The sequence below is a fragment of the Strigops habroptila genome, chromosome 3 (genome assembly GCF_004027225.2).
Source record: "Strigops habroptila isolate Jane chromosome 3, bStrHab1.2.pri, whole genome shotgun sequence".
In the NCBI taxonomy this organism is placed as follows: domain Eukaryota; kingdom Metazoa; phylum Chordata; class Aves; order Psittaciformes; family Psittacidae; genus Strigops; species Strigops habroptila.
The window spans coordinates 68,317,007-68,377,954 of record NC_044279.2 but is presented as its reverse complement, the minus strand read 5'-3'; the positions used below and the strand labels follow the sequence as shown (position 1 = coordinate 68,377,954).

General features: G+C 41.4%; 1 long non-coding RNA gene across 1 annotated transcript; it reads left to right on the top strand.

The window, feature by feature from the left end:
• Positions 1-339: 339 nt before the first annotated feature.
• LOC115605655 lies at positions 340-43,452 on the top strand. Its single transcript, XR_003990682.1, has 4 exons — positions 340-458; positions 6,989-7,112; positions 11,971-12,071; positions 39,954-43,452. It is a non-coding gene; the product is annotated as an uncharacterized LOC115605655 (long non-coding RNA).
• The last annotated feature ends 17,496 nt before the right edge of the window (positions 43,453-60,948 follow it).

Genomic DNA, 60,948 nt, shown 5'->3' with positions numbered 1-60,948 from the left:
TTCACCACTGCCATGGTTTTGAGTAGAATACCTGACAATGAGTAAACTTTGTTAGGTTTGGAGATTTCATTTGAGTAAGGATCCCAAAAGTGGAATCTGATTTTAATCTTCATCTGAATTTACTGAGAACAGTGTTGCTTGGTAAGCTTTGGTTTCCAGGTATTTTTGGCTTGGCTAGAAATAGCATAGCTTTTTTCATATGTATTTCAGCACTTCTTATTTCAGCCAACGCTAGAAATAAACAGTACAGGAGCAAAGAGCTATGGCAAAAAGAAGTTATTTAAAAATTAACCAGCTTCGTTTTGCTGTCTCCTTGCTTTGCTTTTTGGAATAGTGGATAAAGCTCTTTTGAGTGCAGCCGTTGTCATTGGTTACAATACAATATTAAGTCAGTCACACCTAGAAGCTTCAGGATACACCACGAAAGACTGAAATGGAAAGATGCAGAACTTTCTAAGGTAAAACCTTAAAATAGTCTTGTTTAAGGCTCCACTATTTCTGCTCCTTTCCCTGCCCCATGTCGTCCAGTCCTGCTCTCTTCTCTGGTCAGACATTGGTGCTTGTGTGATAAATTGAGGAGAGGACTGTATAGCTGCTGAGCATCTGAGCCTGTGAAAACTCTTGACATTTTGGGAAGGATGCCAGGCAATGCTCTCAGCTCTTGATGGCCCAGAAACCAGAGCTGTTGCAAGGGAGTAGGGTAGACTGTGTGACTCTGGGTGACACCTCCAAAATGGATCATACGAAGCCTCCGCGCAGGTGGGCAATGAATTATTTAAGTGCTATTATTAAAGTGGTTGCAGGCTAAGAATGTATTAGAGACGATATTTGGATTCAGCAAACAGTTGTGGCATTTAGATGTGCATTCAGAGCCCCTAAACACAGCATCAGCTTCCTATTGTATTATTTTGTGGTTTTGCTTAAAATAATGAGTTTGGATCACTAGGAGAACAGCTCTCCAACACAAAGTCCTGTACTAGGTCATACAACCACAGCGACATAATCTAGTTCAGGATTGGGGTTTTTTTGGTGTGTTTTTTGTTGGGTTTTTTTTTTTTTTTGTGGTTTTTTTTTGCTTTTTATGGTTTTTATCTCATTTTATTTTACAACACACGCTTATTTTCAAAGTGGGCCTTAGTCTTAGGGAAGCCCTTCCCTTGGGCAGCATTTTAACACCATTTATTTCTGTAGTGAAGATTTTGAGCAAATGGAGCACTTTTCAAAGACACAGACCCTCTGGCAGCATTCCAGCTCCACAGAAGCTCGTTTCGGTCACGCACTATTTCCACACTTTTCATGTCTCTGTGGGTGACAGTGCGTGCCATATCCCAAGTGAATCAGTGATGATAAGGGAAAGCAAGAGGGTACTTTGCTGAGCACTTTGCATTTGATGTTTGGAAGGTCTGTGGCTGGGGACCTCATATACTGGCTGCTGGAGAGCTCTAGTCATTTCCTTGTGACTTACAGACCAGAAAAGTGAATCTTATTAAAGACCTAACCTGCAGATGAGTACAAATCTTGTCTTTCATTATAAACGACATCCGTGAAATGCAGCTTCGCTTCCTAGCAGGAGAAAGAGCACTCCAGCTCAATACTAATTTTCAGCAGCTACATCCTGTCCTGTGACGCACAGTGATCAATTGCTTGTTCTTCTTCTGGTGTGGATGTAACACGTCTTCCTTGAGCAGGGAAACACTTTAGTCTAATGTGTGGATTTAATTTTCCCACCCTTTCTGCTTTGTAAAATATCTGTCTGAGCTATAGCAAAGAAATTTAAATTTTTCCAGGAAGCTTTGTCTGGGAGGAATGATTGAGAAGTAGACAGCTGTAAAGAGCTTGTAGCATTAATTGCTTCATGTCCTATTCAAACTGTTCTTTCTGATATTCTGTGACATGTAAGAATTATTTCATTGTTATGAAGTCAGGGGCTGGGTGCAACATGAAAACCCCTTTTTTCTCCTGATTCAGAATCTACCTCTGGTGGTGCTGGAAGATACTATGCACTGACTGGAATTAGTGGGGATTAGATCAATTTATGACTGCTTCTTTTCCTGCAGGATAGCTGGTTCCTCCCTAACACAGATTTGGTAAGTTGTGAGTCACATTTGCCTGTTACTCTTTCTGGAGAAAGCTTTGATGTTTTTTAGAGAATGCCAGGCAAGAATTTCTCTTCCATGTAAGTAAAAACCTCAGTGATTCAGCTAGGTAGGACCATTTAAAGGAAAGATCAAAATAGAGGCCAGTTACAAAGCACAGAAAAGCACAGTGCTACATGTTGTCTTTTATGAAGACTGGCAAGAACTAGCTTCTAAACTTAAGTTTCAGTATTACTCAGAGACTTTGCACAGGCTTGCAGAGGGCAGCTTGACTTTCTGAAAGCCTGTCAAAATTATCTGACATACGGGAGTGGCACCTTTTAAGAGAAAGAAGTATCCTCAGCCTTAGAACTGAAGCGTGCGGGTGGGGTTTCCTTTGTGGTCACATATCTTGTTCCCTTGATCTAAAAATAACAAGTGACAGCAGATTTTGTTGTAGTTGCCAATTTATTCTCAAGTTCAGGCAATTTGCTTGTACTTCAGGAGTGATGGGACATCTTGAACTGGGTCATCTGGCACCTATCTTGCAAACACGTTCACCCTCAGGGCTGGAAAGCTGGGCAGACACTGGAATCAAGGGTTAATTAGGAAAGAAAGGATAATTATCTGGCTTTTCCTTTTTTCTCCTCTTCTGTTGCAACCTTCACTGACCTATAGCTGCTGTTAGTTCATTTCCCATTCTGCACTGATACTTCTGAGCATTTCGAATGGCTTTGCCCATAGTCTCCCTGCTTAAATAAAGCCCTGGGGACATTCTTCAGCCTTTAAAGAAAATTACAAATGCCTTTGCATATTGTGCAATTACCTCTCCCTTTGTTTTCCAAAAAAATGGATTCAGCATCTCCCTAGCAGGACACCAGAATTAGCATGTCAATATCACAACATCTCTCTGTGGGAGTAATGTTGTGTATGTAAGATCCTGGTCCAAGGTTATACATTTATAGGCAAAACCACATTAAAATGAGTTGTTTGCACTGGTGCCTTCACGGGATGTGGAGAGTGAGTAGGTTGTTCATTCCTGTCCTGGCTGCAGAATATGTTACAGGCATTAAAACAATTGTGATTTAAGTCAAGAGGTTTTAGAAAAGGCAACCTCACTCCCTTTCCAACACCCTACTCAGTGCTGCTCCCTGGAGTCCTTTCGCCATGGTCTTCTGCGTCATTAGCTTTAACTGGGTACTGATATCCCTCTTCCAGTTTGGCTTTAAGCAGTGGAGCCCTAGCAATGACATCCTCATTTTCTACCTCATTTTTTCAGCATTTGCATCTTCACTAATGAATGCTTTTCCTGGCACATATCCAATGTCTAGATAGTGAACCCCTTCTAAGAAAAAAAGTGTGTATGTGTGTTATATATGTGTAACTTCAAAACCACATGTAATTCTGGAAAATATCCTAGGCTAATGATATAACATTGATATCATGGTGTTTTTGAAGGCTAAATGTCCTAGTGAAAGCCTGTCTCCAGTTCTGATTCAGCTGACTTGCACTAGAAGTCAGAAATCTGTATTTTTCAGCTTGCATACAGGGAGGAAAAAAGAAAAAAAAAAAAAAAACCCAAAACCAACACTGTTTTTGAAAGCTCTAATCCTGTTTATACATCTACATATATTGCCAGGGTAGATAACGCTCTTCTGATAAGAGGCAGGTGAAACCAACCAACCAGTACAATAGAGACCAGCAATACCCAGAATCTGGTGAAAGAACAGTTTGCACCAAGCAGTCCCCTGTCTTTAATCTCTCCATGTCTAACGTCTAAGCCACAACTCTGGCAAGATCAGGACAAGGTTGGGACTTCCTATGTTCATAGCATTGCTGCAGAATAAAACCGTGGACAAAATGAAAACACCTTACTTTCCATTTCTCTTTGGAATTGTTAAATATTGTAGCAAGACTTATCTCTTCTCAGGATTGTACTCATTCTCAGCTGATGCAGAAGCATTAGTTGCCTGTTTCTGACCTGGTTGGAAATTTCTATGACCTGGTTTTGGGTTGGTTTTTTTTTTTCCTCTCCTTTCTTAATGCACTCAGTTGATTTTAAATAATGTTTTACTCATTTCTTCAAACCATATCTTTCAGAAAAGATTAGCAGTACTGATGACATTGCAGGTTTTGTTGCTGACAAACCAACTAAAGGGAGTTCGGGTTGTGTGTGCCTAACCCTGAACAGCATGGTTCTCTTCGTTCTTTGCACAAGAGAATAGAAGCAGGTTGAACAAGAGCAAGTTGCATATTTGGCCTGATCATCTCTCCTCCTTGTGCCTCAGTTTCCTCATCTGTAAACCGGGAATAATGGTACTAATCTCCTCTTTCTAGTGCCTTAAAGAAAAGAATTATAGAGAACTACTGAGCTCCCCAGGATTGTACAAGAAATCTGGGCACCTAGTTCAGAAATCTGCTCTGGGAACATCACAAAGTTACTTTTTGATAGCCCAGATGTTTTTCTGGGCCTAGATCTGCATGTTCTTGGAAGATCTCAGTTCCCCATCCACTTTAGTTGCTGTTGATCTGCTTGTTCATTCATCTTCCTTCCATGCTAAGAACTTGTGAAGATGAAAGTTCATTTATTCCTAAATATGTTTTCTCCTCTCTTTTGCGCTCAAACCACGCCAACCAGCTCTAGAGAATCCTCTGCAACATCCTAATGCTGCAGCTGCTTGACAACATATGCACTCACTTAGCTGCAGTAGCTGCTGGGGGCTCTCAGGCAGACAGGCCTCGACTGTTGCTAGATATGGTTCATGAGCAAAACCATCAAATGGTTTGGGTTGGAAGGGACCTTAAAGATCATCCAGTTTCAATCCTCCCGCTATGGGCAGGGACACCTTCCACTAGACCAGGTTGCTCAAAGCCCTGTCCAACATGACCTTGAACACTGTCAGGGATGGCGCAGCCACAGCTTCTCTGGGCAACCTGTTCCAGTCCCTCATCACCCTGACAGTGAAGAATTTTTTCCTAATATCTAATCTGAATCTACAGTCTTTCAGTTTAAAGCCATTCCCCCTTCTCCTGTCACAACATGCCCATATCCGTGCACCTAAAATTTTATAGCCTGACCAGGTAAATCAAATCACATGATGAAAGAAGCCAGTGGCCATCTCCTGATAGCAAATGGAGACACAGCAAAATAAAGCAGTTTGTCGAGGACAGAAGTGGGAGTTATGTCCTTGTACCTGCTGGGGGAGAGCTGGGTACGTACAGACAGATGACAATGTGCACCTTAACAGATACTTTGGATTTTGAAGTGGTTTTATTTCTCCCCTTCCCCATTTCAGTCTCTTTACCTCCTTTGTTCATTCTTTCTCCTCCTTTTTTTCAGGCCTGTTCTTCATATCTCTGTATTTGATTAAGTTCTTCAGGCATAACTGCTTCTTTCTTGCTAAACTCCTACTGCCTTCTTTTTTTTTTTTTTTTTTTGTGAACAAATGGAGGACAGAAATGCAGGAAGGCCAGAACAGAGGGAAGGCATCCCCCAGAGAGCTACAGCTGAGCATCTGAAGAGGGCTCTGGCAAGAGCACACCCCACAGCTTCCTGGCTTTGCTCTGCTGCTTTCACACTCCGTGCGGTGTTCTCTGTCTTTCTCTCCAGCCAAATCACCAGGTGAAACTTGCCACCAGCTGACCCTCAGCTTCCCCACAAAAGCACTTGCAGGGTGCTGGTGCCAATTCCTTGTCTCTCCAGCAATAATGGATTCCCGGTGATACAGTCTGTCTCAGCTGTAATTTTGTTCTTGCCAGAATAACTCGACACTGCTGGTAGCTGGAAACAAAAGCTACTTGCTTGTGTCTTTATGTCTCCTCTCTGTGTCTGCTGCTGTTTACAATTCCATCTGCTCTCTCCCGTCTTGTGGAAATCTGATTGTTTCGTCAGCTCTCCTGCCCTGTGTCCCAGAGGATGCTCGTTTACCGGAGAAAAAGAGCCCTGTGTAGAGAGATACAGCATGGGGGTTTGGACAGTGGTATTGAGTAATTTATCAACAGCAGTGTCCCTGCTGGAAACAAGTCATCAGCAATGAGAAAGGTGTGTGATCTTCCCCTCTGAACTCCAGAGCAGCAGTAGGGCCCAGCGCTGAATGCTAATGGCTTCGTGTAGGGCTTGTTGTCCTCTATGTTTGTTCTGAAGTACAAGAAGAAATCTGCTTCTGCAGGAAAGCATTTTCTGCAAGGTCTGTAGAGGTGTTTGTGCAGCCTCACAAAGGGTCTATTTAACTCCTTCAGGATTTTGGAGCTACTGAGGGTTTCCACCAAAAAAACTCCAGACTAAAAAGATCTCCCTGTACAAGAAGGCAGCTGGTGCTGTCTTGTTGAGTCGTGCAGTGCTAGTGCTTGCTCTTGCTGTGGCCAGACACTCTTTGCTGTTGCAGCACTGAGGACCGCAGCACTCATGTTAGTAAACCAGATCTCTGAGCCTGCGTTTGAAGCACAGCTGTCCAGGTTTCCATTTTAGTTACACCAGAAGAAGAGAACTGTGTTAAAACTTTATTCCTGCAGAGAGTGTGAGGGGAAGAGCCTGTTCCTATCCTGTTGCTGGAAGTGCATTTCTGGAGAACGCTGTCTGCTGCTGATAAAATGCATGACTCTTCTCTTACCCCATGCAATTCCTCTCCCATAAATCCCATACAGATGTGACAGAATCGCCCACTCCAATGCAGCATAAGGTGTGTATAGCACAGATGTCCAGAGACCTTTCCTATAAGATCTGAGTCCTATGCTTTGATGGATACATTGGCTTTCCATTCCGTACCACTTAATATTAAAAGTCTTTCCACTGATTCCCCAAATCTCTAATTGACTGGACTTGAGCTGTCTTATACACTTGTGCTGCTTTGACCGAAACCAGTATTGTTGACTAGAAGACAGAACAACAGTATTTTTTTTTCTTTATTTTTCAGAATGTGTGTGGGACCACAAGTCTTCAAAGCCTGCGATCTGAGGTCCAAGAGCTAAAAGCAGTCGCAAACTTCAGCACCTGGGTGAAAAATTACCGCTTAACTTGCTACCGTTTCCTCTTCAGTGGTAAGAAAAATAGTCACTTTTAATGGGGTTTGTCTATTTAAATTTTTCTCTGCCTGTAACAGGGAAGAAGCTAAAAGACATGGTGCGATCACAGATTTAGCCTAGCTACCAGATTTATAGTCCTGAGAAATGTTCGCATAACTGAGTGATGTATCACTCAAATATGTAAAATAAGTTTTCTGTGGGGAGCTCTCGGACTCTGCCTCAGAGGAAGAATTTTGCTTAAATAAGCACAGAACAGCTTTGTTGTTGCAACTTTATGGAGCTTGTCCCTTCAGGCTGCTAGTCGCAAAAGCTGTGCAGGTCCTGGCCAGGCTTGCTGATGAGCTAGCAAATGTGTTCAACTACAGACACTACTTTTCTAGCCTTGCCAGGGCTCCTCTCCCAGCTCTGTTAGAGGCAGCTGCTGATGCTGCCCTTTACTAATAATAGAGCACTTGTATTTTTTCAGGGAAGGGACATAGGACATCTGGGTTGTACACAGTGAGGATGATTCTCAAGTGCATTTTTTTGTGGGACTAAATTATAATAATTTGGCTTTTGGCTTGCTTTGAAGCTGGTGCAGTCATGCTATGACAATTGTGGTTCCTTTTCTTACCAAAAATACAACGTGAGTTGTCCCTTAAAATGGCAATTCCTGCTTCTCTGCAGCAGCCCCCTTCCTGACAGAGAACAGCAGCATTTTCTTGCCATTATTTTTGATAACTCTTCCACCCATCCCTGTTAAAAAACAGGGATTTGGAGATCTTCTGTGCCAGTGTCTAGAACTAGAGTCAAGGGTAGAATTAAAAATTTTAGATAAATTATTTTCTGAATAAATTATTTTCAGAATATTTTAGAAGCAGATTCAGCTCAAGAGATCCAGAGAAAAAAGTCAGGAAAAACTAGTCTTGTGTGGAACAAGAAGGAGGAGGAGTTGGAGGAATAAGAACAGCAGACAAGATAGAAGCAGGAGAGAGAGAACAGAAAATGGATGAAATCAGGATATAAAAGCTTATAAATCTCGTTCTTTTAATGTACAAAAAAAATACAAAGTCCTAAATTATGACACTTTCCTCACAGTGACCACATTGTTAAGAAGTTTGTCTTTTGGGGCACAAGGGATGGATATGCTCTGTGGCATTATTCCAGCCGTATGCTTGAGATACCTTCTACGTCCATTTCAAGCAAGTTACAAGCTGCACTTGGACACACACCCAAAACAACTAAGAAAATAGAAGTAGGTGTTATTTCAGACAATGAAAACAGTGCAAGTTTTGTATGCAGATGGCCTTCTTTGAAATCTGGCTTGCTTTCAACATGTCAGCATGGCTATATATCTTTCTGAGTTACTGTGACAAGAGCTGAGAATGGATAGATGGCTGTTTTACTGCAGTTTTTGATTGCAATTTTCGGAGATTAGGACTGTTTTGGAAAGATAAGTTTTAGAGTCTACTTTCAGAAGCTGCTTGAGATTAGCAAGTAACTTTAGCCACTCTGATATCTCCTTCAAGGTGATGATAGAGGTTGAAGGAAAATCAGTCATAAAGTAGAACTGGATTTAGTTTCTTATCACATCTTGCTTGTTTAGGGAGGCTTTTTCAGAGGTTTGTCAGATCCAACTTCATAGCATGCATTACAATGAGAAAGGACTGTGATCAAAGGAATAAACATACTCCTGGGTGCGATACATCTGCTCTGAGGTAGCATGTGGCCTCTTGCATTGGTTGGAAAGAAATGGGAACAGCAGGCAATAAACCAGGCAAATTGTCTTTGATTGTGCTTATACTAATTATTCACCTTTTAACTTTTTTTTCTTCTAATTTTTTGTTACCTTTGCTGGCTTGCTAGTGTCCTAAGTTTACCTTCTGAGCTTAGTCATTAGCCTCCTGCTTCAATGGGAGGTCGCTTAATTCAGCCAATGAGGTAAATGTTGTGTGGCTGCTTTCACAGAATTATTATAATGACTGCTGTTAGTATTCATCACTGTATTCTTGAATTAGTTTTATAAGGCAATGTCTGGAGAAAGGAAAGAAATCATATTCACATGACAAACCGCCATAACTCTACTGACACCCCAAGAGAGGGACTGCTTAGCTTAGCACTGACTGGGGTCTCTCATTTAAGAATACATTTCTCTTCTGACGTTCACATCTGCTTTATACTAAGTAAAATTATGCTTTCTGTCAAGCTTGGGTCGCATCCACTGAATCCAGTGGTAAACGAGGGAGTGAGTTTATAAAAGATGTGTTCCTTAAACACTGCTAAGAAAGGGAAAGTTAGTGTGACCATCAGGAGTTATCCTTTTTCCCTTGTGCTATTCACTAGTGGTACAGGAACTTCCGCAGGCCCCTCAGTCTTTTGATAATTTGTGTTGTAACTCCTTATGGTAGATAACAGCAGAACAGTATTTGCAGGAAAGCAAGAGAGTAAGGAGAGGCAGCATCTTTTACTAGGCTTGCTGATATTTGGAAAAATCAGATTTACTGTCAGGTTCTGAGACCCTGCAGGTGACTGTGCTTGACAATGTTTTATATCTGTTCTGATGGATGATGTTAGCTCTCTTCCAAGCCTCACTTTCTCCAGCCATCAAGGTATACTAGTGTTGCTGTTAAAAAACACACAGAGAATCATTCTTTCCCTCAGGCTTCCAAAGGCCAGAAAAAATTATGATTGTATGTCCCTTAAGGTGCCGGGAGGGAAAAAAACAATGTTTTCTGTATCAGTGGGCTACACTTTCTCTCCAGCTCTTGTCTGGTGTTGTCCTTTGATCACTCCTGCTTCACATCAGTTGTGATATCTCAGTGCTGAAGCTGGTCACTGAATCCTCCCACTCCTGGATACCCCTCACAACCCACCATCAGGGCAACAGCCTCTGCTCTGTTTAGACCAGCAATTCAGACATATATTTCATAGCTGTCAACTTCTGGTACCAGCTTTTATAGACATACAAAATAGCTTTCGTTCCCTTGGCATCCATATGCTGAACTGCCAGATATACAGATGGCCTTTTTTAAAGTTTTAATTTGCGAAGTCTCAATAAATTGAGAATTAATTGCAAATTGAAATTACATCACTTATCTCTCATAAGCAATGCTATGCTGCTATGTGAACTATTTTCTAGGGCTTTGACAAGTCTGTTTAAGGCAGGGTTTACCCTAGGTAGTGCCTGGTTGTGAATCTGTGAATCCTTGACCTAAAATTCACTTTTCAGTTACATGGAACTGAATGCCCAAATGGACTTTCAGAGGAATCTTTGTGCTTAGCTTCTGCACCTTTGATTGTATACCTTACATATTGAGGGGAAACAGAAGACAGGGAAGAAAACAGAGGCTGGAAGAAGGCAGTAGTTTGCCCAAGGCCAAACAGAAGGTGGGAGCCAGCGCAGAAGAGCTGCACTGTCTCAGCTCAAGTCATGTGGTGGTCATGAGCTGCCTCCCTCCCTCGTATTTTCTAACAGCAATTTACCATCGCTCTGCAGGCTGGCTGCCTGTGCTTCTGTGAGGTGAGTATATTTGAAAAAGAAAATACAGGATCATGTGTTTTTCTCACTATACATTACAAGAATAGATCTTGTGCTTGGGTTTGTATTTATTCATAACAGTATTTCCAGGATGATATATTAAGTGCAAATGTTTATACTAATGCACTTTCATAGTTCCACTTAGACCAGAAAGATGAAGAATGTTAGCTGGCTATGGTGGTTATTTTTCTCTAAGGGTTACCACAGTGAATTGTAATGCTCATTTAAATGCCAGCTTCACTGACATCCTGTTAACACAATCGGTCTATATAGGCCTTGCTATATTTGCACATAACCTAAATACAGCTATGCTGCTGGAAGTGTAACACAACTTAAAATGTTTTTGGCCAGTGCTATGCTAAGCTACATCAGCAAGCATATACTTACAGCTTCTTGATATTTTGATCAGTATGGTTATAGTGATTCCAGAGCAAAGAAATGGTAGAAGAATCACATACTAGCATAAAGTTACCAAAGCAAATATTTGCATTGTGGGCCAAATTTGATTGACTTTAAAATGTATTGATTAGTAACAGATGAGCTAGCACATGTGCTAAATATTTAATTTTTCTTTAGAGAGTAAGCAATCAAAAATCTCAGTGTTGAATATGTTCACATTTCTTGGGCTTTGTTAGCTGTCCCGGGTGTTGGACCCTGTCAGTTTTACCATCTATCACAATAGCAGTAATGCAGGGTGGTTTATTCCTAGAAACATGAGTTTTAGCAGAGACTCATTATTTCTTGGGCTTTCTTCAGTTTAAACATTCAAGTTTGTGCATTTTTTTTTGCTGTGTTTATATGTCCTGAAGAAAAAGAAGGTAACATCTGGGAACGATGCATTCTTTTGCTGACCTTGTCTTCATCCCAACTTGAGGAGCTTTTTGACTGACTAGTTGCCATGTTTCCACGTCTGGATTTGACAGATCAAGTTAGCCCAGATCAGGACTGTCTCCAGATGGAGTCATTTGTTTTCAGGCTGTAAGATTTCAGAAGTTAAAATGGATTAATCTCTGAGTACTCCTTGGATGCCATTTTGTGGTAGCTTTATAAATGTATGACTCGGAGCATGAAATTAATCCCTAAAGCGTTTTATTCTTTGACAAGTTTTGCAACAAATGGGACTTCACAATAATGATGAAATCATTTTATTTCAAAAGTGTCAGAATGAGTTCAGCTGTAACATTTCTGCTGGGACTATAGCAACATGTTTATTTCTGTGCTTAGGAAAAAAAATCAATAAAGATGGATGTATGCCACTTTAAAGCAAGGAGAACTGAGATCCAAAAATATCTATGCATATATATAAAGTTCATTATAGACTTCTGTAGTTAAATTTCCTCATGATTTGTTAAACAGGGAGAAGAGCTGGAAGATCTATTACCTTAATGATTACTTAATGGGAGAAGACTGCTCAAGTTCTGGGACACTGTTCACAGAATTATCTACGATGCTTGAAGGTAACTATCCATATTGCTTTCAAAGACTGATTCATTGAATATCAGAATGTCAGTGCAGCATCAGAATAAAGATTAATTCAGGTAATTTGCTATCCAGGGGCAGTAGCAGATGCTTAGAAATGAGCAACAGTTTACGGTTTCATAATACAGCTTGAGCCAAGATAACAGCTCGCTGCCAAGAGGGAAGAGGGAAAGGTCCTAGTCTTTCTTTCAGCTTCTGCGCCCCGAGCTCCTGGACTCATAAACCTCATTTTGCCTGCGCATTTCTGGCACCCATCCAGACACACGGTAAGCCAATTCTCTGAAATGGCAGAAAAGTCACTGAAACAATATGAAAAATAAGTGCTTTTGTCTTTGGTAATTTGAGCTGGCTAGCCTTACAATCAGTCAGGTCACAGAGCCAGATGGAAGGGTCGTGCACCGGGGATCAGTGGATATGGGAGGAAAGAGCAGAGAAGGCTGGATAGGAGGAGGAATGAAGGAAAGAACTAGGGAGGGGGGAGTGAGGCCTCCCAGTTGTGTCAGCAGTGAGACATTTGTTTGGCTAAGCCATCTATTTTTCCCTGTTTGACACCTACCAGAAAAATCAGCTGATTTTTCCCAGAGAAGCATTTACAGTAGGTGGAAGAGCTCTTTCCTGAAAGGAACTAATTTACAATTTATCAACAAGTCTATACAGGGTTGTGGTGTTTTGGGTTTTGGTTTTGTTTTTTTTTCCCTAGAGTTTCATTGGCCATTTTATTGCTCATTCATTCAACATCATGCAGTCCTTCTGCAGCAGTTCACTATAGCCAGAGCTGTACGCTGCACTAATCCTTGGTATCCAGAAATTGTTGTATCATCTGAAAACTTTGGCATGTCACTTTTTAGCCTTTTTTCATGTTGATGAATATTATATGTTGACAAATACATATCCTGCACTGAACCTAGGAGGATCATGACAACTGCCTTTCCATTGTGAAAACTGACTGTATATAGTTCAGTGCTCTTTCCTACTTTTTAAGCAGTTATCAGTCCTTAAGGGAATCTTTCCTTCTGGACTGAGAGGACTGTGTGCTTTCGATAAGAAGCACTGTTGCCACCTTTTTTGGAAGACAAACTGACCACTTGAGCATCAATTATCTCCATATGGTGGGTGACTTCCCTGAACAAAAGTCATGTGATACATATATTTATTATTCATACTTTTCTTTGGTGGGGAATTTTTTCTGTGATTTCCAGCAGAGGCAGGGAGCCCTTGTTAGAGATTGGGGCCATACTACCACCTTTCATTCCTCTGAGCACTTTGTCAGTGCTAAGCTATAGATTATACATCATGGCAGTTCCATAGCTGACCTGCTTTAAATTCTTGAATAAATATCATTTGATCTGGGTAGTTTTTCACTGTTTGGTTTCTCAATTTCTTCCAAGTCATCCAGTATCGATTTGTTAAGTTGAGGCAATACTTTCTGGTGAAGAATGTCTCCATTACAGGAAATTCGTGGACGCTTTTAGGGCCGTTAGATGCTTCTGAAAATCTCTGATGTTCTTTTGTAGCTTAGCAGTATGTCCAATCAAAAACATTAAATAGATAAATAGTCATTGTGATAGGAAAAAGAAACCAAACAAAACTGTGAAGGGAGAGGGGGTGTTATAGGCAGCAGCTAATTGTGTGTGTATGTACGAGTGTTTGAACATCCCAGCTGAAGGAAGGAAGATCTTGGAAATTCGGGAGAACTGTACAAGCAAATGCTAGGGATGCCTAGGAACCTTGGCTGGTAAGACTGCAGACTGGCAACTGCAAGCATCTGCACAGCAGGAACGAGCCTGACTTACAGCCTGACCTTCCCAAGCCAGGAGTGATCTCCTGCCTGGGGAAGGAAGACAAGACCTAGGGAAGGTAGTGCTGGTGGGAGAGTACGAGCATGTGAAGTCATCAGTTGGTTCATAAATAGAAGCCAGTATGCAGATCCACTGTGGGTTGTTGTTTGCTCTGTCTCACCCACACCAGGCATGAGTCAGGCCCACTGTCTTTTATTTTTCTTTCATTTATTCTATGACAACACGTTGAGGCTACTTTTTTTTCCTTTATTTTCTGAGTCTTGAAATGCACTTTGATCATGTTTTCAACCATTGCTTCTCAATTAGTAATACCATAAATACACTATTATTTTGAGGAAAAGTTGTATGTTTCCCTATTTATCTGATTCCCATAACTGGAGAATAAATTAAAGGCTTCATTGTCATTCATCTTGCCATAAAAGTGGAAGAACTGCCAATCGTGGACAAAGAATACAGCTATAAATGCCATCAGATCTGGGACTATTACTATTTAAGCTGAAAGTGATTTCCGGGGGTATGAGCACATTGAATTGATCTTCATTTTAAATTCATTATGTTTTATTCTGTGCAGTTAATTCTCAACTTGTAAGCCAAACTTTTTTTTATTCTACTGCAAAACTAATCTTTAAAAATATAGTACTGCTTTTTCCTGACCTAAAATGTCTAATATATAGTATAGATAGAAGTTTAATATAATGACAGGTTTTTTAATTAAGATTTCACTTCGTGGAATGGTTATAAGAGAGAGTTCATGATCTTTTTCAAGTGCTGCCAATTAGATTACCTACTTAATAATTTTTCTTTTTTAATATGCCTCTGAAATTTGGACCTTAAATGCTTATTTAGAGGCTACATGACATAGAAAAGTGATGAACATTAACCATTTTCTCTTGGATTTCAGCCTTTTTCTGTACCTCAGAGCACTTTTCTTTGACAGGCAGTCTCTTGTTTTACCCAATCCTGAAAGCAGGATAGGAACTATTTCATTACTACCTCTAACCTAAGTCAGGTGCTGTCAGTGGTCAGCTATCCAGCTATTCATTTGATTAACTTGAAAGGATGTGATGAAGTACAGTAATGTCAGAACTCACACTAAACATGCCTTCATTATGTGGTTAGCCCAAGCACCACCTTAATCTTCTCCCCAGTTCTGTCCACCTAGAAAAATCTTGTACCAATGAGCCAATACATCCTCCCCAGCAAGGCAATGGGGCAGGGGGTGGCTACTTTCTAGCTCCAGGTGGAAGCTATCTAGAAACCAGTTGGGAAACAACAAAGACATAACTCTTCAATGTGCTTCCTACAAGTCCCCCAGAAAGACACCCAGTTAATAAGCACTACATCTGTGCTGGGGATTGTAGGGGCTGCTTTCAGATGCACCCCTCAAGGTAGGATTTTGCAGAGCATGTTTCTTGTCTGTATTCTACTGCTGAGGGTGCTGGGTATCTGTGCTAACCTCCTGCTTGACATATCAGATGCTTTCTAAATCTTCTTGTCTCTAGAAACTTTTTTTTTAATTTAGACAATAGTTGGGTATTTTTGCAAAGCAAATCTTAAAAATAAAAAATCTCCTACATTCATCAGTAAATAACTGAAACTAAACTTTCTAAAAGTATAGCAAAACATAGGAATAGTTTGTCTGGTTGTTGTGGTGTGCCCATCACTAGTAGTTTTTAATAATACATTAGACTTAGATAAACATCTGTGAATATAGCAGCAGTACAGTAGAACCCGCCTCAGAGCAGATGAATAAACTAGTTATTTAGACTGAGATCCCTTACTGCCCTAATTTTCTATGATTGCACACCATCCCAAGGAAAAAGGCTGCTGTGCTTGTCACCCATGCTATGAACAGTGAAGGTACTTGGTGCTGTTCTGTATGTCTGAAGCATTGCTATGTGGACATGTAACAAGAGGGACAGTGAGAAGGTGAATGTTGTTTCTGCCAGGCTACTTGTAGCGGCTGACACTACTTTTACACTGACAAAAACAGTGTAATCCTGCCCCCAGCAATAGGCTGAGCCTGGGCTGCAGTGGGGAGTGGACGCCCTTGACAGTTCCTCAACAGGCGAAGGAGGTTGGAAGGCAAGTGTTTTGTGGGATACCTGTAGCAATAATTATGCAATGTGTTTGTTCTGTGGAAAAGAGCCACAGACTTGAAGGAATACATCTGCAGGCCTTGCATCCTGCTGCACTACTTTTTTGTCTGGCTGACAACACAGAATTGTTCAGAGATTTAATTTGTGTTTTGAAATCACTTTGAGGGAGTTGCCAGAAGATCCAAGGAAATCTGTTAATTTCATGCTTAAAAACTCCACAGTCTGTGGAGTGTAAAACCATTTGAAAGAAAAAAGAAAACCTGTAAACAGTTAAAATAGTAAGTAAATTGGGTTTTCACTAGGGTGTTGTTTTTTTTCTTTTATTTTAAATTTGACTGATTTTGTATTCCCTATATATGTTGAATTGGTGTCCTAACGGCATCTTAAGCACCAGAAATGTTTTACCAACATAATTTCCGAAATGAAGAATGGGTAGATGCTGTTAGCAGCTGATAAAGAAAATCTCACTTAAGGATCATTTGTATTGTTTGTGTCATCCCAACAAATTGCTTGTCATTTGCTTTAAAATTTGTATTGGAAGACAAACTAAGTACAAGTGTAGCAGTAATAGAGAGTTAGATTCTACCATTGCATAAAGCTTTGCATCACAAGGAATCTACAGCTGGATTGGCTCGAACTAGAAATTTCTTCATGTAATTCTTTCAAATGGAACTATTTACTGAAAGAAGTGAAATCAAATGAAATTTCACTGTAAAAGTGGAGGGTTTTTTTGGCCTTTAAAATAAAATTGTAGGGTCCAAGATGGTTGGACCTGGATAATCTGGATTAGCAAAGATTATAGGGCTGTTCATCTGGAAGAACTGCATCATGTGCTGATTTACATCCTATTCATTTTGCATATATACCAAGCTTCTAAGTAGCAGGCTAAATGCTTCTTGCCACTGCAGAAAAGGATTAGAAACGTAAAGAATCACCAGGAAAATAATTACAGGTGCATGAAATCTATCATTGTGAATGTTTTCTTTTGTGGTCACTTAGGATCAACTTGTGTCCACTGCTTGGGAAGAGGTTAATTTCTCTTTACCCTTGCTGTTTAACCCACCCAGTCAATCTGGGGCTCTTACTAGTGCACAGAGGACCAGGCATGAATTTGGGAAGTGATGCACCTCATCTGTCTGGGCTGCTGTCACAGAATGAGGCATGCTCTAGGAGAGTTACTTTTCCCTCCCTGTGGATAGTCATTTGTTACTGAGACCAGGCCATTTAGGGTTTGGAGAGCTAAGGTGGTCAAAATGACCCTTATCCTGACTGCTTCACAGATGAAGACGACTTGTCCATTTCTACACTCTGACAACTCTTTGTATGCTAGAAAGGCTTTATCAAAGTAGGTTAAATCAGAGTATGTGCAGTTTGGATTGGTCAAAGCATCTCCTAGAAGTTCACTCCAGGAGAAAACATCAGAGGTTTGCTAAAAGTGCAGGCATAACTTCCAGTCCAAATGGACCTATTTTCAAGAACAGGAAGACTTTAGAATCAAAACTTCCCTCTGTATTTGTTTTGGGTTTACTCAAAATGTCTGCTACCAGAATGTTAGAAGGATAGTGAGGTTCATTGCCTAATGTGCTCGTATTTCCTGCTGATGTTGTTGAACGATCGAAAACAACCACAACCTTCTATGCTGACTCCTTTCCTGCCTCACAGAAACAGACACTGAAACCAGTCATTTGCTAGAATATTAAAACCAGGAAATGATTGAGCTTTGAAGTCTGTCTGCTCTTCTTCCTTCACGCTTTGCCATTCTACTAACTGCACATGGAGCTCTGTGTAGGAGAGTCCATATCACCCACAAAAGAAAGCAGGGAAGTATATTGATAGCATTGCTGAGATGGCGTCTCGGGGGGCATGAGGACCAGTGGAGGAGTGGAGTCAACAACAAAATGATGATGGAGAAAACAGGCTTTCTTTCTCTCAATCTTATTTTACTAGGTGCTTTAGCAAATAATGAACTTTAAATATTAAATATCTCATTGAAACTAATGTAGAATCCTGAAATGGGACCTTTCTCAACAGAGCTATTTCTGTAAGAAAGCTTTCCAGAGAGTGCAAATGAGTTACTGCATGCAGTAAAACAGATGATCTGTAGCCTCTGGCTCCCAGAGGGGAATAACTTACAATCACTGCATGAGTCATGGAGACAGGCAGATACAAATACTCTTGTTAGCTCAAAGAAGAAAAAAGTTCTGCTCTCCAAGATCAGCATTCCCATCAGGCCACCACCCTGCCACATCTTGTACACGTTCTTAGCTCAAAGCAGATAAATAGGTCATTTGGGAGCAATGGACTCCAAAGAATTACAAAACTTCAGTAAAGGGCATGCACTGTCACACTAGTAATTTTTACATTTCTCTCAAAGATACTGTTCAAAGATTTGGGTTTAGATTTAAATATACCATGTCTAATTCAAACAGGAAATTCTAAGGTAATCTAACTGCAACCTAGTGAAGGTTTGCATATTCTTCTTGCACATCTCTACAGGAGTGTAGAGAGCCATTCAGGATAAGAATTGCTTTCTCTCGTTTTCTGAAAGGAAGTCTTTTCGACATCTAGTAAAGTCTAGTGTTCCTGCCAGGGTGGAGAACAGAGAGAAGGAACAAGAAAAGAGTGAGGGAGTATTCTTCTGTGAACTCGTCTCATCATTTCTCTAATCTGCGTATACCTTTGACCTAATGAAGCTTCCAGAGGCAGAAATTTCTACAATGCAGTGTGACATTCTTCCTTTTTTGTGTTACCACACACAAAAACACCCCAAACAAACAAACAAAAAATTTAAAGCCTGTGAAGATGTGTTTACTCATGGTAATGTTCTCTCCTGTTACATAGCTGTTTTTTAACAATGGATAGATTCAGCTATTTGGACATGTCAAATAATATATAGCTGGTTATGGGAGCTATGTATCTGTGAACATTTGAAATATAATACACACAGAGAAGAGAAACGGGTATAGGGTGCAGCAGTACAGTCAGAGGTAGGGAAGCAGGAGAAAGAAAGTGGTAAAGCAAAAGGAATTATTTCTCTGGAGATTTAGTTCCCAGAATCTTTTGTCAGAATCCGGTTTCAAAACTGCTTAGAGATTGTTCTGTGATTCCTCTTTGGGTCATGCCACTTATCTGTAGAGCGGGTGAAGTGGGCTTTGACTGTCAGCAGAAGCAGACAGATGCTCCTACCTCTGCTCTGTTTGCAGGTTACAAAGAGCACAGGGAAATGCTCCAGCCTAAAATCAGAAACAAGACAACAAAAACAATAGCTCCAGCACATACTGTCCAGGTGGCTTATATGGGAACCAGTAGTTCATGAATGTGAATAGCACTCGATATTTTTCCTTCCTTCACCACTGCCTCTTCAGCCCTAGAGAACATGCCTGCTTTTCCCTCTCCTAATGAGAGGGAAGTGCATCAGCAACTCTTCAAAGATTAGAGATACGGTGGGTACATTGAAATACTTACCATGGTGTCACCAGAGCTACAGGCTTGTTTGTAAAGAAGAGTCTATCTCAGGTCACTGAAATACCTGTTTCTTACATTTTGTACATAGTATTCACATGAACATATATCAAATGGCTTGTGAGATGTTGCAGCACTACTTCTAATTCAGGTTAAGAGGTCCTTAAGAAATGCTTTAGAGTTTTTTCTCTGACATTTGGTACTTTGCAATCGCTGTAAGTAAAAACGGACAAATAACTAACAGGTTACTACAGTAGCTTGAACTAAAAGGTTGTCTTGCTCTTTTCAAGTTTCTCTTCTTCTTTGGTTGTTCACATTTCTAGAACCTACAAACAGAAAATGAGATCTTTTTCAAGAACAGCAGAATGTTGCCTCTTTTTTCTAATTCTTCTCTTTTTCTAGGGTCATGAACTGACTCTGCAATCAGCCAGTACCTAACAAAACTAAGGTACAGTCACATAACAGAAACAGTCTCTTGTGCTGTGCATTTTACTCTGTAATCCTTTGAGTACCATGCAGGATATCTCAGATAGGCTGGCTTCCATTCCCGCTCTTCCTGTATATCATATTTGCCTTAGGAATGTTCTGAGATTTACTGTTATACCACTAATGATGAGAAATGAGCTTTTACAGGCTTGATATTGCTTATATTTGGTTGTGGGGTTTTTTTTTACCTCTTTATTTCTTTTACGGATCTACTTGACTTTTCACACTCCTCAAAAAGTGCGTGCGTGGCACTTTCCTGAATGAAATAATCAGGGCTCTATCCCTTGTAATAGCAAAATAAAATTAAATAAAGCAAAGCCTGGACTTCTAGACATCCTCAATGAAAGCTTTCTCTGTACCATTTTCATGTGCTATTCACAGAAGGTGGTAGAGAAGTGGTAGTCAAAACCACAGCATCCATAAGTATCCTTGACTGTTGTTAAATTCTAGGGAAGTTTCTCCTTGACTTTCTGTGGATCAATAAACTTCCAATCTCATCAGTGTTCCTTTGTCTTTGCTGAACTGGCTGTTAGGAGAGGTGGATTTTCAACACTTACCTCAGCCTAAGCCAGGCAGAGGTTACTGTCTATTTGAAATGCCTTCTGACGGACATGAATTCTAATAAGGCGTAGATGATTTTTCATTCACTGAAGTCTTGAACCAAAAAGCAAGAGGTGACAAAGCTCAATCTTGCTAATCTCCTTTCTTCACTTTGCTGAACTTGATCAGCAATTGCTGACACTGACCTTTCTTTCCTTGACATCAGGAAATGGATGGGCCTCCTGAATTTATCCATTTCAGCCTGATGAGGAGGTCTACACTTCCAGTAAAGTGTATGATGCAGATAAGGACATGTATTCCCTTTAATGATCAAACACGGGTGACCCCACTGACACCATTTGTGAGGTGGACAAAACCCAGCAATTGAAACGCTGAAGTAGAAACAAAGAGATTGCTACACTTACGCAGATCCTCCCCTGCACCTCAGGGAAAGGGGAAAATACTTTGCAGTTGAATACAGAGTGAAATTACATTCTGGGCATTATGGGACATTTTTTCCTTAGACACTTTTTCAAGCCAAAATGAAACATGTGCATTTTTACACATGAACTAATGTAGAATTTGGCCTGGTCATGTGTGGTGTGATGATTCGAGAAGAGCAGTGTACACTAACATGTCACATGATAGTGATCTAAAGCTCTGCTGACCTGCTGATGATGGAAGAAAACTTGTAACACAGTTGCAAAATGTTATAAGCTTCTAATTGGAATTAGTCTGCCTCTGGGAAAAAAAATAAATCATTAAAACAGCATATAAAATCTGGAACTCCGATGTCGTCCTCTATTCATAAGCAATTCACTCTCAAATCATAAAGATATCTCATTACCCTTCTCTTGGGTGCCTGGCATTAGGGAAGGAACTAAGGAAAGGAGAGAGCTTTGAAATATATTTGCATTTAAGAGGAATTAAAATGCCCCTCAAAGACAGAAAAGAAGACACCAGGATAGGATCTTAACTCTTTAAAGAGGTAACCTGGATAAATAGTATTTTTGCATGGGAGTTGTATGTGACTCCAGCACAGCTGCTCTCCCCCTGCTCCCTGTCCCCAAAAGACATAAAAGCAAATTGAATCAGGAGTTTAAGCTATATTTTGAGTTTTAGCAGGTTTGTTTTTCTCTTTTAAATGCGTCTTCAGCTTTGTGAATAAGAACATTGAGATTCTGACTTCATAGTGACAGCAAATCTAAATAAAGACTTGTTGCAGGCAAATAAATAAATAGATAGAGAAGCTTAGGAAACCAAGGTGGATTTTCTTTTGATCCCAGCGATTAGAAAACATTGCCCATTAAACTCCAACTTGTTTTGATAGCTATTGTTGCCAGGATCCAAGAAAAGTCTTCCTGACAGTAACCCTTCTACCTAGGATCAATGGAGACAAGGCTACCAATAGCTGCAGGAGCAATCCTTGCTGATGCATCATGTTTCTGTGAGGTCCAGACATCTTTTGTGGGATTTCATTTGTTTACAGCATAGACACTTATGTCTGGGCTCTTTATTTAACCTTTCTGTGAGGTTGAGAGAAAAAAAGACACTGACTAATTCACTTAAACTCAAGGGGACATTTAAGCAGATCAAGACTATTTGCCCATTAAAAATGTCAATTTTTTTCCAGCAAGTATAAAAAGAGTCCAGGATGGCTACCAGGCAGGCAGCTAGACCTAAGCAAAATTAATTCCACTCTTCACTTCAGCAGGTGCTGCATAAATGAATAGATCAGAGACATCAGAATAACCAGATCATGTCCCACATATGCTTCCAAATATGCTTGTGTGGCAACGCAGTGAAAATATTATTCCGTAGTCCCACTATCTCTCCATGTTTATGCCCAAAATCCCCCATCTGCTGATGCAGCCATAAAACAGCTGACTGCTGCTGCAGAGGAGCAACAGTCAACAGTTGCTAGATGTTTGCTGGCTGCTGTATTCTCTGTGGCAGCAAACCAAATGGAGTACAGAAACCCAACAGGCTTTCTTGGCTTGCAGTTGAACTATGAAATGGTCCTATGAAATGGTCCTATGAACTGGGCTGTGGCCAACTCTTCTTCTCACGTCAGTTATCCAGGGAAGCAATCAGTGAGGCCTGCAATTTGTTTTGTCTTGCCTATTCCCACCCCCAACTGAGATGGGCATTTTTCTTTCCTCACTCTTCTCAGCCACCTTTCCTGCCCTGCTAGAGTGGGGGTTTTTTTCCCCCTTATATAAATATATATATGTCTGTTCTCAAACATAGCAATCTGAGTATTATTAGCATAGACATGATATCAAGAAGTATATGAAAAAGCCATTTCCTTTACCCTTTCCTTGCAATTATGGTTTAACTGCTTCAATAAACAACAAAATCATTCTTTGCACACATCATTACCATTGAAAAGATTAAAACAGTCTGGTGGTTTTAATCAGAAAGAAAGGAAAAAACCAGCCCCCACACAAAGGAGCAACTTCTTCATGCACCCAGCCAACCCAAATTCCAGCATGTTGCCCCTCCTTGCAAAGAAATGTCTCGGGATGCTGCTTCCCTGCTTCTGCCCAAGCAGGCCTGGAGGTTCAGAAGAAAGCAGAAGGAAAGGCAAAAAGAAGTAAATAAAAAACCCAAACAAACAACAGTGGGAAAGCTTTCTGCCTGCAACCTGCCAGGAAAATCAAGCAGTGTCTAATCTGATTTCCAGAACAAGGGATGAAGCTGGGAAGGGCAAATACTTTAGTGCCTAGGCCATTTTTCAGTTCAGCTGTTGGTGTATTATTGTACGTAAGAATGTGTTATGATTTGCACTGAGGAGTGTTAATTTATCATCCTGAAGAACGTATTGGACAGCTTCATCGCACAGACAATAGGCACATTTAGCTGGCGTCTACCTTTCGTGAGGCAAGTTTTAAGAGCAGACTACTTTTTCCCGTACATTTGGTGAAAATGTATTAGGCTTGTTTTCTCTAAACACAGGTTTATTTGTTAGGTTCTATGTCCCAATTATACCATTTCACTGCACATAAAATTGAACTCAAGGAAAAGCTATTATCCCTGGATTGTTCCGTGCTTGGTACAGCAGGGTCACTTTCCTGATTGAGGCCTCACTGCTCTATTATGATGCAAATGATGTTAGAATAATAATAGGAAAAGTGTTTCTCATTGATTATGAAGTTTTAAGCTATTTTATAAGCAATATATGATAGTTTGCATTGTGTCTTATACAACTATAGAGAGCACAATTGCAATAGTACCCATCTAATGCATAATGCTATACACGAAGCACTCTATTTTTCTTGAGGCTGCTATGTCTTTGTGTGGACATCTCCATTGCATTATAAACACTCATTTGCTGGTCATATGTCATCCAGAGCTATGTCCTTGGCAACCTCATATTACTGTTGAAAGCTCCGATTCTGTTCTGGCAATCTTTGATTTCGCCCTGTGAGTTCCTCAGCTTGCAGGGAGGTTGCTGGCTATCTGGTGAATAGGCCCCAGCAGAGCTAACCAGAAAACCCAGGCTGCACACAAGGGAGTCTTCAGACCTCCACATTTGACCTTTGCTCACTCAGGTGAAAGCCACACAGGCCCCAGTTGTTGGGAACTCTCTGCTATATCTCACATTCTGTCTGCCTCTTCTTCTCTCTTCTCTCTTTTTTAAGCAGCAACAGAGTGCACAGAGATGGAAATTTTCTCCTGACCTCATTTGGATATCAAGGCCAGCCCTCATATCCTCAGGGAATAGACAACTATGTGGGCTGAACATGCTGCTTGACACAATTTGTCTTCATGAAAACACTTGACATGTCAAAAGTAAACACTTGCAAGAAACTCTTTGTGCCCAGTATAATTCCATCACTCAACATTATTAAAAAAAATGAAGTTGTATCCCATTACTACACACTGCTTTGGTTTTACAACTTATGTCTTTTTATGCTTTCTAAGCCCCAGCAGAGTCAAAAGATCTGTAGTATTAGAAAACCCAACTATTAATGTGTTGGGCCAGGCTAGGCTGGAAGAGAAGTCGCAAGGCTGCTCGAATTAGTTTATAGCTTCTTTGACATAGAGATACGACTAAGGGCTTCTTTTTTCAGCATGTTGGTAACTTGACACCTTTTCCCGTATTTAGAATGGCTTTGGGAAATGAATATGAGCCACAAAGCTGAAGTTGGAAGCTTGGTTTCTCTGCTTAACCATCATGACCAGATTTGTTTACTCTCTTGTGATTGCAGAGTCTCTTATTTTGGGTGAGGTTGTGTACATCAGAAAGGCTGTGATTTAAATTTTATACCACAGGGTAAACAGGGATTACTTTAGAGACAGTAACTGCACAAAGCCATGTTTCCATCACTCTGCAGGTGTAATTATGTCAGACTGATATGAAAAACAGGCACGAGAACTGGATCACACAGAATTTAAGGTGGTTATTCATCACCTTAAAGTCACGATAAACACCACTGATTATGATAAAAGAGGTTCAATATTTGGGCTTCCAGAGAAGGTAAAAATATTTTCCAAGAAACTGTTTCTGGGCAATGATATTTTCCTTCAATAACACTTTGAATAATACTTCTATACAGTTGCTTGAGCTAAAAAGTTGTTTAAATGTCATAGCTTATATTTCTATATGAAAATTTGTTAACATTTTAAACACAGCTTACACTTTGAATTTCCTGGGTCTGAGGAGAACTACAACAATAGTACTGTGATTTATTTCTCGGCTTTTGGGTACCAGCCCACACATTCAGTTCTAAGTGGAATGTTCTTCCTTTACTTTTTTAAATAAAAATGTTCATATTCGACTGCTTCAAAAAGCCTGACAAGATACATTTTATGTCTTAAAGATGACAGTCACCTGCCAGTATTTCTAAGGATTTGCTGATAGTTATGTTAATTTCTTAAGCTTCTTTTAAACTCCCTTCCAAGAGCAGAAGCCCCTGGGTTGGGCAAAGTCAACAGTACACGGAGGCCAGTGCAGGTGAGTTCCCAGCGGTATCGCATCGTGTGAGGAGCACAAGGCAGCCAGTGGTGGAGCTGCTGTGTAACTTGCAGTTACTTTTTTATCTGAGTAGGATATGTGGTGGGGTGTGATAACACAGTCATTTCAGGAGTAGCTGTAGTAGTTTAAGAAGTGATCCCGTCTGTGCTCCTTAGCCTCTCAACATGAAGTTCCCTTCTCCTTCACAAAGAAGGCCTGCAAATGTCTCTAATCCAATTCACTGCAAAGTCACCTGTGTTACGACTTGCTCTTGCTAGTAATCTACCTGCTATTACTCTGAAGTGGGAGTCCTTCTGTCATCCTTCACAGTCTCAATCTCCAGCCTGGTAGTGTCTTAGACCATTCTGTCTAATCCCAGAAACACTCCATTACACTATGTAAAGGAGGTCAAAAGAGCCCATATGCCAGAGAACTCTGTACTTTATAAGCTTCACTGTTCCTACCGTAGCTCTGACAGTTCTACCTTATGCAACCAAATACCAGTTACATGAAAAATTGTGATAACGTTGCAAAAGCTGCCAGGGCTCTGAGATGAGCTTTTGTACCAGTAACAATGAGCAACACTGACAATGAACACCACTTGTTTCTGTTAGGGAAGAAAGAACAGCTCAGCATCTGCAACTTTGGAAGGAACAAACCTCTACTGTGCCTAGCTTGGAGCAACTAAAGGTTCTTATGAGTTCTCACTGCACTCTGGCCTAAGAGAAACATACATCAAAGTAGTTAATGCTCCTCTCCCACTGTTTTGTTAGTACTTCCTTGGTTTTGTTCCATCTAGAAAACAGAGGGGAGACATGAGTACAGGTGTACTTACATGGTTTCAAAGGTCACCATATAACAGAGTAATGCCCTGGAGAGTGATGATGAAGTTTTCTTACAGAGAAATCCCAATTTATCAACATAATAGCAACTAATTCACTACTAAATACTCTGTTGTAGTCTTATCTTTACCCTCTGCATGCCTAACACCTGGAGTGGATGCCTATCACACGGATTTTTCTTTTTTTTTTTTTGTTTAATTCTATGGACTTTGAGTAAAAGCTTTTAAGCTGCTCACAAGATCTAATAATCTCTTAGTCCGCAGCAGCAATACTTATCTTTAGTCAAAAACACTGCTGTGCTCTGTAACGAAGACTGAGAGACACCAGTAACAACAATAAAAAATATTGCTTCCCTTAGAAGGTCAGATTGCTTAGGCTTGGCATTCTCAAGTGTTAATGTAACACTAATACAAAGCAAAGTTTATGTATATCCAGTTACTCAGAGAAGATGATAGTTGGGAAATGTGCCTTCTTTCTCTCTCTCTGGCCCTTAAATGGACAAAAGCAACAGGGACAGGTATAAGCAGCCTCCTGAGAGTGAGACAAAAAAAAATCCCAGCTACACCCAAGGTCTTCTTAAGAAATAGGTGCTGGTAGTACCCATACATGGCTTTAAACTCAACTGCTGCTGCTGTCACAATTGGTGTGTGACATTTGGTGACTGACCATGCCCTGGGTCACATGGTGCTGGCTTGCAGTTGGCTCAGGACAGTGACTGGAACTACTGTGTCTTAACAAAGATGGCTGTGGTTCTCAGAGTCACTAGGGCTCTCTCCTGCCTTCTTGTGTGTAACACTCTGGACCACCATACCCCATCTTTCTCAGCTGCTTCCTCCAATCCCGTGTGCCCAGCCCCAGCAACCTGCACCTCCATGAGTGCAAATGTTCTCTCATCATTCTGTCCCCAGATTCCTTCCCCTGGAAGTCCAGCAACATTGGTCTGGCTCTCCCCACCTGTTTCCTTTTCCCATTAGCCCCCACATCAGCATTTTGCTTCTGGGAAGTTGGGAACTTTCAGGGTGGAGACAAGAGTTAGTAAACGCGCAGTCAAGATGAAAGTCTTCTGAAGCTTCACACCTTCCTGATCTCCAATGCCCAGCATGCATCTTGAGCTGCTCTTCCTTTATATCTCATGTGCCTGCTTGCTGACTTTACCTTATTGACCTAGTCATCCAGCCCCCTAATCAAGCACATCCAATTTCTTGAAAGGTAAATTCCACCAGGAGGTTGAGTCTCCCTCCAGATTTCCCCCCACCAATGGCCATAAGATAGGTTTCCCTGCGTTTCTGCTGTCCGTTCTTCTGACATGCATCTTGTTGGACACTGGGCCCTGCTACAAACTTGAGGTGATAAGGAAGAAAGATGAAAAAAGGTTCATAGAGTTTTGAACCCTTCCTTAAAACAGTTCGACATGCAAAGGCCTCCCACTATCTCACAAGATAAATTCTGCAGGAATCCACTCAAGCTGCCTTCCTGCAAAACAACCCTGAGCAGCACTGCACAGGCTACAGCAGGAGGTATTGCTGCAACACACATGGCTGTCTATGGATTTCTCTGCAACTGCTCACTCCAGCAGGCTCTGGTTTTGTTTACGTCAGAGCAGGATGACTGGACAGACCTGTGGCTGAGACATGCATTAACTTATGTAGCATACCCTGAGTACTCTCTTCAAGGACCAGGCATAGTATGTAACAGTAAGCTGTCACTCTGGTGTGCAAATACACTCATGGTTTTCACCCTTTGTAGAAGAGGGAGTTTCCTTAACCAGGCTTGGAAATGGCAAGTACAATGAGGCAGTATTCTTCTGCTCTCCCAAAAGTAAGAAAGAGAGTTGTGATTGTGTATCCTTCCCTTCTAATTTAAGCCCATTTTGTGAAATCATCATAACAGCTTGGGAATGCTGGGCTGTCTCTCCTAATTGTTTTCAATTCTACTACCTTTAGGTAACTCCGTTGGTCTGTGGCTCAGCTGTGTATACATCTATTAAGGCAGCAAGTTGTATATGCTAGAGAGTGACAAGTCAAGGGTTGGTGGTAGATAGCCTCCCCGATAGTTAAAACCACAGTGACTGCTGTTTTATGCACTGCTCCTAGCCACTGTGTTTGCTTCCTGCTCTCTTCCCTTTGTATTTGCTTGCCCAGCACTCTTTCCTGAATGCTGCAGACTCCAACACAGCAAACATCTTACGCACAGGAGCAGCAGGCTTGTTTCAGGGAAACTGTATCCATCATGGAAATCATGACTCCTGTAAATGATTTTGCCAGTTTGAGGCCAAAATACTCAACAACTTTGAGATTGTCATTGTCTTCATGTGATCCATGTGGTTGCTGATAAAATCAAGGGTCTATTGCAATTACGATAAAGAATCGGATCTCTGATTTTTGCACAAGGAATAGTGGGAGCTGACAAAAATATAATAAGCAATGAGGAGTCAGGAATTTGCCTTGGGATTAATTGCTTAGTTTTAAGTATATCCTTGAAATTTCTGGCTTTCATTTCCAGATTACACATCTCCAGGAACTGCTACCACTGCCTGTCAACACCACAGAGCCAGGAGGAATCCTGTTTTCCCTCCTATCTTATTACTCAGGAGAAGGCTAGTCATAACTGCCCAAAATAAAGTGACTTTATAATGTAAGGCCTTCACTATGCCTTGCACTCCATCTCTTTCTCTGGATTATTTCACTATTTCCTTTTTCTACCTTCCTTCTCCTTCTTCCAGCATACTGAATTTAAGTGACAGTGTTTAGGGCTACACAGTCACATAAAATAAAAAACACTTCAGGCTCTTATTTTTAAGTGAATGAAAAAATGCACAATTATCAAATTTAAAACAATTATCAGAAGCAAAAACCCTCACCAAGACAAACAAAAAACCTCCATACACTGCTAATTGTCTCTCACTAACACCACCGTTATTAATGTTTGACCATATTGGCAGAAGAAACCAACTGGTACAAACTCTCATTAAGGAAACAGAACAGGAAAAATACAGCCCTGGAGGTCAAACCTTAACTTTTCCAAGAAAGATGACAAAGGCAAACTGCAGTAGCTAGTCTCTTTGTTCCAGTGTGTGCTCTGCAAAAGAGCACAAACCTTGACTTCGATTCCATTTCAAAGCAAAATATGTATCATTTCTCAAATTTGAAGGACACTTCATTTTCCATAGGAAATATCACAGTGTGTTTAATTTTGATATGTAACTTTGTATGCTCAGAATTTCAAAATTACCATAGAACATAAATATGGATTTTTTCTTCTTTTTTTTTTTTTTTTTTTTTTTTTAAACATTGTTAGTCATGAAACAAAGGTGCTCATTGACAGACACAGAACTGACCTGAGTTTCAGGAATGAGAAGTTTGCAGGCAAGACAGTGATATATTTTAATATCCCACCTCACAGCAGTAGAGAGATAAATTACTGCATTATTCTGGATATTTCCAATATTGAAGAAAACCATAAAGAGCAACAGTTTCAAAGCCCAAAGCAACTTTACCTTCTTCAGCACATGAGATGTTCTTCCTTTCATGAGATTTTCACCATGATTTCTGTAATATTGCTAAATTTTCCCCACTAGGACAGTAGAAGACTGAATTAGCATTTGGGCTGTGGTGTTGATTACTACATTTAGGATGTTACAATGCAAAGTATTTCCTGCTACACCAATTTTTTTAGGTTTTTTCCCCCCTTTCTTTTCATTTGGCTTTGTTCTGGAAAGATAATTTGGAAAACAAAACAAAAAAACCAAAAAAACCCCATAAAAAACCCAAACAAAAAACCCCACACCACACAAGCCTCCCCCCACCACATGGAATATATTCTTGAATGTTAAACTTAAATTAACTTCACTATAATCCTAGTTAAAGCAGTTCTCAGACTGAGGATCCTGTGGGAACAGTAAGAAACTGTATGGCAATGCACATTCCTCAGCTTATAGAAGGAAAGAGAAATCGGAAATGTGTACTGTTTAAAGGTAAAATCCACAGAGACAAGTATTAGCATTTACATTATTCCAGTGCCCTTTAGTTGAGATCCAAATTTATCTTACTAAATTACCACCTTTAGGCAATCTTTTCTCTCTACAAGTCTGAAAATGCTGTTTTGTATTCCCAATAAAATGTTGTTTAGCCATTAATGTTCACAACAATGTCACAGTTATTATTTGACACAATTTTAGTCTTTTTTCCTCTCAAAGTTGGAGTCACACTGGAAAAATCAGGATGGCATTTGGGTGTGGTCTGCTTCACTCAGTATCCAAATGCCAAATAATAAACTTCATACAACGTCAACTTTATGCAACATAGAAACATGGATTTTGCAAAAATTTTTTTGAAGGTACGTATCAACGCACCTTCCTTCCAGATGAACATTGCATTAATAATAATTGACAACCATCACTGATGCAATATAGTACTCTAAAAGTGAATCAACATTTCAGTGCTCCAATGACTTCTGATTTGCCTCTGAGGTGTTGCTGTGAGTGTGGGTCTGGAGCTCTTCCCTTGGGACAGAAGTTCCTGTGCTGCCAAGTGGCCACTCATCCACTATATCCATTCATCTTTGCCCAATGTGCCTACAAATAATTTGCCTGCATGAATGGTGTTTGCACTTGAAAACTCAGATAAAATTATGTTATCCAGTGACATCTTCCTGGTTGTAAAATGAAAAAATTTTATTGCTCTCTAAAATCATGTTTCATACTCCTTTATACCTCAAAAGTATTAGTATTTAATTTAGAACTCTGGGTGCTGTAACAAGCTGACACTACCAATGCATCATTCTTGCTCCATGAGCCTCAAGTGAAGCTGCTTTGTTTCCTCAGCTTGACAGAGTCTACTTGCTTCATTAAGTGCCTCTCAGTGGTCAAAACTAGATCTCTGCACGGACCTGACTCTCCACCCTGCAATCTGGCCTGAGGTCAAGGAGCCAATCACTCTCTATGTGTTTAAGCCTTTTGTTTCTAAAATCCTATCACCAAGAGATTTCCTTCTTGTATTATGTTACTAAAAGCAGCAAAGTGATCTTGAGGTTGGCTTCCCCCAGCTGCAGGCAAATTGCTAGATGCAGTGTCATAGATAGAATTGATGGCTGCATGAATTGAAACCCCTGCTACCCACCCAGCATGTTGGAAGAATCCCTAAAGCTCTATGTTTGGCATCCCTGAGGGCAGAAGTTAAAAGCTGCTCCTTTCACCCCTTCCTTCTCTTGAACTTACTGGCTTCTTTAGACCATCATTTTTTCTCCCACTTGAGCTAGCATCACTGATTCATCAGAAGAGCCCCTATCCTAGCTCTGCTTCCCTGGCCCTGGTGGGAACTAGCCCGGCAAACTGATACAGCTTCTCAGGTGGAATTAAGGGGCTGCCTCTCACAGTCACCTTGGATGGCCAAGGGTTCACTGGAAAGGCAGGCTGGTAACCAGGAAAAGTGTGCTATGGAAACGTGCATTTCTTCACAGCACCAAGTGCTGTCTACTGCAAAGGCCAGTCTTGCTGCTTTACTTCCTGCAGTACCATCTATGTCCTAGACAAGTCTTTCTTTCCTTGGGCTTAGCAGGTACAGCAAAAATTCAGGAAGATGACTGCAGTGCAGCAGAATGGGGAAAAGACAAGGACTAGCAGTGTGTGCAGAGCTGGAGTTCAGGGGTTACGGGAACAGAGGGGCTTTCAGTGTGCCTGTCAGGTATCCCATGAAAGAAAATGAAATCTCTCCCTATCCTTCCACATCCCGAAAATAATAACCTTGCTCAGGAGGAAGCTCATTTCTTGTCCTTGAGAAACAGCAGACATGATATTACAATCACATTCATTCTTTTATCTCTCCATGACTTGAATACATTTAAACCCCAAGTGATTAGAATGAAGAGCAGAAAGGAAAGATCATTTAAGGCAACTTAAAAAAATCCCAACAACCTCTCTTAAATTCAGACGCCTTGAAGGAAAGTTAAAAATGGCATTTTATTCTCTCTGAAGCCACCATTCTCCTCCAGAGCTTGTTGGGAAGATCATGTAGTAGCAAGAAGTTAACTACTTGTGGTGGGTTTACCCTGGTTTCAAGCCAAATGTCCACCAAAACCCTTCTATCAGTCCCCCTTGTCAACTGGACAGGGGACAGAAAATATAACAAAAGGCTCATGAGTTGCGGTAAGAACAGGGAGAGATCATTCACCAATGACCATCAGGGGCAAAACAAACCCTGCTTGGGGAAAGTATTTTAATAGCAATCAGAGTAGGGCAATGAGAAATATCACTAAATCTTAAAAACTCCTTCCTCCCTTCATTCTTCCCTGGCTTAACTTCACCCCAGATTTCCCTACCTTCTCCCCCTACCAGAACAGGGGAATAGGGGGGGCAGTCAGTTCATCACATGCCATTTCTGCTGCTCCTTCCTCCTCTTCCCCTGCTCCAGCATAGGATCCCTCCCACAGGAGGCAGTTCTTCATGAACTTCTACAGCATGGGTACTTCCCACAGGCTGCAATTCTGCAAGACCTGCTCCAGTGTGAGTCCCTTCCACAGGGTGCAGCCCTTCAAGAACAGACTGCTCTAGCGTGGGTCCCTGCAGGATCACAGGTCCTGCCAACAAACCTGCTCTAGCGTGGGCTCCTCTCTCCATGGTCTCACAGGTCCTGCCAGCAGCCTGCTCCAGCTTGAGCATCCCACAGGGTCACAGCCTCCTTCAAGCATCCACCATGTGCCCCTCCATGTGCTGGAGATAGATATCTACTCCACCATTAACCTCCATGGGCTGCAGGTGAATATCTGCTCCACCATTAATCTCCATGGGCTGCAGGTGCACAGCCTGCCTCATTGTGGTCTTCACTGGCACCTAGAGCACCTCCTCTCACTCTTTCTTCACTGATACTGGTGTATGCAGAGCTTGGCCAGCAGTGGGTTTGTCTTAGAGCTGGCTGGCAGTGACTGTATTGGATATAAATGAAGCTTCTAGCAGCTTCTCACTAAGGAGTGCTTTCATCACTTTGGACACAGGACCGAAATCTTACTTTCATACAAGATCAACAGAGGCGCCAAACAGAGGGACAGTGTAGACCAAGGCTTGGGAAGCATGCAAATAGCCAGTGTGGTCTAGAGGTTCTGAGCTGTTAGTCTTCAACAGCTTGGGCATAACCCAGTGCAGTGTTGCTTTAGGGCTGGGGTTGTCTATGTCAATGGAGTGGGAGAGACAGGGCCCAGTTTGTCGAAGCTTGTTTGTCTGTGAAGTTGTCCCAGCTCTCCTGAAACAAAAAGTCTTCACTGATCTGTGCGTGAATGCATAAGTCAAAGCCTTGCAACAGAAGAAAGGCTGGAACAAAGGCAGACATGGAATTACTCAGTCAATTACAGTCGTTCAAAGACTTAAGACAAAAACACTAACAGGAAAATCTATAAAACCCCAAGAAAATGCAAGCAGTGAGTCAGAAGATGACAATTTAGCAAGACCAAGAATTAGACTGTTCTGTGGAACAATCAATAAAAGCCAACATTTCCCCATCCCGTCGACTTCTGCCTGGCTGGCAGACTTGTGAGGATGAGGTAGGGGTGTTGCATGCATCTCCAAAAAATATTCAGGGGGTTGTATGGTGATGGCTCATGCCAATATAAGTACCAGAAACTATTAAAACCTGGACTGCTGACATAATTTTATCATGTGGCATTATGCACAATTAGTTGGTGGCTTTGATACCGTTTTCCATATTTGACCCTCAGTAGTGGAGGGCTTGAACAGCAGGGCGCTTTAACATTCCTTCCATTGATTTGGCTCAGAAGAACTTTTCCTATCACAGTCCCACACTGATTCCCTATGCCTATAGATAGACTGTGAATCATAATTTCCATTCTAGAAGAATTGCTGATATTTTATCTTTTTTTTTTTTCAAAAATAATATTTTGGAAAGTTGACATACTTTGTTTTAACATTTTTGACTGAAATGAATATTGTTGATGTTCCCAAATTAGAATGTTTGGTTTTCTGGACTCAACTGAAACTTTTTTTGAAGTCAATTCAAAATGAACATACTTCTGCCAATGGTGCTGCAGGTCCTTGGCTTGACACTTGCTTTGAGATGAAGCTGCAGTGACCTAGGGGAAATACAGGGTGGGATAAAGGACCTTGGCCTGTAATGGGGCATGAGAAATAAATCATGTGAATTCTGACATAATAGGATTTGAAATGTTCAAGTAGAATATATTTCTGAATAGATGATTATGTCCTATAGTCATTCTGTCTGGGAGACAGGATGCACTAACATGACAAAGGCAAAGCAACGGGACATTCCCACCCAGAGGGGAGCAGCATCTATAACAGTCAAACCTGTTGCAGCAGGTCGGCATGCGTTTTGTTCCAAAAGGCATCCACAGCAAACTTTAAGGAAGAAAAGACATGTTCATTGTGTGCAAGAAAAAAGAAAAGAAAAACAGTGTTACACATAACACTGATGGTGAGCCTGTTTTCCAGTGTCTGTTATCAGTTCTGAGGGAACAAAAAAGACTGCAAGACAGCAGGAGAGCAGCTGGGTAGCTGGCTGCCTCTCCTATGTCCTCCTCCTCCTACTCCAATAAGTACACTGAATGTATTGATTCAACGTACTTATGCATTGGGTAGGGTGCTGAAACATTAACTCGCTCTTTCTCTCTCTCCTTCCATCTGATTTGGTTACTATAATCCTATGTAACAATTGCATAGATTCATTAGTATGCTTATGATGCTGCAAGGATATGATAGAAAATATTTCAGCTAAGTTAATAAGGTAGGCTAGCAGTATATTTTATGATTATTTCTATTAAATTGATCTCAGTGAGACTATAGTGCCATTTGCTGCATATTAAAACCAGAGATATAGGCCCACCATATGAGGAGTGTGTACAGTAGAAGCATACCTTGCATTATATTTAGTTACACAATATAGAGACAGAGCTGTGCAGGAAAAAAAGGTTGAGGAATGCTGGTTGCCCACTAGTTACACATAAAAAATCTAAAGAAAGCAACCAAACCAACCCTCCACCTAAAGATCTTAAGACTTCTTTAAAGACTTAAGATCGGCTTTAAGACCTAAGATAGTTCTTTCTCACTCGATATAATTGACTCTTTTTTGTCAGGGAAAATTAAGTCTCTCTTGAGACTAAAGGCAGGGAAAAATGGAATAAACTATGCAAATAGAGGGGTTGGGTGATGTAACAGACCTCTCTCTTGAATACTGATACTATTGCAGGGTTCTGAATTTGCCGTAACAGGGCTACTCAGTGTGTATGACTTCAGTTAATAACTTGTCCAGAAGAGTCAAAGACTCACTATCCTGTGAAACATTCAGACTGTTTTTCTCCCATTCCACAGGAAAAGATAGTTTCTGAAAGTTCCTGTATGCATTTTCATGTCACCAGCACGATGCTTTTTTAAAAAATTTTAAAACTAAGCTGACCCAGGGATTTCACTCTGTGAAGTTCTTTCCTAGGCCACAACCCCTAGGACATCTAAGTTGTCTAGCACCCAGTCCAAAAGTTTATCTATAATGATACATTAAAGTTTTGTTTATGGGGTGGATCAGAATATTAAGCCAGAAAGAAGCCACTCCAATGGATGCTCTGTAACAGAAACTAAAAGTAATTTCAAATCTATTTTTAAGTAGAGCATACCACAAAAACAAAAATTAAAAAAATTAAAAAAAAAAAAAAAAAAAAAAAAAACAGTTCTGTCAACCAAACTGTGCATTGATCGTTGGAAAAAATACTGATGCCAGCACCTTCCTGTGCAGATTGTAACTAGTTTGTCAGTAAGCCTGGAGCATGTCAAGTCCATTGCCACAAATGGGAAATAAAGGATAACCGGTGGCATGTTTTGCACCAAAAAAACCCCGTCCAAACCAACCAAACAAACCAGAACAGAACCAAAAAAAATCCCTCAGAAACTAATTCCAAATTTTCTAAACATATTTTGATGGAACGCATCCTTGTCTTTGCTCTTCTTCCTATGCTCATCACAGAGCTCAGAGTATTCGCCTCATTGCACATCAGAAATGGTTTGTCCTTTACCTACAAGATGAAGTGGTTACCAAGGTAAAGGGCAGAGTTCCCAGAATGGGCTCTTCAGTCATCACACAATGAAGTTCATTCCTGTGGGAAGCCTAACTTATGATGGCATGGACACATGTCCTCTGAGGGCTAGGAGAGGAAGCAATGGGAGAAGAACAGGAAGTTAAGAGAGAAGGCAAGATTCTCTGAGACAGCTAGCTAGGGTAAACCAACTAATTATGAGCAAAATAAAGCAGCGGACTTCTATGGAGTAAATTAGGTTGCTCTATTACTGGCATATGCAGAAAGCATTACTCTTGTGTTTTAGCATGCACTGTGGAGTTACCGTAAGAAAAGTGTGCCATCTTGTGGGAAAATGTGGAAAATGGCAAACCATGCCTTCACATACATTTCGCATACATAATGCAAAATAAAGGGCAGATGCCCCCATGAACAAGCATTTGGGGCAATATTCAGGAGGACATTATCCAAAGGGAAGTCCCCAGCCTGAACACTGAAGGACCAAAACCTTCAATAGACATGTTCAGCTTTCTGATCTAAAGACTAATGTGGGCTTTGTAGTGCTAAGATTGAGAAGATAAACTCAACCAGGATATTCATTACTAAAAAAGTGCCGGTCTAGCAGGCTTCTCCCAGCCAGCTGTGGACTTCCATATCAGGCTAACTCTTACACAAAATCAATCAGCACAGCACAGCTAACTCATGTCTTTTTAATTCGTGAGCTTTTTAAGGAAAATATATCCCGGTTGATCAGAAGAGATGGAAATGAAAATTAAGGGAAAAGAAGAAAATCAGAACTTGCAGAACAAAACTTGTATCTCCAGGGCCTCAGTCTCTGTGATTCTTGGCAAAGAGCAAGCTAACAAGACTTCACATCCAAGAGAATGCAGTTATATTAGCAGTACAAAATGAAAACTAGACAATAGCAACAAATGTCTTGGTCAGAGATCAAATGCTCTATAGCTAATCCTTGGATTATTTGTGCAGTTTGGAATAGTGATGCTTTTCAAACAGACATTTGGACACGACCATTACGGGTTGCTGTTGCTCAGAAGTCCTGTTGCAAGAGGAGCCCTGAGGCAGAGAAGATGAGAGAAGAGCAACGTGCATCTGTGGGGTCAGGGCATAGAGGTGGAGAAGAAAGGTGGGGGAAGTTGTCCTTTACCAAACAAAAGGAGAGATGGGAGAAATCTGTGAGAGAAGAGGGCTGTGCTGTGTCCTTTCCCTCCTAAGTGACCGGAGTGAGTGCTTTCTTCTCTGTTGGAGCCTGCCTATGGCCCTGCTGTTGTGGAGGGATCTCAAAGCCACCTCTTAGCTCCTCTGCTCACACCAGGTTCAATAACTGTGGCACACAGCTTCTAAAGTATGCGGTTAATCAGCTCTGTACAGCCCAAGCTGCTCAAGCTTCACAGCTGGGCTTACCCTTTGACAGGAAGGAGTGTCAGATGTGTCTCATTACCCACTCTGCTTTCCCACAGCCATTTAAATGTTGCAAAAGATGAAAGAAAATTCCACTGACTTGAATACAACAGAAAAAACCAAACCAAAACAAACCCCCAAACACAGGTTAGGACAAGATGCATTGCTATAAAATCATATTTGGGACACACATGCTTTGAATTAAAAAAGGCTGAGAGATGTTGGACAGTGGAAGGAAAAAGGATATTAAAAAAAAAAAATATTAAAAAAGACTGCCGTAAGTCTTAATAAGCAACAGAAAAGGAAGTCTGAAAACTTTTCATATTTGCTGTTTGGTAAGTTTCCTTTGTTATTAACAGTCCCTTCAGATATAATAGTGTCCAATGTAGCAGGGAGATAATCTTTAGTCTGGTTTGTTATTTTTTCATTAAGAATGTTAGTTACAAAATGAGGAGAAGGTCAAGCATCAAAACAAACAGCATGTTCATGTGATACGTCCAGAGTGTTGGCAGAACCTATTTTGAGTGAGAGTAGGTCTGTGGAGTAGGGCAAGATTTACACCACTGAATTAAAAGCTCAGATGCTGAAGTATAGAGCTTGGTTTCATTCTATTGCCTTGAAATCAACAAGGAGAGAGGGGCTCCAGAGAGAGAAGTTATGGACTTCTGTTCAATGTATGAAATGTGGCAGGCTGGATCAGGATTTTGCTGTGGCCATATTCACATTGGGGATGTTTAGTTCAGTACACCAGACTATATGTAGTGCAAAGTAAAACTGCTTGTAGGGTAGTTGGAGTGCCCACAGCAATGTATTCTTCAACCTTTCGACCTGCCCTGATTGTGCCAAACTGTTGCTTGTGTAAACATTTGCATGTGTTTGCTGATGCAGCACTCAACAAAGTTAGCCTGGACAGAGTGCTGAGTAAACATAGTCATACTGTCCCTAGGCTGACTCATGCAGAGATAGCTCAGAAGATATTTTCGCAGAGCATTTCCTTTACCTGGGATTGCTAGAAAGAGCAGGGAATGCCAAACGTCAATCACACTGTCCCCTCAACTTAGCCAAAGCAGTCGTCCAACACCCTGCCTTGCGGCATGCAGGCTTACCCACTGGCTGACATGCACAGAGGTGCAGCCTTAACACTCAGGGCAACCATGAAGGATGCTGCTTTTGCTGGTGAAGGAAAATGTCAGCCTCTAGCAGCAACAAGTTCTCCACAGCAGAGTGCAGCAGGGCTTTGGTAAAGCATACGGAAGGGAAAATGAGCCACAAAGTTGGGCTATGGCCCTGATATTGAGAAGAGAGAGACAGGAGTAGCAAGGAGTCAACATCAGTACCATGTTGCAGTAGGTTTTTTTGCATGTAAAGGTGGGCTATATAAACCTGTGCTGACAACATCATGCCATTGGTAAGCTTCACTTGGGAAGGTTCAGGCTTTTAGTTTCATTAACTGGGGCTTCCTTTGATGACAGCATCAACTCCAGTGAAGGAAAGGGGACTGGAGACTCTATTTTAACAAAGGGCGAATCAGTCCAGTAGCAACTTCATATTCTTACTGCCGGATGGCCTCTTTGTCAATTCAGCACAGATGTGTGATTGTACCCTGCTTTCTCGGTTTGTTTTTATGTACAACCTAACTGGTGCCATAAAAAAAAAAAAAAAAAAAAGTAATAACATTCTTGCATGTTTAGTCTAAATTCCTCCACGTTGGTTTCAACCTTTCTAAAAATAGAACTTCTGTGTGATTTTTGAATAAGGAGCATTTTTATTTCCTGACTAGAACAGGACATTGTGATCATTCACTGGATTTAGGGAGCCCATGACAAGTTCTAGCAGTGCTGGGTAGCAGACAGAAAGCACTTTGGAGGAAAAAGGGAGTTTAGAGGATGGGAACCCATCCTTCCTTCCATTAGCATAAGCAGTCATGGGCCAGAGGTGATATGCACTGGCTACACCACATACCTCTTGTTCTTCTTTGTTTCTCCTGGCAATAGACATTCTACTGGCCCCTTTCCCAGTCCAAGCTATTGAACTTGAGACAGCTCCAAACCACCAAATTTGATCCAATTTTGATTTCCCAAAGCTTGGGATAGGGTTTTAGTCCCATATTTTGTTAGAAGGTGTCTTCTTATAACAAAATAATTTCTACCAAATATCTAGAATATACAAAATGTTGCTGACAAATCCACACATGACACTGTTTCAGTGATTTTTCTTTGTTTTTTTTCAGCCTAACCCAGACTCCCAAGAAGAACTGACATGTATTTCCACTGATAGTTGCCTCCTCTGAGTTTCAGCTGGATTTGTTGCTTAATTTCCTCTGGAGCCTTGAAAACTCCCAGCCATATAATTTTCGACAGGATCACTCTGAGGTAGATCATCTCTCCTCCCTACTCCATCTCTCTAGGAAATCTCCCCTCTACTCTTTCTAGTGACAAGTTCTGCCTGCATACCAGGGTGCCTAAAAAAATAAACACAACGCAGCAACTGCAGCTGTTTTACATAGGATGGACTGTATCTTCCTCGCACAACCATGCAGTGAGGTGGAGGAGGGAGGATATGAGGCCCTCTTCATAGCCCATGCTCACAGTGCGGGAGAGCCAATTAAGGTCCCAGAGAGTGGGTAAAGATGTGTTACTAATCACCTTGGGCCACTATGAGCCTAAGTCAGAAGTTATTATTGTATGGTTTAAAACTAGTGCCTGAAGGTTTTAGATCAGAACTTCAAAAAACCTGGATGACAAGTTTTCATCATTTTTATTATTTTACAGAAAGAAGTAGGTGACCTTATTTTGGCTCCTAAAAGTTTTCACAAGTTACAGTACATTGTGTAAAAAAGCTTTCCCCTGTTCTGCACTGGTGACGGCATCTGTTTGCTGAACATGGATCTACTTGGTGCTAGGCTGTGTTGTGGTTGAATTGCACAGACAGTTTTATGTCTCTGTCCTTTAAAACACATCATTTTTAAGAAGTAGCCCACAGTATTTTTTTTGGCTGGAGCTTGCCAGACTGTCTTGAGATTTTAGTCTTGCCAGATATTGCTATCATGATCAGTGAAATTTTTCATTACACTTATTCCTCTCTGTAAATAAAGGAAGCTCAGGGCCTTCACATTCCTAAAGACTGAATGTTATGCAGGATCTGTGCTGAAAAATCTACGCTGGATTTATATGTCATATGGACATTTTTATGTTGTCCCATATCCACATTTAAACCTTTGTGCTATTTAGTGCTGTTCTGTGCCATTCTCCAGACCACAGATTATAGTATTTCCTTGATGTTCTCCTGTCAAGAGATACCCTCCCTGCCAAATTTTTGCTTGCTGATTAGACCTTTTTCCTCTAGATCCCTGTTTCTTCCACATGCTGGTTCTTTGAGCCAAATTCATCTGTAGACGAGTAAAGGAAAGGAAAAACGCTGCACAGCAGTGCTGCAACTGTTCCCCTACAAGGTCCTAAGATGATTAAAGCTAATGGGAGGGCACTCTCTCTCCCTCTATCATTACCCCAGTGAAAGCGAATGCTCTCAAGTTTCCCTTTTCCATTACCATAGCATTTGTCAGAGGCTGAGGTTTGGCCAGGAGCTGGCATCTCAGGTATGGTTGAGCTCTGAGGCTTTTGAGGGAGCCAGCAAAAAAAAGTAATGGAGCAACTAAGAAGAAGCTACTAGAGGCATTGCTCTGAAGCATACACTGTGAAACTCAAAGAAATGGGGACACAAACAGGTAAACTCTGTGACCAGACTCTTAGTAAAGTTGCCAATGGACAACTGTCCTTTAAAACCAGGCCAAGCCCCTTATAACCCTTCATTCATTATTCTTCCCATGCTTTGTGAGTGTTCAGGTCAGCCTTACTTATAAAAATAAATGAATTCAACTGTGTCTTTGATGCCACATATTCAGGAAGGACAGAAAAAGTGTCGTAAAAATCCTCTTGCTAACTAATAACAAAACTCAGAATGACTGAACCTCAACAGCCAGCCCAGATCAGGAGCTGGGGTAAGAGATGAATCTGACAGAAAGCTGCAAATAAGCTACTGGAACTGCCTTCAGTGGGAGTTTGGCCCAAGGAAGAGCTTCTGGATTCGGTCCGAGCAATTTAAATAATACAAGGCAGCTAAGTCAGTTTCTCAACTTTTAGCTAGACAATCTCTTCACATTTAACCCAACTTCACCAAAGAGACTTTCTCAGGCTATTGAAAGGCCTGGTATTGTGAAATGGGACATCAAAACAACACTTTGGGGATGTACTCTCATCAAAATGATCAGCGATCGTGATTCTAATTAGGAAATCTCAAACAGACACTAGAAGTGTCCACCCTTGTTTATACAAGACCTTGAGCCGCCTGCCTGTGTAGTTGGTACGGCTTTGAACAGGTTAAACTGAGCAGTATCAAAGTATCTTCAATTTTTCTGTGATTTCATGAATCTGGTGTTACAAGAAGGCTCTAGGACAATACTAATCATCCTTTAAATGTTGTTCATGAATTTTAAGTGATGACTACACCATTTCAGAGCCTGTTTCAGTATTCAGTACTTCTGTGACTTCAGGAATTTCTGGAGAATCACAGTATGATGATGCAGGGTACATGATGTACCAGCTCAAACTTCAGTGGGATGAAAGAATAGGCCAAGTGTGTAAGATACTAAATACTAGTTTCACATAAGTATTTTTGGTTTAACTAACACGGCCACATATAAAGCATGTGATTTAAAGAATGTGGTCAAATTTAAATAGGCCTTTCTGAGGCTTGCCTCAGAAAGAGAGGACATTGTATCTTCTCATATATTTTCTCACCCTAAGACACCCCTGAGCAAGTGCCCTGAGCTTATAAATATCCCTCAATATTTTTGCATGTGTGATTGCCTAATTTCAGTTGCAGTGACAATGTGCTGCATGTTCAGTCTGCAGGATCAAAGGCTGGACAATCATGAGTTATGTGACAAATGAGAAAGTGTCAAAACTGTTTACACGACTTCAGGCTGAACTTGATAAGTTATTTAGATATGTAAACATGCAGAGGAGGCCAAAGATAATTTTGAAAGCCCCTCTATTGGTTGGGAATGAGAACACAAGTTTTTAAAGGTCCAAGTCCGCAAAAGAATGTTGACATGTAAAGTGAAATTTAGGCACCTAAGTTCAAAACTTACAGTCTCATCATCTGCTACCTGTTTGAAGAAGCTCCAAGAGAATTTTGTTAAAGGGGACAAAGTGAATCAGCTCAGGAAAAAAACATATTTCCTTCCGAAAAGAGTGAATGCTGAATTCTTTTGGTTACTTCATAAAGGAAGAACTATGTCATCAAATTTGCCTTAGGACCAGTATGAAAGTATAAGCAGTCAGCTAGAAGAGACGAGGCTTCAGTTCCTAACTCCAGGATTATTTCTGTTTCTTTTAACAGATTAAAATCATAATGCCCACCCCTTGGCTTTTGGCTGTGTGAGCCAAGGGGAGGCTCTTCTGCCTGTGTGATGAGCAGGACACATGCTGTCAATTTTCCTATATCACTGTACTGCTGTTGTGCCTGGGGCATGATGGGGCTTTGCATCCAAGCCCTAAATCAGAGTCCAGCTCATATGCAATAGACCTGTCTCTTCCCAGAAGTATTGCTCTTTGACATGCATGCAATAAATCAGCAGTCAGCTTTCAGGGTTCATTTATGAGAATGTTGACAAGCAGAATTTTATTGGGTTTACAGTAAATTATTTATTGGTTTTCTGTTTCGTTCACGAGAGGGTGAAGTTTATTTTCTCATGGCTTAGTGTCACTGAGAAACTGCTATCATTGAAAACTTTATTAAAAGTCTTTTCATATCTTTCTGTGTTTATAACAATACTAACTGTAACAGTTAACAAGCCAATACCTACTTACTGTTAAGGGCTGCTTTTTATTGTTGCTTTTTAAACTACAGCCAAGTTAGCAATCCACATTTAATACCCAGTCTCTAGTGTCGTGATCTCAAGAAGTAGGTAGAGTGAGAAACACCTGCCTCCAAGAACTCAGGTATTTCACATTATTTACAGACTTACACAGACTTGGTAATGAGCAATTGTAACAATAAGGGGAAGCCGGGGGTTTCTTGTAATTGTTGGCGGGGTGTTATAAAGAAAGGAGCAAGGGCTTATTATCAGTGAGCATTTGCAAGGCAGGCTGCTGAGAACTGTGTGTGGGGATGTTCTGTTTGTTTTTAAGAGGAAGCAGATGTAAGTTCAAATATTAATTTCCAGCCTAATCTGCGCCTGGCAGAGAGCAGGCTCCCAGCCTGGCTTATTGCCCTGCTAGATGAAACCTCACTGTTGCATTCCCCTGGCAGGGTGGTGGTGCTGTCCGGCATGGCTGACAGCATAGTAACTGGCACTGAGTGTGGCAACTTCGGAACGAGAAACTCTTGGGACAGGGATCGTTGGAGGTGGCATGTTAAATTCTGTTAATGCTACTTTTTGAGGAGCAAAGCTCTCTTGTCCTGCTGCAGTTTAGACCAGTAATTGTATGCTGCAGGTGGGAGGGATGCTTTTGTAATCAATCTGAAACACAGCAGTAGCAAGGGGAAATGTGACCAAGAACAATCCTCTGCCAAGGAGCTTGCAATTTAAATACAAGCACGTTGTTTCAGGATTTAAAGAGATTAGTGCAATGTAACATGGACACTGGGCTGGCTAACTCCGGCCTTCTCAGCTCACTCTTCCTAGCCATCACCTCACTTAAATGACCACATGTGGAGGTGAGGCACCACAATTTTCTTTGCTCTCTGACAGCTCTGTGCATTGCACTCCTTGTATTAGTGGCTGCAGTTATCTCAGCAGGTACAGCATGGGCTGAGCAATGCATTTCTCTTCCCTCCCACAGCACTTAGAGGGATTTTCAGTAGTCTTCCCCAAGCCAAAATGTTCAGAATATATCCCTTAAAGCTAGTCAGTCTATATGCTTAGCTGACACCTGAGGACTTGCAGTTTCCTGCTTTTTGGAGAACTCTTTTCCTTCAGGTTACCCTTGGGTGACAACAGACCACTGCAAATCCTATGCCCCCCTCACCCTTTTAGCAAGATTCCTTAGTTTCATGGCCTTTTTGATGACTGATTTCAGTACTGGTAGAGCAGATGTCTCACTGTGGTTTGGTACCTGAAAATAGACTATCACCTGCAATTATCCACACCCACTCCCTCTGCCAAGCTGCTGAGAGAGAACTGTTCCATAGCGTCACATTTTTCGAGCTTATACCTTTCTCATCCTCCATTAAGGCAGAATGGCATATTCACACAAATGTCTTTCAGTCTTTCATAACTTTATCAACCAAAACTGATGCACAGTATTAAAAATCGTCACGCTTGGGTTGCTCCATAGTGACTCTATGTCTATCATGATAACAGCAGATAGATTTGCTTTTATAAATATCAGTCTGTTGACTACAAGTATTGTCCTATTTAGGGCTCTGCTTAAGTAAAAGTAAGAGTAAGTCAGTCATACTATCCAAGAAGCTATTCTTATGTAAAGCATCAAGTACCATTTCTATGTGAAGAGTAGCAGTATTCTTTTCAGGATGTGAAAATGAGTATAGTATGTTTTCCGTTACACTGACAACTCTATGGAAAGAGTCAAATCTTGCCACAGTCACTCTGTTCTCCATCTCTCTCCTCAATGTACATCCTATTATTTTCTATCATCTTTTTAGATGAAGCAGTTATGAGTTATGTTTTCTGGATTGATTGGCTAGCCAAAATTAATAATCTTATTAAGTTCTTGTTCAAGGGTCTTTCTAACATTTTTTAATTTTTTTTTCAGATACTGGACTTTCAGAGTTTCTTTGCTTTGTAACAGGTGAAGTCTGTGTTCTGTAGGTAGCTTCCCATGTAATTAATTAGTGTGAGTTGGAGCGGCCACCCAGGAAAACACATCAATTTTTATTAACAGTGCTTCAGTTAAAAGAGTGACTAGGTTGACTACTTCATGAGGTTTTGTAACTTAATTACCAGCATGGGTAACACAGCACTTGAATGACAGGTCACATCCTCCAGCAGGTGAGCAAGTCCTAGGAAAACGTCCCTCTGAGCTCAGGTCTCTACTTGAGGTTCAGTGCAAATTGATGTTGCAGCAAAGACGAGCTCTCCATGAGACACCAGTGCAATGATGGTTGTCCAACCCATTAATTTCAGTGTATTTGTGCGATGCTGTTTATGATGTAATAAACAAATACTAAATGACTAAGTAATATCATATATAGCAATGCATGCATATATAGCCATATAACAATTTATGTAACAATTAACACATTGAATTACTTCTATATGTTTAAAAAAGTAACGCTAAGCACTGGAAGGTAAAAACAGAGATTAGGCTTCAGTTCTTCCATGCACAGAACGGAGATGTTACATCTAGTTTCACGTAAAAGGCTCATGTTGGACTTCCCAGTGTAAAAGTCAAAAGGTAATTGCAGAGTAGCACTGTACGTAAGTATAATTACTTGAAATCAAGGAGCTGTAAAAATCACAGTTATTTCCAGCTTTGTACTGCCTTCATTTTCAGTGCTAAGAGGACAGGCACAACATGTAAACATTTTGATAGTTGTTTCAAGATCACAAAAAGGGGTGTTCTATATTATTATTGCTATAGTAATGGGGCTTACGGATGCTTGACAGAACATAACAGGTATTATATTTTCTGTCATTTCATTGCTTCATTTGCTGAAACAAGAGTTTTATGAGAATTTGATATTGTTGTCATTGACCTTTCCTCCTGAAAACACTTACTACCACTTTCTCCATCACTATTCCTTTCAGTCGCACCTGTGTATAAGGAAAAATAAGTCTTTTATTTACACTCTTTATAATATCAATCTTTTTTTTCCTGTTACATTTTGACCTAATAAAAGGCTTTTTAAAATTATCAGTAAACCATGCCTGGGAAATGTACCATCTAGGAGCAGAAATAGACCTGGAATGAAGAAGAGTCTTAAAAAAGAGAAAAAAAGGGAAGTATTTTACATAACAAATCAACCAAACAAAAATAAAAAGATGGTTTTTCATGTTTTTTTGTTCTACCACATCAAATATGAAAACAGCAGGGCGGAGGCAGGGGTAGCTGCTTTCCATTAAATGACAGAAAGAAGGGAGAACTGGAGAAGATACTACACTAGTGAAAGACAAATAGCCACCTCCCTGTCACAGGAATGTAATTTTCAAATCCTTTACTATATTGCATCTGTATTTTGTTCTGAATTTGTTGTGGAGTTTGCGCCAACAAAATTTTCCTAGTAAGATACTTCTTTAAGACACCATTGTCTAACTAGGGACTTGAATCTCTTCAAAAAGCAATACGGTATTTTTCAACAAATGGTTTACAGGATAAAATAAGAGTGAGTTTGAGGATAAAATTACACTGAAGGCTTAAGCTGATCTAATGACTTCCTACCACTGAGATGAGAAGCTCTCCTTTCCCTTCCCCTGCCTCCTAAGCTACACCCACAGTCTCAGCTTCATACTCTCAAATCCATACCACCCCAGTGGGAGTTGCATACCTGCTGGCAATGTAGAGGACCAAAGATCTCATTTGTCTTACCAAAGGGTCCAGCAGTGCACCAGGAGGGGCAGAAGAAGGGAAGCAAAATCACTCGCTTAGAAGCAGTGGTAGTGGGAGTCAGTCCTCCCCCTATTTCAGCCTGGACTGAACAGTTCAATGGACACAGCTACTCATACTGTGTAACTTATGCTGAGGGTTATGATGCAGGAAATACTTAACCCTGCTGCAAATCAAGGTTCATATGAAAACAAACAAGCCCTCTAATTTAAAAGTAAATAAATCACTTTAATCCCAGGTTATAAACTGTGGCAGTGATGGGAATACGCTCTCTTTGTTTCTCTGTGTATGATGGTTTTTTTACATCACTATAAAAGAAATGTTAGGCTATCAACACAACAGTATGTGGCAGGCAACCAAAATAATACTGGAACACAGGAGGACTATAGGGAAAAAATGGTCTCACATGAACCTGACTATTACATCCTGGATTTCTGTCTAATTCTGCGGCATCTGAGACACCCCTTAAGAGATGTCTCACACTTCATCCTTTGTCATAACCTAGTCCTATTACAGCCTGAGAGCTCTGAAAATGCTCTTCACCCCTATGCATTTAGCAATTACTGCTATCACTAAAAGGCAGCCATCCCTGACATGAAACACTAAGGCCATTTTGTGCCATAAAAGAAAGCATCTGTTTAGTTGAAAGGGATAGTAAGGGTTTGCTGTCATGGAATAGTTCTGCACAGTGCAGTTAGCTTAGGAATTATTGCAATTAAAAGCAACTGATTGACCCTGTGGATAATTATTAAAAACTTTCATGCTTACCATCAGCCTTAAGAATGCTGTCATGCACTGTTATGAGAATCATAGAATCATAGAATCAGCTAGGTTGGAAAAGACCTTTAAGATCACCATGTCCAACCGTTACCCCAGGACTGCCAAGGCCACCACTAAACCATGTCACTGAGGGCCTCATCTACACAGTTTGTGAACACTTCCAGGGATGGTGATTCCACCACTGCCCTGGGCAGGCTGTTCCAATGCCTGTTCACCCTCTCAGTGAAGAAATTCCTCCTCATATCCAATCTAAACTTCCCCTGGTGAAGCTTAAGGCCTTTACCTCTTGTCCTATCACTTGTTACTTGGGAAAAGAGACTAGCCACCTCCTCGCTCCATCCTCCTTTCAGGTTGTTGTAGAGAGCAATGAGGTCCCCCCAAGCCTTCTCTTCTCCAGACTAAAAGAGTGCCTTTAAATAAGCCATGAGAGTTCCTGTGTTTGTGGCTATTTCCCATGTTTCAGAAGCCATGTGTCCCATGTTTCAGAAGGATTCTTCTCAGAAACATAACGTGAATCATTAGCAATTTGAAGTCCATCTGGATAAAAGGGGAATTTCCCATGCAGGAAGTATTTATCTAGGACATGTGGTAAGTTGTTCTTTGTGCTTATGCGATTCCTCTATAATATCAAAATGTGCAAAGTCAAAAGATTTACCAACTACATCAACAGCTAAAAAGTAAGAAAAATGGACATGTAACCTGACAGTTTAGACACTTTAAGTTGGGTCTCCCCACACCTTTTGCCTGAGAAACTGAGGTCATTAGAATCATAGAAAAATTCAGGCTGGAAGGGACCTTGGGAGATTATCTAGACTCAACAAGTCCAGTTTCCTCAGCCTTTCCTCATATCTCATGTCCTTCAGCCCCTTGACCTTCCTCTGAATTCTCTCCAGTTTATTGCTTTCTCTTGTACTGGTGTGCCCTGAAAATGGACACATATTAGATGTGGCTGCACTGGTACTGAGAAGGAAATAACCACTTCCCTTTACTTGCTAGCTACTCTTCTGCTAATGCAGACCAATAAATAGTTCAGTGTGTATCTCATGATTTCTTTCAAACCATCTAAATTGGAGATTTCCTATTTGTGTTGAAGGCTGGTATTTAAAGCTTTATATTCCCATGAAGATTGCAGAAATGGTGTGAATTGGCTTTGATTTATTTTCAGGTTAAGGAAAGCTGGATTCTCAGGAGAACATTAGACTCTGGCTGCTTGCGTTTTAGGGGAAGGCATTAGATATCTCAGATATAACTATTGGAACAGACACCAAGACACCTCTGCTGCTGTAGACCTCATAATAGGGAAAATCAAAAAGCATCTTGGAAGGAAAGTGAAACTATATATGTGGTTTGAAAGGTACTATTCAGCCACTGGGGATGCCATTTGATCCAACATAATATTCTCTCCTAGAATCCTGGCCATTTGATCCAACATAATATTCTCTCCTAGAATCCTGGCCAGTCAAGCTGCTCCATTCAGGGATGAGTCTCTAGATCCTAACACAAACCCTCTTGCTGGGAAACAAAAAACATAATAAGTCCCTAACTTAAAATTTCTCTTCACTCATTCTTTGGTCCCTAAGTGATGTTTCTTTTACTGGGAACTGCATCAAAATGCCAGTACTTGTTAGGAAGAATAAACTAACAAATAGAAGCCTTACATGAGACTTGGTCTTCAGCCCAGCATAACAAATGCTCTTCTCATCAATACAATGTCCCTTTTTCCTAGCTGAAAAGCGAACCTTCTCATTTTTTTGCACAGACAGGTTTGCTGCTTCTTACAAAGTTTTTCAGAGCCTCAAAGGCAGTCATAAGGTAGTTTCGTAATGACTCTTATGATGTAAATCAATACTGGAGCATCTGTTCAATGGAGGCACAAAAGGATTAATCCTTGTCCTCCTCTTACCTACCAGCATTCCACCTTTTCCGTGTTCTAGCATACCTGCAAATCTTCGTGCCAAGGAGGTTTTCCATGGTGGTTTTTGCTTTATGCTGTGGCTGTGTTCCTCCTGTCTTGCTGAAAAGTCCCAGGACAATGATGTATTGATGGCAGGGCAACATGTCTGAAGTCATGTCTATGGTCCTGGTTCAGAGCCTTGATCATCACAAAATAACTATTCCTCCAACTTGATAGCTAAGCTCGGTGTAGAGATTGCTCTTAAGTTCCTTAGCAAATTTTTTGGCTTTCAGTTAAACTTTTTACTTTTTGTGTATTACAAATCACAAACTAAATTACCACAGATGTCATAGTATGCCAGAAGTGCATGGGAAATTATCTCTAATTAAATGGTGTTAGTAATTACAACACAGTAAATAAATAGAAAATTCAGGCTTTTTACGTACATGCTACTCAATTATAAAAGCAGTTAATGAATTTGAGAGATTAAACATAAGGCATTAACAAATTAAACAGTGCATGTGGAAGGGAGAAAAGCACCAAGCGTGATGCTTGCTGCCATTTCCGCACTGAACCATTTCTAAGCTTAACTTGCCTGTATTTGGGTCAGCAAAAAAAGCAAATATTAAAACACTGGACACCTAAATTATCCAATAAATGAACATGAATTCAGCTTTTTCGCACGTACAGGAGCTTGTGATTAATAGAAACCCCATAACAGTTTCTTCCTGGAACAGCCGTGAGACTCTTTATTTAGGTGTTCATTTTCTAGGAAACTTTAGGAAACCTAATCTTGGGTTAAAGGTATGGACAAAAGTGACAATACTCTTTAAAAAAAAGTAAGTGTTTTTTTTATCATTTTATTCTTTGCTGGATGGCTTCAGATTAAAGCACTGCAGTCTTGATAATGAGTTTATGAGGTGAATTAATTTCAGCTGCACTGAGAGTACAGTATTTGTGGTTAAGGCCTAGTTTGCTTTGCATAGCCATAAAAACAGTACAAAGCTGGTGTAATATATTATTCATATGCAGAATCAGAGCCAAGGGTTTGGAGTATGAATTCCTGTGAACTCAGAAAGTATTATGGAATTGAGTTCATCCTTTCACTGTACTACCGTGAAGGGTACCTTACTTGTGCCCATGTGCCCATATGGCTGTTCTCTGTCTTTTGGTGTCCTCTTTAGCCTTTCATTTCAAATTAACTCTCACAGGGCTATATAAGTTCCATTTAAGCAGTGATTTTCCTCATTTTCACAAAGATTGAAAGCTTTATCATGATAACACCTGTTTGGCATGTATGAGATTAGATATAGCCAGGATATTCTGGTGGGTAATATATTCCTTTTATCTTTAGCACTGCTTCATTTTGGCAAGAAATTCTGGTTACCTGGAGGATGTGCAGGGTAGCTGGAACAATGAGAGCAATGAATTTTGGAACTAATTTAGAAGAGACAGCAAATTCACCATAAATTTGCAGAATTTTACCAGGTGGAACAAGCCCAGCCTGTGTCCATAGGAGAGGTGCTCCATCCTTCTGAGCATCTTCATGGCCTCCTCTGGACCTGCTCCAACAGCTCCACACCCCTCTTGTGTTGGGGGCCCCAGAGCTGAATACAGTACTGCAGGTGAGGTCTTATGAGAGTGGAGTAGAGGGGAATCACCTCTCTCAACCTGCTGGCCATGATTGTTTTGATGCAGCCCAGTATACAGTTGGCTTTCTGGGCTGCGAGCACACACTGCCGGCTCATGTTGAGCTTCTCATTGACCAAAACCCCAGGTCTTAAGTCTTACTTAAACTTTGAAACAAGAGAAACACAATTTGTTGCTTCTATTTAAAAAAAAGTTAAGTCTTGGTACAAAAACTGAAACAAACTTTAGATAAATCCTAAAGTCTGGCACTATCAGAAGGTGGGAAATGCAGCATTCAAATGAAATGTGAACCTCAGCACTATTTGTGCTTAATTTTAAGTCCAACCTCTTTCCTCTATTTCTTCAGGCTTTGAAATTTTCATGAGAAAAAAAAAGACAAAATGTTTATAACTTTTTTCTTCATTTTTGAATAATTGGAAAGCAGATCCGTTTCTGGCAGAGCAGAGATTTTGTTGACCAGACCCAGCTCTGCTGCGCTTCATGGCCGTCAGCCCTGTGCTGGGTTGGTGAAGACAGGAGCAGCCACAGCCCTCCAACCACCGGGCAGCCCCGAGGGCCAGCTGGTAGGTCTGCCCACCTGAGGGCAAGGCCCAGTCCCACAGTCTGTATCATTCCTTGGATACGGGCAGCACAAACCCTGGAAGGGATGGGAAGAGATTGCAAAGTCTGTGGGCTCCTGCGTGAGGTTTCCTCTTCCTCTAGCGTCACAAGATTCAGGTCTCTACTGACCAAAGTCACACCTGAAATCTTAGAAGCAGCTACTGAAGGTAGAAACACCAGCATTTCACCCTATTTTGGTAGCAGCCATCCACCTCATCAAGGCATTTGGGAAATTCCCAGTTCAGTGCCTGCTCACTTCAGATATACTAATTTCTTTCTACCAAATAATTTGAGATTTGCTTTTATAATTTTTTCACAGTGTGCATTAATTTCTTAAACTTTTCCAGTGCTTCTCCAAATACTGATCTGTACTCAGGAAATACTTTCTTCTGATTATATGTAGCCCTCACATATTTACAGGTACTGTTAGAAGAGCTTTTACCCTGTAGGCAGAATTTTAGTCTTGCAATCAGTCATAAACTGAATTTCTTCTTTCAGAAAATAGGAATTCTTTGCCTGCAATTGGGGAACAAACCATTTTAAATATAAAAATAACTCCAGGCCCAACCGAATGGTCCATAAGGCACTGAAGAATATGATACTAATTTTCTCCAGATGATTTAAACCAAAGGCAATTCATACAAACAGCAACATACCTTCCTAACTGGCACAGACACCAAACATCAATGGTGTCATTTTCTCACCACAAACCACTAATTAAAAAAAATAAAAATAAATCTATGTAATGCTCCCTTGTTAAGAACAAACAGTTCATTTAAATAGGATTCATACCTTTCATGCCAAGTTTGAGAACCTGAAAACTTAATTTCTCCTGGAAGGAAGAAGTGTGCTTTTTTCCTTGCTTAATACAACTTACCTTCTTTTGAAAAAGGGGCTTATGAACCATAGTGGAACTTCTTCCTGTGTTCTCCCAGATGACCTATCACGGTGATAGTGGGAACACATGCTATGGGTTCCCTTTCCAGGAGTTACCGTGCCTGCAGAGAACCTGTGCACAGGTAGCTTCTTCAGAGAGCTTGTTTCTCCAGTACAGACTATTTCTCCCACTGAAGGGTTACACCTCTCCTTCCATCATTCTATACCCCAGTTACACCAGCTGAAATGTGAACCAGGACACAGCAAATGGTTTGTTTTGACTCCTGGGTGTGCAGTTTTGTGTTAGCCTATTACAGGTATCAGCACCTCTCAGCAGCACCCTGGTCCTAACTCTATGCCTCTTACAGGGGAGTGGTCTAGAGCACTTTCCCAGATGGTTGCAGGAAAACTATTTTGCCCTTTGTGGGGACAAGCGTGGAGAGTGAACTGCTGGAAAAAGGCTTGAGGGGCTGCAGATGGACTCACATAGGTTGATCTGTCCCCTTAAAGCAAGGAGGTAGGATGCCAGCCCAAGCCTAAGCAGATCCCAGGGTATGACCACCAGGCATAGAAATCTGCTAATCCAGGTCAGAGGCTGCTCCATATAAGAGCCTGCTTTAACTGTGCAGAGAAAATTCAGGCTAAGACACAGCCACAAGCTAAATAAAACAGATTTTTCCTTTCCCTGTCACAATGGTGAAAACTAATTTTAAAAGTATGTGCTCATTATGAGGCTGACAAAGAGCCCTTTGGGCACCTTCCTAATTACTGCAATAGCCTTGGGTGGGGTCTTGGACATTTGGTTACCTTTTCCTGCCAATGGGGTCAGCTGCCTCCTCTGTGGTGATGTATGTGCATGTGGGAGAGAGAGGCAGCATTAGAAGGCATTGGCCTCTCCTGGAATTCAGTAATGCCTCAGCAGACTGTTTGGCAAGCCACAGGGAACCACAGAGAGTAGGCACTTGTGGATATTATAATTAGGAGCAAACTAATGAGAGCATCTGGACAAAGACGGAGGCAGACTAAACAACCACAGGTAAAATGCTCAAAGCTACAAACTTGACATACAGCATTTGGCTTCTAACTCTCCTCTGCTCCTGCCATTCCCCTGCCCCAGAGGCTGACACCAAGAGGAAGCAAGACAGTGGTCACTAAAAGAGGATACTGTGAGACAAGGAGGTAGATAGAGGTAAGAACAACAAGCAGAGCAATTGCAGCTGCTGGAGAGAATGTAAATCCTTCCTGCTTTGTGGCTGATACTGGGTCAACACACTGGGAGAAGCAGTCTCTGCTTCAGCATCTGAATGTCTTATGTCCTTTCTGGCAGCCAAACACCAAACATAAAGTTCCTCCCCAGTCAGCTATCCATAAAGACCTAATAGTTCTGTTGCAAATATTACTCTGTGATTAAAATGGAACTCCTGAAATATGTACCCTCTCCTGGAGGGTGTTTCAGGACCAAGCCCTAGTTTACTAGGAGAAAATTAGAATAACATCAGAGCTATTATCTCCCCGGGACACATGCTTGAACCCATTTATCTGCTAAGTTTCTTTCTGCTTTCCAACTAAAGACAGCAGGACATGCACATCCCCAAAGGGAGGGAGTGGAGGGAATAAAAGAGGTTGTTGTCACAGAGGCAGTAACCTGCAAAATCTGCAAAGCTGCCTTCATCTTTTCCCTTTGCTGTCCAGGGTTTCAGAAATGTAGCTCAGCTGTTGGCGTTCTCCATTAGGCTTACTGTCAAAATAAAAATAAGAAAAGACGATAGTGGCTGAAAGAGAGAGGGAGATCAACCATCTTTATTTTATAATTTCAAAAAGGATTATGTTAAATTCCTTTTTTTCTCTGCTTCCCCTGTTTGCTAACATTTACATTTAATCTCACTTTGATACATACCAGCACCTGCTACATCATAATCTGTCTCCTTCCCTTATTCCTCCATTTTGACAAAACTGTGGCATAACCATTAGATCCAAGCTCTTAAAGGTACAGGGTCACATTTTGCTTTTCCTTCAGTTATGCTGCCAACAGCCAGTGTTATGTGAGGAGACAGAAGGACAATTTAAAAGGGAACTGTACATAATTTTGGAACACTTCACTCATCTGGTCCTGTTGGTTTAGTTTAATGATCAAGAAGTTATACAGCTCACAAAGGGGGTTTACCTAATAATGACCTTAACAGTGATATAGACCCTACATTCAGAGATTACTGGGGCATAAGAGTGGTACCAAGAGGACTGTGCCTGGACATTTTTTCTGCTCTTTTCAGCAAGTGCTGTTTGGTTCCTTAACAACCTGCTAACACACACTATGCACAGCACTGTTGTTATCACTGTAGTTGGTAAACAGTGTCTACCTGTTTTCAGATACAATTTGCCACACATACTTTCTGTATCCAACCAGCCCTACACCCCTCTGTTAGCACAAGGCTTAAGATCTGTCCTGGAGGGGAACCAGCCCCAGGTGACTGAGGCCAAGTAGTTCCCAGCTGCAACAGCCTGATCAGCAAAATTGCTGGGAAGGTAGACCAGTTAGGAGCCTAGAGATGTGATGAGGCTACAGGACTTTCTGTAGGTTTTTTCTCATCTCCAGCCATGCTCTGCAGTTTGGCTCAAACCTTTGCTTCCACACTATAACTGCACATGGATTTCTCAGAATGTTACCTCTTCCACATTTCTTCTCTTGTGCTGTCTTCCTCCTTTTACTGTCTGCCCTGCAGCACGGCCCCAGTGGGGTTATTCCTTATCTCTGTATGCTCTCCTGACTACCTTATTTCTGCATGAGAGCGCCATAAGAGCTTTCCAGCCTCTGCTGCACCTCTTAATCCCACCAAGCCTGTAGTGTTTTATAGCTGTCCTACTGTGGGCTCCTACAAGTGGGGGCCTTTATAAACAGTGAGGTGGGTCTGGTGTGGTTTTGCCCAGCTCCTGTCATGCTTTCCTCTGACTTTGTTGATGGCACCTAGCCTCTGCAACCTGAGGGCCAGATGCATCTGTCTTTCAACCACTCCAGATAACGATGCCAATGCACCCTCTTGATGCTGAGCTCTTCCAGGCAGATCCTCACGATTAGAGACAGAAATTCTGCTTGATGAAACTTAATATCTAAAGCCTGGTTTAAAGACAGGATGTCACAGCTGTGTGAACACAGATATATGGAAGAAAGTCAGACAGATAGGCATCTTGTTTTGCATTATGCATTTGCATGTTTCTCCAAAGAGGATAGTCATAAAACCTGTATCTGTAGATAAAAACCTACCACTGCTTTCTGTGGAGCCTCACATAATGATTTGGCTCTGAGAGAAATCAAACTGGAAACATTTCTTCAGTTCTTTGCATAATCATTTTGAGCTTTGTGAGCTCAACTAAAAGAAGTACTAAATCCAACCCATTCTTGGTTTGGATTTTAGTACTCAAACATCGGTTAATGAGGTTTATTAAGTCTAGTTCTGCTTATCATATATCTTGTTACATGGGCAAATGAATGCTGAGTGGAAATCAAGTTTTCTTCCCTGCAAAAGCTTTTTTCATTGTCAAAAATGTTCTGTCTGTGTTTAGACAAATCCAATGCTTCTTTTTTGTTAAAACGGTTTCACTTTGTGTAAGTGATTAATCATTAAGAACGAAAGTGAAAAAGATGATAATGAGGGTTATAACATGCTCATGGGATGTGGAGGAGCCAGGTTGGGATCCCTGCCTCGGTTAATACTGGTTTGCTTGAAGAATCATCGAATCGTAAGGGTTGGAAAGGACCTTAAGATCATTTAGTTCCAACCCCCCTGACATGGGCAGGGACACCTTGCCCTAAACCATGTGGCCCAAGGCTCTGTCCAACCTGGCCTTGAACACCGCCAGGGATGGAGCATCCACAACCTCCCTGGGCAACCCATTCCAGTGCTTCACCACCCCCACTGTAAAGAACTTCTTCCTTATGTCTAATCTAAACTTCCCCTGTTTAAGTTTGAACCTATTACCCCTTGTCCTTCCACTACAGTCCCTAATGAAGAGTCCCTCCCCAGCATCCTTGTAGACCCCCTTCAGATACTGGAAAGCTGCTATGAGGTCTCCACGCGGCCTTTTCTTCTCCAGCCCCAACTTTCTCAGCCTGTCTTCATACAGGAGGTGCTCCAGCCCTCTTATCATCCTCATGGCCCTGCTCTGGGCTCGCTCCAACAGCTCCATGTCCTTTTTATGTTGAGGACACCAGAACTGTACACAGTACTCCAAGTGAGGTCTCACAAGAGCAGAGTAGAGGGGCAGGATCACCTCCTTCGACCTGCTGGTCACGCTTCTTTTGATGCAGCCCAGGATACGGTTGGCTTTCTGGGCTGCAAGCGCACACTGCCGGCTCATGTTAAGCTTTTCGTCAACCAACACCCCCAAGTCCTTTTCTGCAGGGCTGCTCTGAATCTCTTCTCCACCCAACCTGTAGCAGTGCCTGGGATTGCCCCGACCCAGGTGTAGGACCTTACACTTGGCTTGGTGAAACTTCATAAGGTTGGCATCGGCCCACCTTACAAGCGCATCAAGGTCCCTCTGGATGGCATCCCTTCCCTCCAGCGTATCAACCGAACCACACAGCTTGGTGTCATCGGCAAACTTGCTGAGGGCGCACTCAATCCCACTGTCCATGTCGCCGACAAAGATGTTGAACAGGACTGGTCCCAACACCGATCCCTGAGGGACACCACTCGTTACTGTTTTCCAACTGGACATCGAGCCATTTACCACAACTCTTTGCGTGCGGCCATCCAGCCAGTTTTTCATCCACCGAGTGGTCCATCTATCAAATTGATGTCTCTCCAATTTAGAGACAAGGATGTCATGCGGGACAGTGTCAAACGCTTTGCACAAGTCCAGGTAGATGACGTCAACTGCTCTGCCCCTGTCCATCAGTTCCGTGGCTCCATCATAGAAGGTCACCAAATTGGTCAGGCAGGATTTCCCCTTAGTGAAGCCATGTTGGCTGTCACCAACCACCTCGTTGTTTTTCATGTGCCTTAGTATGTTTTCCAGGAGAAACTGTTCCAAGATTTTGCCAGGCACAGAGGTGAGACTGACTGGTCTGTAGTTGCCTGGGTCTTCCACCTTCCCCTTCTTGAAAATGGGGGTTATATTACCCTTCTTCCAGTCATCGGGAACTTCACCTGACTGCCAGGATTTTTCAAATATGATGGACAGTGGTTTAGCAACTTCATTCGCCAGCTCCTTCAGGACCCGTGGATGGATTTCATCAGGTCCCATGGACTTGTGCACGTTCAGGTTCTTAAGATGGTCTCGAACCTGATCCTCTCCTACAGTGCGCCTAAGGTCTTCATTCTCACAGTCCCTGCATTTGCTTTCCAAGACTTTCGTGGTGTGGTCAGAGCATTTGCTGGTGAAGACTGGGGCAAAGAAGTCATTAAGAACCTCAGCCTTCTCCAAATCCAGGGCAGCCAGTGCTCCTGATAGCTTCTGGAGAGGGCCCACATTGTCCCTAGTCTGTCTTTTATTTGCTACGTATCTATAGAATCCTTTCCTGTTATCTTTTACATACCTTGCCAAACTTAATTCTAGCTGGGCCTTAGCTTTCCTAACCTGGTCCCTAGTTTCTCGGGCAATGCTCCTATATTCTTCCCAGGCCGCCTGTTCTCACTTCCACCTTCTATAAGCTTCTTTTTTCCCTCCAAGTTTCCTCAGCATCTCCTTGTCCATCCATGGAGGTCTCCTGGCCCTCCTGCTGCACTTTCTTCTAGTCGGGATGCAACACTCTTGAGCACGTAGCAGGTGATCCTTGAATTGAGTGCTTACAACAGAGTTGCCTGAAGATTGAGTGCTTACAACAGAGTTGCCTGAAGGACTCTCTCCTCATGTAGGCAATAAACAGATACGGTTCTTGTCTCAAATGTGGGATTTACAAGGACTTGAATCTGAGTTTTCCATACTTTGTAGCAATGCACTGTAAGATTTCATATGCCTGCTGAGGACTGGGTGTTCTCTCAAGCTTAACTAACAGTACCCTCCGGGGTTTAGAGATGTTTCCTCTCAGAACTGGTGCACACATTTTCCCCTACCTAGGAAAATTTCAGTTTCATTTAACTGATGTTTTCCAAGAAGAAATATACTCATACAGTTCCTTACCAACTCTACATTACCTGAATCTCATTGATTATCCTGTTTAGAATATGGGTACAGTACTTTCTCCCTCTCTTCTACAGTTTGGCTATCATTATCTGTAAACATTTCTTTTGTTTTAGCCACAGGTAATGTACAAGAATTGAGGGCAGTCTGGCCTCAATTACAGTTTTTGCTACTGTGTATGACAGGAAAATTTGGGAACAACAGTTCAAGCCTCACTGAACTAAGGTAACTTAGCCATAGGTAGTTGTTCAACTTACAGATGCAAGCTAGGGTTCTCTCAGTGTGGCCAGTACCATTAGTACAGTGGATGTTTGGCACAAATTGAGCTCATCAGACTGTTCTCTTGCCCTCTTGGCACTTGATAGCATAGCCCAGGATGCCAGAAGAAGCTGACACAGCTTCTGACAAAGGACAAGTTCAAACGTCGGAGAAGTAAGTTCACTTCAGTGGAAGCAATTCCATACTACCATGCTTCAAAGGTATGAAAAACAGCTTTCCCTCTCACTGAGGGAGCTCCTCTAAGCTGTAACGCTCTCTCCCCCCATAGGCATACACACACACATGCATATATGCTTATATATATAGTTCTTCAATGAAAAAGAAGTAGGTGGGGATTTGCTGGTTTTTCCATTACATTTGCTTTCAGATTTTTTTGCCAAGCAAAGGAAGGAAAAAAGTGAGAGCACTTCAGAAAGAAACCAGCCCACACCCTTCTCAGCAATGAGAAAGGTAATTTGGTTGTGTTGTTACCCGTTCACTGTGCTGCACACAATCAAGAAATATTGGCAGATAATACGAACACTATACTCTTAATTTTGGTGTTTTGTGGGTACTAGGCACAAGAGAGGCAGCCTGTTCTGGAAGGGATCAGAGAAATGCAGCAGGCAGCAGCACCACAAGCTAAATTTTCCCCTGAGGCAACATGTCTGACACAATTGGCAGCTCATTTCTCCTGCCCTTGGATGTGAGCTGCTTCTGAATGCCTCCCTTGTGCTAGCGCTGGTACTGAGCTAAATGTGGGCCTGGTGCCAATGATTACAATTCCCATTAGCTGGAATATACATTAACTTCAGAGCTTGTGGACCTCTCCAGCAAGGGAATAGCCTGCTGTATGCAGCCATTATTTTTCTGGAAGAGAAGGGACTCTGCTGTGTGCCTTTTATTCACTCACGCAGTCTGTTTGTTTAGTTTTCTTTTGTTTGGTTTTGTTTTGGTTTGGGTTTTTTTTGAAACTGGCAGTATTGAAAACAGTTTTATAAAGGCCCTGGGCCAGATTCATCACTGCATTGTAGCATTTTAGGTTGTCAAGCAACGTGGCACTGGGCATCTGCAGCCTGCTGGGGATGAGGACATACCCCAGCAACAGGCGGCTCCTCCAGCCTGGCAGGATGGCTGGGAAGTTTGCGTCTGCCTCTGCCTCACCACACACGTACACACAAGGCAAGAGGATGCCCTGCAAGCCTGAGCAGAAAGAGAGGGGTCATATCTGGGAAGAAAGGCTCTTGAAGCTGCAATGCTTTAAAGCAGCTGCGAGAGCTCTTTTGAACCAAGGGCATTTCCAATGGTTTACACTTACCTTTGCTCCTTTATCCTTGAATGAATCTGCCGTCCTGGTCAGATTTTAGCTGTAAGCATGAGTTGTTAAATCAATCAGCTGTCTCTCCTCCTGAAGCCTAAGATACAGTCTAAGGCTTTAGGATTCACTTTACAGCTGTTTATCAAGAAAAATCCTGGTT